We start from the raw sequence: 71329 nt of genomic DNA on the forward strand, positions 1-71329 counted from the left end.
CACCTCTCCGCATTGCTGACATGACAGTCCCATCTTCTGGCATGTCGTGATTTATAAAAAAGTTGTGTACTGACCTTGTCAGGCTGAACACACTGCACAAGCACAGCAGTTCCAAGCTGCACCGGCTATAGAAATTATCCAACCTAATCATCTCTTTTATTGGTAAAGAGCTTAAAGCCTAGGGAATAAGTGTATTGTCCAGGGTCACACCAGCAGTTTGTGGCCAATACAAGATCAAATTTCAAGCTTTCTGACACCTTCTATTATAGCTCCGTACCCTCTCTTATGACGGTAAAATTCTTTGTTGATCTCTCCAAACTACTTCCATAATATCTTCCTGATGATTAGCAAACCAATATAATAGGCATACATTCTGCAGGCAAGAGAGATTAAATGACTCTTCCCCAAGGGTATGGTGACTATTACAAAGGGAAGAAAAGACAAGAATAAAAAGTTGTAAGTCTCCTGAAATTGGAAGGATATGGCCGATAAAATTAGCAATCTTTCCAGGGTCTGGGTTATATGGTGTCTAACTTGCATTGGCATGTAGTATTTGCTCTTTTTAAAGAGAATTCTTTTTGTTGGAGTTTTGAGGAGTAGAGAATGGAGAAATTTGTTTAAACACATTTTCTTTCAGATAGAAATGCTTTAAATAACCAGTATCTGCAACACTGGAGAAAACATATCAAATTTACCCAAAGTGGTTATTTCCTGCTTAAGCAAGATGAAACACTGGTTCTTAACTTTCAAAAGTGATCAGTCCTGTCACACTGTTCCAGTCTGTCCTGTGGCTATTTGATTCAATAGTAAGTGGCCACCCACTATGGCCAGAGGGCATGGCCAGGAGCTGAACTGTCAAAAGGAAACAAGTCCTGGCACATGCTCTGAAAGAGGACTGGGGTGCAGGGAGCAGAGCCTCAAGCTTTCAGTCCTGCAGAATGCATGGCCCCAAGGAGCTGGAGCGAAGAGGGAGGTCTTCCAGCAGAGGGACTTTCAAAGGTTTTTATGGAGGAGCTGAGTCTTGAAAGGAGATAGGATTTTGAAATGCAGCCAAGAAGGAAAGGAACTGCAGGTAAAGGAGACACAGCTCTAAAGTGAGTTCTAAGATGAGTACACTGATTTCTAAACTATTAAATGCTTTGCTGGCATTATATTAAAAAAGATTCTAATATAGTCCCCTACAGCAGATAGAAAGATGTAGTGTCAAATAGAGGGATGAAAGGATGCAAAGCCAACTTTTCAGTTGACAAATCTTTGTTGCACATAAAATGCTCGTCAGTTACTGCATTAGGTATTGGGAATACAAAGATGTCAGTAACTTTGAATGAATTTATCAAAGGGCTTAAAAATCAGACACGCTCTTCAGTTCATGGTAAAATGTTTGCTCTTCAAAATGATGCTATCATATACTTTCTTCTAGGCAGTCAGAAGATTCCATTCTATCATATTTTCAGGAGAAATCCAGAATGAACCAACACAAAATAGGATCAGGTGAATATGGACACACATACTATACGATCTCATCTAGTAAGAAAGATTTCATGGGGCCGGCACCATGGCTCACTTGGTTAATCCTCCACCTGTGGCACCGACATCCCATATGGGTGCTGGGTTCTAGTCCCAGTTGCTCCTCTTCCAATCCAGCTGTCTTCTGAGGCCCAGGAGGGCAGTTGAGGATGGCCCAAGTGCTTGGGCACCTGCACCTGCATGGGAGACCAGGAAGAAACACCTGGCTCCAGGCTTTGGGTCAGCGCAGTGCTGTCTGTCTCTCTTACTGTCTGTAACTCTCTCAAATAAATAAATAAAATCTTAAAAAAAAAAAAAAAAGATTTCATGGTATACTAGGATAGACACAGGATGTCATTCACTTGAAACAATCAAGTTGCCTGGATGCACAATAGCTACAGCATGGAGGCTGCACCCCATGACCCCCCAAACTCAACACATGCCTCCTTCACTTGGCCCTGCTGCCACCCCAATCACGGAAGCTCTGCCTTCTTCATCTCTCCCACTTCCCAGCTTCCACTTTATCATCCTCACCAACTCTGGGCTGTACCTTTTCTACTCTGCCTGAATGGTCTAAAACACTTATGCACCCCTTTCAGCTCAGCCAAAAGCAGCTCTAACAACACAACTGTTAGGCCATATGTGCAGGGAAGATGCCGGTATTATCTTAGATAAGAAATGTTAGACACCAGTGAAAAAGAGAGGTAAACTGAAAGGAAGCGAGGTATTCCAATGTAGTTTTCACCCTCTTTTGTGAGTATGTTTTCATAGTTGCTTTCCTGATTATTCAGAATTCTAATACAGATGATGAAAGGTTGTTGTCAAATTTAGCAAATAAAAACACAATCCAATGTACAAAAGATACTTGTTTTAATTTTAAAGATATTTACACCTTAGTATGTTTTAAACAAATTATTTAGTCAAATAAATTCTTGCCATTGTGTGCTGTTTCCTATGGCTATTCATTGGTGCCTATTTCAGGATAGCATAGACATGTTACTTAAAGGCAAGTAAATCTTGTTTGAAAAAGCATGGATATGAGCAGTTATCAAAAATGGAGGATCCGCATCTGTGTCTCTAGATTAAAGTACAACCAATGGTTTGTAGTGCTCCAATAATTTATATGAATATAAAATGTAACAATTTGCATTCTTAAGTGTATGACATATATGAGATCGCAAATAACTTTATAAAAATTTTGTTCAGTAATAGGATTTTATTTCAAAGATGTGATCTTAAACAAAATGAATTATCTTAAGTTTAAAAGCATACAATGATTCACTTTTATTATTTATTTAAGAAAATATTATTATAATGAATTATAAAATGTTTATCATGGAAAAACATCCATTTTTGTTTCTTTAACCTTACCTCATACTGTAATTTAGAATCAATTTTATAGAACTAAAAATCTAATCTGTGCAACTAGTAACATGGTTTCATTCAAAAGATTTAGAGATAATATTTGCAATTCAAGCAGAATTTTGCTACAATTTTTCTACAAAGCACTGGAATATCTACTTACTTAATTAGCTTTGCTTCTTAGAAAATCTAAAAGGGTTTCAAGTCTTCCACAGATACAGATTTTGAACTCTTTCCAAAAAAAGACAGTTATTTTAAGTTATCTTTTCCTCCACTGTAGAAAATCTTGAAGGTCTTTTTTTTCCTCCCCTCACCAAAATCTCATTTTCACCTGAAATAATCACATTCAGGTTTTCTCAGAAGGTAAAGTACACCTTCTCACAAGGTTTCAAATTTCAGGATTCCAATAATGCATTTAGGCTAAGCACCCCCTTTGTGTGCCTATTATTTTGCAGTTCTGTTATTTGCACCCCATGTGGGTCCTTTGGAGGCTCCCAAGCCCTGACTAACCATGAATCCCTCAGTCCCTCAAAGTGGATCAATGACCACAAAGGTGCCTGAGGATCCCCAAGCCCTATCCTCCATCCAAAAGGAAAAGATAGGGCTTTGTGAGGCCGAAAGGAAGCGAAGGAAAACTGGACAAATGTAGCTCCTGCTCAAAGTGAAAAGTGCTTGGACAGATTATTTTTTTTTTCTGCCAGGCATCCTGCCAAACTTTTTTTTTTTTTTTTTTTTTTTGACAGGCAGAGTGGACAGTGAGAGAGAGTCTTTCTTTTGCCATTGGTTCACCCTCTAATGGCCACCCTGGCCTGCGAGCTGCAGCCAGCACACCGTGCTGATCCGAAGCCAGGAGCCAGGTGCTTTTCCTGGTCTCCCATGGGGTGCAGGGTCCAAGCACTTGGGCCATCCTCCACTGCACTCCCTGGCCACAGCAGAGAGCTGGCCTGGAAGAGGGGCAACTGGGACAGAATCCGGCACCCTCACCGGGACTAGAACCCAGTGTGCCGGTGCCGCAAGGCGGAGGATTAGCCTAGTGAGCTGTGGAACCAGCTCTTTTTTTTTTTTTTTTTAAGAGAGAAGAGTTATTATTATTTTTTTGGTCTGATTTTTTTCTCTCAGTTTCTTGGAAAGTGTGGGTATTTACCACCCCCGTCGGCCCTGAAACCGGGGCCGGGCCGTTTTGTATTTTTCCCATCAGCCCACATCCCTGACTGCAGCTGCCCCCACCTCACCCTGTCAAAAGCCCAGCTCCAGGCGGCTCCCGAGGACACATCCTACTCTGGCCCTCTTGCCCATGAGCTCAGGATCCCCCACCCCAGACTCCCTGAGAGCTGGAAATCTTCACTTAACTGCCCCACATCCCCAAGGACCACTGCCTCCTGGCTCGCCCCCCACTCCAAGCGCCACCAGGGCTGGGCCGACTCCCCTCCCTTTGGAAGGCTTCAATTTGCACACTTGCTCCCTTCCTTGCCACAAACCCCCCTGCCCCAGCTCAAGGCTGTGCTCAGGCAGAGTAGGCCTCACTAACAAGGTAAAAGAAACATGATGTATTATTCAACTCAGTGTCAAGCCAAGCCTTCAGGTGGTTCTCCTTTGAATAAAGGTGTTTTATGGATGAATAATGTGTTTATTAGGACTTATTTCAATGAAAGCAGGAAAGGCAGAATTCTCTTGTTAATTCAGTATATTAAAGGTACATTTGTTCCTTCACCCTCTGTGCATTCCTTGAAAAGTTACCAGCGGATCTGGGTTGCTTAAGTGAATACAGGTTTTCACAGCGGTGTTCTCCTTATTCCTTGCTCGTGCAGAAGAGCTTGATAATGCTGAATTTTTGACACTTGCAATTGTATCCTTGTACAACTATTAGACACCAGGAATTATTAGAATTTTTCTCTGCAATCAAGGAGAAAATGGTTTTTAAGAGGGAAATTTTTATGACCTTGAATATTTTGGGGAGAACTTTCCTATGGGTAGAGGCTGAAATTGTGCAACAGGTTAGGCCACTGCCTGTGATGCCGGCATCCCATATGGACACCAGTTCAAGTCCCTGCTGCCCCAGCTCTGATCCGGCTCTCTACTAATGTGTCTGGAAAATCAGTGGAAGATGGCCCAAATCCCTGGTACCTTGCCCCCCACATAGGAGAACAGGATGAAGCTCCTGGCTCCTGGCTTAGCCTGGCTTATTACTGGCTGCTGTGACCTTTGGAGAGGGAACCAACAGGCAAAGATTCTCTCTCTCTCTCTCCCTCTCCCTCTCCCTCTCCCTCTCCCTCTCCTTCTCCCTCTCACTCTCTCTCTCCCTCTTCCTAACACTCTACGCTCATCCCCTCCCTCCTTCTCTCCCTCTCCCTCTCTCTTTCTCTCCCTGTCTTCTCTAACTGCCTTTCAAATAAATAAATCATTTTAAAAATTCAGAATTGGGTAATAATGTCTAAAACAGGTGAAATCCTAGCCATCAGTATGTATGTACTGGTCATGTATCTGTATTCCTTGTAAAATGTAATGAAGGCGATGGCACAGAAAGAACCTCTACATTGAAATGATCCAAAAAATGTTAGGAGGTCTGAAATTTATTTTAGAATGGGGTAACCATGCAACAACTGCTATAATTAACCATTGCTGAAGCTCTGGAAAGTCCTTGTAGTAGTCTCTTCATGTGTGTATATATGATGTTTTCTGTAGTAACAAGCTTAAAAAATGTTCCTGCTCTTGAACTAAGAGTCAGAAGAATGCTTCTCTCCTGACTCCTCCACTTATGAGCTGAGTGACTTGGGGTGAGCGTCTCATGTCACTTGGCTGCTGTTTGCCCAAAATAAAATAGGAATTATTACTACTCTTGGGACCTTAGAGAGTTACTGTGATCAAATGAAATTATGTGTACAAAGACCAAGTACTTCATAAGTGTAAGGTGCAATTGATAAAACCAACTCCTGTGCTAAGTAGTTGATAATTTCCTGGGGGAAACAGGCTTGAGCACTGGGGTTAGTTTAACGTGGAGATCGATAGTGTGTGTGCCTTCACCTTCCTTGCATGTGAAGGTAGGAATGGAGTTAGGTCTGTCTGAAAAGCTGTGTTTTGGATTTACAGCAATTCTACAAAATGTCATATTTCATTTGGGATTTAGACATTGGTGTCTGGTTTACCCAGTGCTGCACCTTATTTGCTGGTAGATTAATTGGGTTAAGGTCTGTGGACCAAATGTCCCTGAGAACACAATGTCAAAACTGATGAGCTTCATTATTTCTTTTGTATTCCACTGTTCAGGTTAACTCAAAGAGGAGTTTGAGTCTTTGCTTGGCCTTTCTTTCCCTCTCTCTCTCTTTTTTTCTTTGACAGGTAGAGTTATAGACAATGAGGGAGAGACAGAGTGAAAGGTCTTCCTTCTGTTGGTTCACTTCCCTAATGGCTGCTATGGCTGGCACTGCCCGATCTGAAGCCAGGAGCCAGGTGCTTCCTCCCGGTCTCCCATGCAGGTGCAGGGACCCAAGCACTTGGGCCATCCTCCACTGCCCTCCCAGGCCACAGCAGAGAGCTGGCCTGGAAGAGAACCAACCGGGACTAGTACCCAGCACCCCCACTGGGACTAGAACCCGGGGTGCCAGCACTGATGGCGGAGGATGAGCCTAGTGAGCTGCAGCACTGGCCATCTTTTTAAAATTTTAAAAATCTCAACAGAATTATTCACTTTTATGTCACACATTGGAAATTCTCCTTGTTTATTTTCAGAGGCTGTTCTGTGACATGACTGCCCTCTTACATTTAAAATTTTGTCTCATGTACTCTGTTTAACTCATTAAGAAGTTCTGTCTACAGCAAGGAAATAGTTCTCATTAAGGAGCCCTAACCTCTGCTGGATTCTCTTTTCTTTGCTTCCTTTTATTGCTAAGTGATCTCATAATAATTTCAGTGTTAGGAATTCCTAATGATTAGTACAAAATTTACTTTTCCTAAAGTACTTTTATTTTTAGAAGGTATAAAGGACAAAGTTGGAAACAGTAACACACTTAGCAACAGAACAAGAAAAACAAAAGACTGCATTTCAAGGACCGACTTAAACTTTAGAGTACTGGCTTATTTAAGAACTTTTTAGTGGAAACCAAGAGACTATCTGGGTAGTTTCATATTGAGAGTTTTAAATGATGCAGTATACATTCCAACCATGTAGAACCACTTAAAGAGGGTATTAAATAGCCTTGGGTAAAAATGGGATGTTTTCTTATTGAGCCATGAGAAACCAAGAGACATATTTAAAGACTGGGTTTAGGAGAGACTCCTGGAGCTAATCTGAGAGTGAAGTGCATGTACTTATGTAAGTCCCTTAAAGATTAGAGAGCATATGTCTTGGTAATAAAACTTTCTTCCTTTACACAATAACACACTAAACATTTGTGACTTCCTGCTAGGAATTACAAATTGTTTTAAGCCCATAGGACTTAATCAGCGGTTACTTAGTTAACTAGTAGCTCATTAGACTGGAACCAGTGCCAGTGTGTTTTCCACTAAGTCAGTCAGTTTTGAAGGGACATTATTTTAGAAGCATCACTCTAGTCCTCAAATGTAGCTGACTCAGGATCTCAAGCGCTGCATAGGCTCAGTTGACTCAGTGATACCAATTCCAGCCCTAGAAATTGGGGCTTTTGAGACAGGTCAAGAGAAGCATCTCTGTCTTTGAAAGATGGCTTTTATTTTGAATGTCAGTTGATATAAAATTAAAAGGTGGTGTTATCACTAGGTAAATAGAGAATGGTATAGAGATGTGTCCATGTCTCTGAAAGGACAGTTTATAATTAAAAAAGGAAGAAAGTGGAGGGGGAGGAACTAAGCTGAGGTAAAGATGGGAGAACCTGGGGTAGCAATTAAGTTTCTTGGCAACATCAGAATCTAAAATATGTTGAAGTAAAAGTAGGTGAAAAATGTGGCATGTCCAGAAAGCCCTCCACCCACTGCTTGCTGAATCAATAAACCTAGAATGTTATTTAACTTGCTAATTTCTGCACACCTGAGAGCTTGTGAGCTTTGAGGAAAAGCTAAATGAGTTAATATTTGGCATCAGTCAGTCTCTCAGCTTCTGGAAAGATCTTGGAAACTAAGAATCATCTCCCACAATTCTCCCAGTACCTATGTCTGATGCAGAGTTGTACTACAGGCTGGGGAAGGAGGGGAGGCAAGAACAGAGGCAGGTGATTTCTAGAATGTTCTCTGGGCCCCTTGTGCTCCATGGCCTTCCCTCTCCTGGCTACCTGTCTGTAGCATCCTCTTGTCCCCCTCTGCTGGGGCTCCCTCTCACCTCCTCTGACATCCTCTTTCCTTTCTGTGACACTCAGCATCTCAGTGCTCTTCTGCTTTGACTGAGAGTCCAAGGTCTAAGCAGGAGACAGAAATCACACCTGTGATTTTAACAGAGAACTTAATGAAAGAATTGCTGGAGTAGAGGTTTGGTGCAGCAGTTTAAACCTTTGCTCAAGACACCTGCATTTTACTCCAGAGTGCCTGGGTTCCAGTCCCAGCACCACTTCTGATTCCAGCTCCCTGCTAATTGCACTCCAGAAGGCAGCAGGTGATGGCTCAAGTACCTGGGTTCCTGATACCCACTCTGGAGATCTGGATTGAGTTCTGGCTCCTGGCTTTGACCTGGCTCATCATTTGGGGAGGGGACAAATGGATTGGGCAATCAGTCTGTCTCTGTCTTGCCTTCAAATATTAATTCACTGATTAAAAAATGTAAGCCTTTCCAACAAGAGCAAAGTTATTAGCTAGTAAGCAGGAGTGGCATAGCATACAGGAAGATGTCCCAGAGTAGGGGCCAGCACTGTGATATAACTGGTAAAACTGTTGTCTGCAGTGTGGGCATGCCGTATGGGCTTCAGTTTGAGTCCTGGATGCTCTACATCTGGTGCAGCTCTACGTTATGACCCAGGAAAACAGTAGCAGGTGGCCCAAGTCCTTGGAATCATGCACTCATCTTGGAGACCTGGAAGAAGTGCCAGGCTCTTGGTTTCAAATAAGCTCAGGTCTGACCATTGTAGCCATTTGAGGAGTGAACCAATGGATGGAAGACTCTCTGTGTCTCTTCCTCTGCCTCTCTGTAAATATGCCTTTCAAATACATGAATAAATCCTTTTTTAAAAAAATTAACCCAGAGTAGCCAATGCAGGGAACAGCATTGCTGGGAAGATTCTAGAAGGAACCAGTGCCTTCTTCCTCTTCCAGCCCTGCAGTTTCCCCAACTCCACCCCTTCTATGTGGAGCCTCACACTGAGCAGATGGCCAAGGAGCTGGTGATGTTTGCAAGGGTAGCCCCAGCTTTACAGAGCAGAGTACAGAAGGCATGGAGCAATGAGGTGGCAGCTGGGTAACTGGGCCCCTCTCACCACCAGCAGGTGCTCCTGTGACCAGGGCCAGTGACCAGCCAGCAGCTATGGTACTAAATCTCAGCCCCACAAAATTCCTCGTGACACCACCAGAGAGAAAGAAGCTTTCACAATCTGAGTTGCTATTGAAAATATAAAGTCTCTTCTGTCCTGCCCACCATTCTGCCATGACTACCAGATCTGGCTTCCCTCAACATGGCTTTCTCCTCCTAGTGTTAGAATACCTAAGACTGTGTCCTAGAGATGATTGCCCCACCCTTTCTGCTCTGCCCCCACCTCCATAACAGACTTCCTGATGGGAGGGCCTTCTACCCTCTACCTGTTGTTCCTTCCTCCCCACCAGCCTTGCATCTTGTCTTTGTATTTTGTAATTCACATGTGCTTGGGTCAAGGGCATGTTTCAAATTGGATCGACAATAGGAGTCTTCACCTCAGAAAAGCACACACAGATGCTGCTTTGGTACACAGTCCCTGTGATTCCTTCACACCCTCCACATCCTGGCTGTGGACCCTCCAGGGGCCAGCAGTCTGGAGGGCATGGTCACTCTTGATCCAGACATCAAGATCCAAAAGTTCCCTGTCTTAATACAGCTGGCCCTGGATCACCAGCTACTGTGGAGGTTGGCTCATTCTTTGACAATGCTTTGTGTTCCTTAGATTGTTTCTTTATTATGCCAGAAATTGGTGGCTTTCACTTGTTTAAAAATTGTTTCTTTGAGAGGCACAGAGAGAGAGAGAGGAAACACACACACACAGATAGACTTGAGAGATCTCCCTTGCACTGCTTACTCTCCAAATGCCCACAATTGCTGGGGTGGGACAGGGGCCAGAGCCAGAAACTGGCAATGCAATCTAGGTCGGCCATGTGGCTGACATGCACCCAACCACTTGAGTGACTACTGCATCTTACCAGGGTACACATTAGCAAGAAGCTAGAATAGGTGGCAGAGTCAGGACTTGAACCCAGGACCACTAATATTGGGGGTAGGTATTTTAACCTGCTAGGAAGAACACCCAGCCTGGGTGGCTTTCACTGATGTATACATTCATGCATTCATGTCCCAGTTTTCCGACTCTCATAAAAACTGTGTGGAGGAATTATGCCTCCCCCTCCTTTCTTTTCTGCACATCACACAGTATTTGCACTTAAAACTTTATGTATGTATGTATGTATGTATGTATGTATTTGAAGAGCAAAGTTACAGAGAGAGTGAGAGAGAGACTAAGAGAAAGAGAGAGGGGGACTTAGAGGGAAAAGAGAGAGAGAGACCGTCCATCTACTGGTTCACTCCTTAAATGGCCTCAGTGGCCCAAGATGGACTGATCTGAAGCCAGGAGCTTCTTCCTGGTCTCCCACATGGATGAAGGGGCCCAAGAATTTGGGCCATCTTCAGCTGCTTTCCCAGGTGCATTAGCAGAGAGCTGGATCAGAAGTGGGGCAGCTGGAACTCAAATTGGCATCCATATGGGATGCTGGCACTGTAGGCAGTGTTTTACCTGCTAAGCCACAGTACCAACCCCCTAGTAATAAGAAGCAACAAATGCATTGGGGCAGAGTATGGAGGGAGCTAACTGCTCTAGCCTAAGGAGAAGATAGTTTAAAAAATGTGGAGATAGTGTAGTCTCAGGGAAGAGTTAGGGGGGAAAATGGCAGAGGAAACTCTACCACAATTAGAGGGACATGGTAGACATATCTGAAGGGTGTGGTCACCCATGACTCAGGACTCCAAGAGCCGAGAGCCTACACACCAGAGCTGGAAAGTGAGGTGAGATGGGACTGTTGTAGCCTTGGCCACTGGTGAAAAAGCAGCAAGGAGAGCTTAGAGGGAATGAGGCTTGAAGCCCCATGGGAGAAAGTGTACCAGCCAAACTAGAGGAGAGAAAAAAAAAATAAAAAATAACGGTATGGACACAGTTCTCTCTCTCCAATCACCTTACAAAGGCATACAAACCAATAGAGCAGGTGCCATTTTGGAAATACATACCAGCTGCGCCAGCTAGTGTCTGCTCCCGGCAATCAGCCAAGTGGAGACTCCTGACTCTAGTAGGGAGAAATAACAGGCAGCTAGGAGCCTGTGACTGTGTGAAGCTTCTGAACTGGGACTGTGAAAAAAAACAGGGTGTGTGGGAGGACTCACAGTGTGGGTGGTACTTTGAGCAGTCTCAGTGGGAGATGCCACAAGCTCTGGTGGTCCTGGATACCCTGTGAGAGACAGTGCTGGGGAATCAGAGCTTACACTGAGAACTGCACAGATGCTTTGTGTGGTCCTTGGGACAGAGCAGACAAATATTATACCAACTAGGGCTAGTGCTCAGGCACTGGTCTCCATCGAGAAGAGCTCAGTTGACCAGAATATACATCCCTTCTAATTCAAAAAGGAGAGATAAAAGATTTATGACACCAAGCCTGGGCGTGTCACTTTAGGCATGCCCTTAACCCTGGAGAATTGAACAGAGCTCTCTGGCCACATATTCTACGAGCCTCTAGAGATTCACTGAAAAAGCAGACAGTCCACTTATCTCCAGAGTCATAATACAACAATAAAAGCCGCCACAGTGGATAAAACAAAAGAAGAAACCAACGAATGTTTCCACAAATTCAGAACAACAAATGCAACAATCCAAGAAACAAGAATAAGAAAGACAGCAATACATTCACAAAGAACAGAACAATTCAATCCTACATATGAAGACAATTAGAAGAAATACAAGAAATGGAACTCAAAAAATTGATCATAAGATTACATAGAAATAATCAAAGATTACATAGAAATAATCAAAATCAAACAAACTACTTAAATCCCTTTAGGACATGGAAGAAAATCTCTCTAATAGGTTTCATTTAGGGATTCTTTCTGAGGGAAATCTCATATGAGATTAAGCCAATGTTGCAAATTTAAAACTCGAATTCAACAGTAGACAGACAAAAGTATTTGAATTTATATGGCTAATTCCTTATATTTTAAAAAATATTTTATTTATTTATTAGAGAGGTAGATTTACAGACAGTGAAAAGTAGAATCAGAAAGGTCTTCCATCCACTGGTTCACTCCCCAATTGGCTGTAATGGCCGGAGCTGTGCTGATTCAAAGTCTGGAGCCAGGAGCTTCTTCCAGGTCTCCCACTCAGGTACAGGGGCCCAAGGACTTGGGCCATCTCCTACTGCTTTCCCAGGCCATAGCAGAGAGCTTGATCAGAAAAGGAGCAGCCAGGACTAGAACCAGTGCACATATGGGATGCCAGCACTACAGGTGGAGGATTAACCCACTGTGTCACAGTGCCAGCTCGTAATTCATTATATTTTAAAAAGTTTTAATTATTTGACAGGCAGAGTGACAAAGTGAATATAAGAAAGAGATCTTCCTGCTGTTGGTTCATTCCCCATATTGCCACAACCACTGGGACTGGGTTAGGCTGAAGCCAGGAGTCAGGAACTCTACTCAGGTTTCCCACATGGGTGACAAGAACTTAAACACTGGATCCAACAATCCCTGCTTCTCAGCTGAATTAGGAGGGAGTTAGACAGGAAGCAGCATAGTCAGGTCGATCTGTCCATTCCATATGGGACATGGGAGTACCATGCAGCAGCTTAATCCATTATGACACATCACCTGCCTCTAATTCATGATATTTTGTCAAACTGTATCTGCCTGCATGAATACAGCTCTGTTTCCTAAAACAGTATTATATCATCTTCAAGTGAAATTAAAATATCCTATGAATATATGTGTATGCTATGCCATGGTTACCCCAATGTGGACCACAAATCAGCATACCAATATCACAGTGATGTTACTATAAATCCAAACTCTTGATCTCTGCCTGGGCTGAAGCTCCATGCACATTAAAGTTGGAGAAGCACAGTCATGTGTAGCTACTGTAATTTTGAATAATACTTTTACTTGGATGTGTGATATAAATTTCAAGCTTAAGTTTATTTTTGAATTGTTACTATTGCTATTATTCCTTTGTTTCATGGCTCTATGGTGATTCAGGAGTATTTCTCCACAATTGTTCTCTGATTTGCCCCTGTTATGTCATGGCCTCAAGAAGCCTGTTTCTGAGAAAAGCTAGAAGATAGAGAATTAAATGATTACTATCCATGTAATTTAAATAAACAGTAAATTATTTGATTTTATTTTAATTGTTTTATAAAAATTCCTTATCCCACTATTCCAGCAAAACTCCAAAACAATGATTTTGAAGGTAAGTAAATTTTATTCTATTGTATAGAGAATTTGAAACATGGAAAATGTTTTTGAAAAAGGTTTACTAAATCTGAAATATAAAGCAAAAGAATTTGTGAATTAATACTGGGCTCCAATACAAAGAGGCTGCACATGTAGTTAGTTGTGTTCTTTAAAAACCCTTATTAAGATTTTAAATTGCTGTCAAGGGCAACTTATCATAGGAAGATGAAACTATGATTCATTTACCAAGTGTGACTGTGACAACAAAGATTAATTTAATCTAGGTTTTTACACATGAGTATTCAAATGGAATCTGAAGCAAGAGAAGTAGTTGATTTTTGTCCATTTTTTTATGGGGATACTTTTCACCTTCTTCATTTCAGTAGTCACAATGAGCTGGTGGAATAAACAGTGATATCAATAACTTCAAATATGGGTCATGATTCAAAGTTATTCTAAGATGTTTTTGGTTCTTTAGACATAGGCTGGAATGTGCTGGAATGACACATGATCATGGAAGCAGAGGGTATGACATTTATTGGGGAAATAAAAGTTAGCTCAGCAGAAATGGACATTTCTAGCTATTGTGTGAATGTCAAGCATAGTTGCAAATCACTTTTCCTGTGGGTCCTTGTATCTTGGTCTTGGGCCTCAGCCCAGTATCAAATTAGTGGCTTACCTTTTATTCCCAAAATTAATATTCATGTCAGTCAGTAGCATGGTGGCAAAATTCAAAGCAAGCTAGATGTTTCCAGAGCTGCAATAAACTAGCAGGCATTCAGGAAATGAGGTTAGAGCTGGGAAGATGCACGGTGCTGTGCAAGTGTCAGCCATCCCATTAACGTCAGGATCCCTGAGTACCATGACAGGTGGGCTCTTGCAGATCTCATCAGTAACACTAATCTCAATTTTGAGCCTATTATCAAGATTATGCACCATGGTTGATATTTATTGGTGACACATCCATAGATACTCTGGATAACAAAATGCCCTACCCCTGTCCATCAGTGGTAGTTCTTTTATTTTTCTTTTTTGTCATATACCTATATATGATAAAATATCCCAACAGGCTTTAAATACTCCTACACATGACATAATAAATTGTTCATGGAGATCATGATAAAGTAATATAAATACCTTTATTCTGGCATGAAGGCAAATATTGTTGACTCCTACATTTTTCAATGATCTGAAAACATCTTTCCCATAAAGTTGAGGTGTCAAGATCCTGAAGGGCAAACTTTAGAAATTGAACAATGAGTCAACAGCATCACCAAGTAGAATATGGGGGGAAAATAACTCACTACAATATGTTGGAAAGAGCAATTACTGGTAGAATCTTATGTTATCATAAATAAAAATTACATAAAGTATAAATCACATTCTTACATAATTTGAATGAAGGAACTACCAATGTAATATTATTTTCCTCAATAGTTCTCCTATATATATATTTCCTATGTATAATAGATGATATTATCTTATATTGCACTCAAAAATATTTAATAGTATATGTTTTACATAGAAAAAATGAGATGTCCTTCTTGAAAAGTTCCTTACTTTCATGTTAAAGAAACCGTAACTTTATAGAGAACATTTTGTAAAGCAATTTCAGCAAGATCATATGTGTTTTTAGATGACATGATTTATGTGGACAAACCTAAACACTCCACCAAAAAGCTGTTAGAATTGATAAACCAATTCAGTAAAGTTGCTAGTTAAAATATAAATATACAAAATCAAGTGCTTTTTCTAGGTTAATGATGAACTCACAGAAAAAGAAATCAAGAAAGAAATTTTATTCACTGTCAAAAAAGAAAAAAGAAATTTCATTCACAATAGGCACCAAAAAATCAACTGTTTAGGAATAAATTGAACCAAAGAAGTGAAAGGCTTATACAATGAAAAGTCTCAAACATTGAAGAAGAGGTCATTAAGGGCTGCAAACAAATGGAAAGATACCACTAGCTCATGGATTGAAAGATTCAAAATCATTAAAATGTCTATTCTATATAAGCAATCTACAGATTCAGTGCAATCCCTATCAAACTACCAATGACATTCTTTACAAAACTAGAAAAAGCAATCCTAAAATTTGTATGGAATCACAAAAGACCCAGAATACCCAAAGCAATCCTGAATGAGAAAAGTCAAGGTGGAGGCATCTACCTGACTTCAAAGCATACTACAAAGCTATAGTGATCAAAGCAGCATAGTACTGGCATAAAAACCAATACATCTCTGCGAGTGAGATCCCAGTGGAAAGAACAGGTCATCAAAGAAGGAGGTACCTTTCTCTGAAGGGAGGAGAGAACTGCCACTTTGACTATGACCTTGTCTAAATATGATCAGAGTCGGTGAACTCAAAAGGCTTCCATAGCCTTGGCAACTCATGACTAGAGCCTAGGGCGATTACTGATGCCATAAACAAGAGTGTCAATTTGTTAAGTCAACAACAGGAGTCACTGTGCATTTACTCTGCATGTAGGATCTCTGTCCTTAATGTGCTGTACATTGTGATTTAATGCTATAACTAGTACTCAAACAGTACTTTATACTTTGTGTTTCTGTGTGGGTGCAAACTGATGAGATCTTTACTTAATTTATACTAAATTGATCTTCTGAATATAAAGAGAATTGAAAATGAATCTTGATGTGAATGGAAGGGGAGAGGGAGCAGGAAAGGGGAGGGTTGTAGGTGGAAGGAAGTTATGGGGGGAAAGCCATTGTAATCCATAAGCTGTACTTTGGAAATTTATATTCATTAGATAAAAGTTAAAAAAAAAACAATACATAGAATGATGGAACTGAACAGAGAGCCCAGAAATTAATCCATATACATACAAGCCAACTGATTTTTGACAAAAGTGCTCAGACCAAACAGTGGAAGTAAGGATAGTCTCTTGAACAAATGGTGCAGGGAAACTGGATTTATATGCATACAAGAATGAAATTAGATCCATACCTATCACCATATTCAAAAATAAATTCAAGGTGGATAAAAGACTTAAATTTTAGACCTGAGACTATGAAGTTGCTGGAAGAACACATAGCAAAATCACTCCAAGACATTGCTGTAGGGGATGGCTTATTGGATAAGATCCCCAAGCACAGCCGACAAAAGAAGAACTAAATAAATGGGACTATATCAGACTCAGCAGCTTTTTCAAAGCATAGAGAATAATCAATAGAGTGAAGAGACATCCAAATGAATGGGGAAATATTTGCAAATCTCTTTTCTGACAAAGGATTAATATTCCAGATATATCAGTAACTTTAAAAACTCAACAATAATAAATAATCCAGTTGAGAAATGGGCAAAGGACTTTAATAGGCAGTTCTCAAAAGAAGAAATACAAATGGCCAAAAATATGTGAAAACAGGCTCAGCATCCCAAGCCATCAGGGAAATGCAAATCAAAACCACAATGAGCTATCACCTCACCCCTGTCAGAATGGCTAAAATCCAAAACAGAGTGCACCAAGTGCTGGTGAGGATGTAGAGAAAGGGGAACACTTATACACTATTTTTGGAAATATAAATTACTGAAGCCACTGTGGAAAATAGTGTGGAGATATCTGAAAAAAAAAAAACAAACAAACAAACTAGAACTAGATTCGCCATATGATCCAACAATCCCACATTGGGTATATCTCAAAGACTTGAATACTATTAAGAGATACCTTCATAATTATGTTCATAGAAGCTCTTCACAAAAGCCAACATTGGGAATTAATGAAGCTGTCCACCATCAGAAAAATGGATAAAGAAAATGTGGTAGATATACACAATGGGGTATTATTCAGGTATAAAGAAGAGAAGGAAATTCTACCATCTGAAGCCAAATGGATGCCACTGGAGGACATCAGGATGACTGAAATAAACCAGACCTAGAAAAACAAATACTGCATGCTCTCCTTTATTGGTAGGGGCTAAAATTAAAAATAAAATAGAAGAAAAAAAGAAATGTCTGTGTGTATTAGCATTATTGAAAATACTGTTTTGTGAAATTTTGTTATATATCTTTGTAAATCCAGTGGTTAAATGTGTTATATTACTCTAGTTTCAATGATCTGTGACTACTTCAAAATTTATTGTACATTATTTTTATACCCATTGTCTATTTTTCCCACTAAACTAGGGTCTTTTGCTTTTTACTTGTTAAACTTCTTATTCTTGGAAGTGTTAAGCCTTCGTACCATAATATAAATTTGAAATGTTATCTCAAAAACTAAAACAAAGGGGGGGAGGAAAAAGTTTGGGAGGGAGAGATGGGGAGAATGTAAAGGTGGTGGGGAAAGTTATTAGGTCCTTAGGATTACATATACAAAGTAAAATGAGTCTGTTAAAAACTAATTAAAAGTTAAAATTAAAAAAAAAACACTTAAAGTTTTTAGAAATTTTAATGCAATCAATAAACCCCAGGATTGGGGGGAAAATCAATACATGGATGGTGGGCATTGTGGTGTGACTGGATGACATCAGAGTATGTAGGGATCAGCTTTCATCCATTATTCAAATCCAGCTTCTTACTGGTGTGCCTGCATGGCAGCAGATTGTGGCAATGATGCCTGGGTTTATGCTACACTTGTTAGAGACCCAGATGGAGTTCCAGGCTCCTGATTCAGCCTGGTCCAGTCCTGGCAGTTGCCAACATTCAGGGAGTGAACCACTGGATGGAAGATTTCTTGCTCTCCCTGTTGTGCTATCATTCACATATATGGATGGATGGATGGATGGATGGATGGATGGATGGATAACTGAATGTTAAAGTAATGGGTACTTGTGGAAGTGGCCTCCATTTACAAAAATTCTCCTCCAGGCTTTCTTTCATTCTTTACTGCTTTACACCAGATATGACAGCTGAGGACAACTGCCTTTGAGAACCAGGTAAGATACACAATCTCACAGTGTAAAACCAAATAGCCAGAGTATAGGGAGGGGTCTTCCCTTCAAAGAGCAATTAGTCAAAGGGCCTCAAGTGTTGAACACTGTTTTCATCCTTACTGGTAGGAGGTTGCTGTGGTTCAGCTCATACCCACAAGTGAAAACTTTCAAATATTAGATGACCTTTTACAAGATACTTTCATGGCAGGGACACTAACCCACTGTTGGTGGGAATGCAAATTGGTTAAGCCACTATGGAAGTCAGTCTGGAGATTCCTCAGAAACCTGAATATAACTCTGCCATTCAACCCAGCCATCCCACTCCTTGGAATTTACCCAAGGGAAATTAAATTGGCAAACAAAAAAGCTGTCTGCACCCTAATGTTTATTGCAGCTCAATTCACAATAGCTAAGAGCTGGAACCAACCCAAATGCCCATCAACAGTAGACTGCATAAAGAAATTATGGGATATGTACTCTTTAGAATACTATACAGCAGTCAAAAACAACGAAACCCGGTCATTTGCAACAAGATGGAGGAATTTGGAAAACATCATGCTGAGTGAATTAAGCCGATCCCAAAGGGACAAATATCATATGTTCTCCCTGATCAGCGACAACTAAATGAGCACCAAAGGGGAAACTTGTTGAAGTGAAATGGACACTATGAGAAACAGTGACTTGTTCAGTTCTTGTCCTGATGGTTGATGTACAGTGTAATACTTTATCCATTTTAGTATTTTTTTTGTTCTAGTACTATTGGTTGAACTCTGTAATTAACACACAATTATTCTTAGGTGTCTAAATTTAACTGAAAAGTGATCCCTGTTAGGAATTTGGAAAACATTATGCTGAGTGAAATAAGCCAATCCCAAAGGGACAAATACCACATGCTCTCCCTTATAGGTGACAACTAACTGAGCACCAAGAAGGAAACCTGTTAAAGTGAAATGAACACTATGAGAAACGGTGACTTGATCAGCCCTCACCCTGACTGTTGATGAGCAGCTTAATACGTTATCCCTCTTAGTATTTTTTTTGTTTGTTCTACTTAATACTTATGGTTGAATACTGTAATCAATACACAATTATTCTTAAGTGCTGAAACTTAACTGAAAAGTGATTGCTGTTAAATATAAGAGTGGGAATAAGAGAGGGAAGAGATGTGCAATTCGGGACATGCTCAAGCTGACTTACCTCAAACGGTAGAGTTAGAAACATACCAGGGGATTCCAATTCAATCCCATCAAGGTGGCATGTACCAATGCCATCTCAATAGTCCCAGTGAACAATTTCTGTTCACAATTGATCATAATGATAGGACTAAGAACCAAAGGGATCACATAAACAAGAATAGTGTCTGCAAGTACTAGCTGATAGAATTAAAAAGGGAGAGAATGATCCAACATGGGAAGTGAGATACACAGCAGACCCATAGAATGGCAGATGTCCTAAACAACACTCTGGCCTCAGAATCAGCCCTTAAGGCATGCGGATGCAGCTGAAAAGCCCATGAGAGTATTTCAGGCATGGAAAGCCAAGACACTCTGGGGGGAAAAAAAAACACCTAAATGAATGATCTCTGCGAGTGAGATCCCAGTGGAAAGAACGGGTCATCAAAGAAGGAGGTACCTTTCTCTGAAGGGAGGAGAGAACTTCCACTTTGACCATGGCCTTGTCCAAATAAGATCAGAGTCGGTGAACTCAAGGGGCTTCCATAGCCTTGGCAGCTCATGACAAGAGCCTAGGGTGATTACTGATGCCATAAACAAGAGTGTCAATTTGTTAAGTCAACAACAGGAATCATTGTGCACTTACTCCTCGTGTAGGATCTCTGTCCTTAATGTGCTGTACATTGAGATTTAATGCTATAACTAGTACTCAAACAGTATTTTTCACTTTATGTTTCTGTGTGGGAGCAAACTGTTGAAATCTTTACTTAATGTATGCTAAACTGATCTTCTGTATATAAAGAGAATCGAGTATGAATCTTGATGTGAATGGAAGGGGAGAGGGAGCAGGAAAGGGGAGTGTTGCGGGTGGGAGCAAGTTAAGGGGGGGAAGCCATTGTAATCCATAAGCTGTACTTTGGAAATTTATATTCATTAAATAAAAGTTAAAAGAAAAAGAAAAAAAAGTTGAACTAAACTTGCTATAAGTAAGGCAGTAATTCAGGATGTGTTCTTATGGAAGAAAATGATCAAAAGCATTTGCCTTGGATTACTTTTTTAATGTTCATTTCTTTTCAGCTACTTGAAAGGCAGAGTGACAGTGAGACAAAGAGAGATGCTTCATCTGACAGCTAACTCTCCATATGCCCAGAACAGCTAAGGCTGGATTAGGCTGAATCCAGGAAGCTGAAAACTCATTTGAACCTCTTTCATGGGTGACAGGGGCCCAAGCACTTGAACCATCATCTGCTACTTCCCACGATGCACTGGCAGGAAGCTAGATTGGAAGTGGAGGATCCAGACACAAAGTAGTACTCAGATATGGGCCAAGGACATCTCCAGGATGACCCAAGTCATTACACCACAACACTCTCACCCCTGGACTCTAAATAATGAACACCCATCTGTGATGAAATGTTTGCTAATCATTCACTATGATTAGAAGTGTAAAATGTGATGGTGCACAAAACTTAAAAGTGTCTTGGACCACAAATGAAAATCAAGTTAAAGATATGTTAGCAGATCTCAAAGTATATCTTTAGTTACCAGGTAAAAATATTCAATTATCAAAACCTAACTTAAAGCAGTTTTGAAATATTTGTAAATATGTCAGTTTGGTTGCATTTGTTAAGTTTATTAAATAGTTGCAAAATATTGAGGATGGCACTGTGGCATAGTGGACTAAGCCTCTGCCTGCAGTGTTGGAATGCCATACAGGTGCTGGTTCTTGTCCCCATTGCCCCTCTTCTGAGCCAGCTCGCTGCTATTGCCTGTGAAAGCAGTGGAAGATGGTCAAGGTGCTTGGACCCCTGCACCTGCATGGGAGACCTGGAGAAAGCCACTGGTTTCTGACTTCAGATTGGCTAGGCTCCAGCTTTTGCACCCATTTGGGGAGTGGATCGCAAATGGAAGATCTCTCTGTCTCTCCCTCTGTCTGTATCTCTGCTTCTCAAATAAATATATATTTAAAAATTAGCTGCAACATGCGTTTCATGTCTACATTAATGAGGATAATTACAACCATTACTAGCATACATATGTCAATCAAACTAAGTACTTCAACAAACTAAAAATAAGAAGTATATGAACAACCTGAAACCCAAGGGGAAAGAGGCAATATATCTAACCGTGTCCAAAGACTCTGCAGTGTTGTGATGTGAAGCCTGAGTTGCTGAAGTAGGAGTCTCCAAGTTTTGTTGTGGAGTAAGATCTCTGCTGAGCCAGAAACTATTAGCACGATTTCCAACGCTATGTGACGCTACCGAAGTTTGCGTAGAAACAGTTTGCGTAGAAACAGACTTGGTTAATGTTCCAGTCTGTTGTTTCTCCAGGAGAAAATTTTTAGTTCTGACCTCTGCTAACATTTCATTAGCTCTGTGAAGATTGAAAGGACCAATGTTTAGTATTTCATTTTCCCCTTAATAATTCTTACATGAATTTCATTTTTAAAAGTAAGAGTCAATGAGCATGCACAATAAACAGTGTTTTAATACTGAAAATGTGTCAGAGCACAGTCTCTGTATAATTAAGGTCTTTTCATTTTTAAAGTTGAAAATTTCACAACGTGACTCAAACCCAGTACAAGGGAGAAGGATGCCTGTCAATGCTGTATGACTGATCCGGTGACATCTGCTTCCTCCCAAAAGGCTCTGTTCTCAAAATCCTTGCGCATGCCATTAGAAATATTTTATTTAACAATTCTGATATAATGGATGTTGATTTCTTCGATGCTAGTAAACATTTTCCTAATATATAAATATTTCAAAACATCATGTTTTGCCACTTAAATATATGAAACAGTAACTTTTTTAAAAGGATAGAAAACTAAGTTAGAGATTTAGAATACCACCAAAGACATTTTCAGGTGCTTACTTTCAACAGCCCTGCTTTTTTCACCCACTTTTTGGGAGAAATTAAGCAAGTGCTTGATTTTTGGCATTGAGAGATAATTCAGAACAACAATGACTGTGGGGAATGAGATAGCCAAGTAAGTATTCAGCAACAACTAAAGCAGCTAGGAAGACATCAAAGGTGGGACTTGCTCTTTCTTTCTTCCAGACACTACACTTTCCTTCCTCTCTTTCTTAATCTTTCTCAAGGCGTCCTTTGATCACAATAAAGGAAAGGTAACTAGACAAGTGCCATATTGTACCAACAGGTGGAGGAGGGGGAGGAAGAAATGTTAGACACTTAAGTTGTAATCTTGAACTTAAGTTAACAGAGTTGTTAACATTTACATAAATTGTTCTGCACTAAAAATTCACTGGTAATTTCATTTACTAACATTATTTTCCAAAATCACTTTGTCTAGGTAGATTATATCCTTACTAATCTCAGGAATCTGTTTCACTAAGAATTATGCTTTAGTGGCAAATTAGCAAATGTAAGCTATTGTCTGCGAGTCTATGTTTTGACTTACTCATTCACTTGCTTTGAAAAAGCTTCTACACCCTGAATGATCTCATCTTGTGTGCTTATCAAAGCTTCATATCCCTCTAGAAGGAGCTGCTTATATTCCTCCAATTCTTTAGAAATGGCTTCCTGAGGAGCTTTCATTTTGGAGAGTGTAGATATCCCAACATGAATTCTGTGTTCTTTTTGTATACTTTTTTGAAATGTCATCACTCTCCATTAGATACTTAGATACTTAGAACTTTTTTGAGATGATGCTTTTTTCTAAAGCAAAATAAAAAGGTAATTTAAAAAATCATTAAAATATATATTAATGTTTTTATTTATTTCTTTTAGTTTTGAATCAGTGATTCTGAGAGAAATTTTAAAGTAAAAAACAAGCCAAAGTTTAAAATATTTATCTTCAATACACATTGACTGAAATTTGAATTATAATGAAAATGATACCATTATTACATTACTACTCATGTAAATTAGTTATCCAAAGATATAAGCATGGATTAAAATTGAATAGCAATTAAAGCAACTAAAACTATACTATAATTCCTAAATTACAATTTTCCCCTTGAGGTTAATGAGAAATCACAATTGCTTCTTAGAAAATCTAAAAGGGTGTCAAGTCTTCTACAGATACAGATTTTGAACACCACTGAACTCTTTCCAAAAAAAGACAGTTATTTTAAGTTATCTTTTCCTCCACTGTAGAAAATCTTGAAGGTCTTTTTTTGCCTCCCCTCACCAAAATCTCATTTTCACCTGAAATAATCACATTCAGGTTTCTCAGAAGGTAAAGTATACCTTCTCACAAGGTTTCAAATTTCAGGATTCCAACAGGGCCTTTAGGCTAAGCTCCCCCTTTGTGTGCCTATTATTTTGCAGTTCTGTTATTTGCACCCCATGTGGGTCCTTTGGAGGTTCCCAAGCCCTGACTAGCCATGAATCCCTCAGTCCCTCAAAGTGGATCACTGACCACAAAGATGCCTGAGGATCTCCAAGCCCTATCCTCCGTCCAAAAGGAAAAGATAGGGCTTTGTGAGGCCGAAAGGAAGCGAAGGAAAACCGGACAAATGTAGCTCCTGCTCAAAGTGAAAAGTGCTTGGACAGATTAGTATTTTTTTTTTCTGCCAGGCATCCTGCCAAACTTTTTTTTCTCTTTTTTTTTTTTTTTTAAGAGAGAAGAGTTATTATTATTATTGTTTTGGTCTGATTTTTTTTTCTCAGTTTCTTGGAAAGTGTGGGTATTTACAACCCCGTGGGCCCTGGAATCAGGGCCGGGCCGTTTTGTGTTTTTCCCATTGGTCCACATCCCTGACCGCAGCTGCCTCCACCTCACCCTGTCAAAAGCCCAGCTCCAGGTGGCTCACAAGGACACATCCTACTCTGGCCCTCTTGCCCACTAGCTCAGGATCCCCCACCCCAGCTTCCCTGAGAGCCAGAAATCTTAACTTAACCGCCCCCCACCCCCAAGGACCACTGCCTCCCGGCTCGCCCCCCACTCTGAGCACCGCCAGGCCTCAGCCGCCTCCCCTCCCTCCGGAAGGCTTGAATTTGCACACTTGCTGGGCACCGCGCCGCGAGCCCCCTGGGCCCAGCGCCTGGCGGGGCTCGGGCAGAGTCGGCCTCCCGGGCCCTCGTCCCCCGCCGCCGCTGCCGCCGCAGTGCCCACCCCCTCGCAGCAGCCCAGCGCTGCCACAGTCGGGTTAGCTGCTCCGCGGGGCCGCGGACACGTGCGGAGGTCGCGGTGACACCGCAGCCCCCTCTGGAGGCCCGGCGCGACCCGGACCCTCAGGTGAGGAGCTGCGCGCTTGGGTGGGTGGGATGCCGGGTAGGGGGTCCCGGGGGAGCTCTGAGGGCTCGCCGGGGTCCGAGGCCGGCGCGGAGGTGGGGTGCTGTGTGTCCTCCCTTAGGAACTGAGACGGGGTCGGTCACGGGGGCCAGTTCTGGGGAGGCAGCGGCGCCTTTCCCGGTCTGGCGAGGAGGCGACAGCCGGCCGAGGGGAGACCGCCGCCAACGGGAGGTCGCGTGGCAGCGCCCACGCGTCCGTGCGCGCGGACACCCGTTCCTCCAAACGGAGCTTGACCGCTCCTGGGACATCCGCGGAATCCGCACTTAAAGGGCTTAACGGGCAGCGCCTCAGGGGACTGCATGCTGGAGAAAGTGTTTCCGCCACCGCCCCACCCCCCACCCCCCAAACCAGAGTTGCGGGTCCAGCTCGCGGAGGTGCGGGCGTGGGCTCCAGCGTTGCGCACCGTGAAACACACGTTCACGCAGGCTTCCTGCTGGCAGCCCCGCGTGGACGCCTCGCTTTGCAGGTCTGTCCTCTCGGGAGCGCAGACCTCGGCGTTCGAATGCGTGGCCCCCGCCCGGCAGCCCCGGGCCCCGCGGCGCAGCCGCCCGGATGCAAGTGGCGCCTGTGCGTGGGCGCACACGCGGGAGTGGCGGGACGTCCCCGAGGCTTCCTTCGCGGCCGAGACGGGGCCGGACTCCGGCGGGAGGGGGAGGGGACGTGGGAGGGGCGGGTCAGGCGGCCGCCGGCGGCTCCCCCGCTACCTGTGCGGCCCTCGACATGGCTCAGACCCCGGGGCGGGCTCTAGGGGCGCTTTCCTGGGCTGGCTGGGAGAGTTGTGACAGGAGTGCGTGTGGGAGGCTCCGCTCTCGCTGCGGTCCGCTCCGCCCGCACGCAGGGCCGGGAGGTCGCGCAGCTTCGCCGCTGCCGCTGCCCCTTTGATCCTGGCCGAAGGCGAGCGGGCCCGCGGTTGCGGGGCAGGTAAGGCCCAGGTGTCCCGGGAAGTGCGGACGCGCGGCCGGCGCGGCGAAGGCCCAGCTGAGGCTGCGGCGGCCGCCTGGGAGGCAACCTCCTTTGGCGGGGGAGCGCGGTAGCGAAGACGGGAAAATGAGTGCACCCCTCCGGGGCTTTGTTGTGCGAGGGCTCTGGCTCCGGGCTGCACGCGGGACCCGGGCTCCAGGACGCCCCTCGCCCCCACCCTGGGCATCCTTCGTGGGGCTGCCCCTTCCCCGGCTCACCCACCCCGGAGCAGCCCAATCCGCCCCGACCAGGTGGCTGGTTCTCCAGGTGTTTCCACCAGGGAGGTCCCTCGAAGTCGGAGGCAGGATTGCGTTCCTGGCCCAGACGCCTCCGGCCCCCAGCAAGACTACGTACGTGTGCGCCGCGTCTTTGAAGGTCTCCCCCTTAGAAAAACTGAAAGTAGAGAAAGAAAGGAAGCAATTTCCGAGCAGATGCGTGACCACCCCTTCTCGCACACTGCCCGGCCTCGGGCTCCGGGGTCCCGGGAGCCCCCACCCGCGTCCAGGCCCCCGGGCGGCGCGGCGCGCGAGGTATCAGCTCGGACTAGGACACTGACACGCCCGGCGCCTCCTCTTCCCCGGGTTCCCGGTATTCCGGGCCGCTCGGCACGCCCCCTCCCGTTGCCCTGCGTCCCGCGCGGCGCGCTCACCCCCGAGGGGCCCTGCAGCCTCGCCTTGCGCAGTGGGCTGCAGCCCTGCGGGGAGAGACAGTGACCCTGCTTTGCTCGGGAGGAGCCAGGCAGGCTTGGGCGGCGCGGGAGAGGGCTGGGTGCGCGTGGGGGCGCCGTGGAGGAGGGGAGGCTGCAGGAACCCCCGGGAAGGCCCCCGGGCGGTCTGACTTGTTCTCCTCTCTCCTTGTCCTCCTGTCCCCCGTTGCAGTCGCAAAGACCGCGGACCGAGACGCGCTCGGGTGGAGAATATGTGATCCCCTTGGTGTCTGTGCGGAGGACTTCGCTTCGGGGAGGGAAGAGGAGGGCTCGGCTCGCTCTCTGGAGGCTCGGCATGCGGAGTTTCGCTGAGGCGGCACCAGGGTTGTGCCAGCCCGCGCCAGAGCCAGCGGGGCCGAGGAGAGTGGGACCGAGCTCCAGGGAGCCGTGGCTTGCAGGCGGCGTGGAGAAGGACAGCGTGAGCGCGTCCACCAGCAGTACAAGTGCGTGGCGGAGACCGGGGAGGGCGCCTACTGGAAGGTGTTCAAGGCCCACTACCTCAAGAATGGAGGCCGGTTCGTGGCGCTGAAGCACAGGCAGGTGCTGACTGGCGAAGAAAACATGCCGCTCTCTATCATCCGCGAGGTGGCGGTGCTGAGGCACGTGGAGACCTTGGAGCACCCCAAGGTGGTCAGGTGAGCCTGGGGGTCCGCGCCATCAGGGGCCCGGGGAGGTGCGGGCTTCACCGGTGCCATGCAGCCAGTGCTTTCTCCTCGACCGCCCTGAGAGCCTTTCGGGGGAGGCCTCGGGGGCAGAACCAACCGACCTGAGACCCCCGCGCCAGACCCCACGCGTTTCCCTGCCTTCGGGGGATTCCCGCCCCCCCCCCCCCCAGCTACTGCAAAGGAGAGGGAGCAGGTTGTCCATGTGATAAGCGAGGAGGAGAAAACTGCTAGGGTGGAGCCTTGCACAAATGAGGTCTTTAAAAATGCAGAAACGGATAAGAATATGTTTGCTAATCACACCCAGTTTCTCTGCATTGAAGTTGCACAATGAGCATGGCTTACTGATGATCAGGGGAGTCGCCCAGTTGCAGACAGCATCCTCCCAAAGCTGTCAACCTTCTTGTCCCTGCCACTTCTCTCTGGGCTGGCATAGCCCCTGGACCACCGCTACCAAGGGCTGGGTGTCCAAGGTGGCTTTCGATTCTCAATGCTCTTTGTCCTTGCTTTTCCTGGGTGACAGGCAGGAGTGGGGGACAGCAGTCAGTCCCTGAAGTCTCTGCTGTGCAGTGACCGGTATTAAAGCTATTAAATGAAACTCTGTGTGTGTGTGTGTGTGTGTGTGTGTGTGAGAGAGAGAGAGAGAGAGAGAGAGAGAGAGAGAGAGACTGACTTAGGAGAATGGTGTTTTCTTGGTGATCCTGGAATCGCCCCTTGCGTAGTTGACTGTGTGCATGTTTGTGCCATCCTTTTCAGAGGAGCTGCATGGCTTCAGGTCACAAGGAATGCATGGAGGCAGAGCCGGTTGTGGTTTTTACTCTTCTGGTCTCTTCACATGTTGGGGGAAGGAGGTCTTGGAACCTCCTTCCCTTCTCCTTCCCCGAGGCACTGTGCTCAACGCTTATGTGCCTACTGTGTGCACTGCGGGTGCAGTGATGTAAATAAGCATGGCTAAATATTTTTGTGAAAAGTAAGCGACTCAAGAATGACCTGAAATACCAAACCCTGGACAGGCTCAGGGAGACCGGGTGGCTGCAGTCTTCCTGGGAGGTTCTGACTTGCCTCTTCTTACCCTAGGCTGGGTGATTGGTGTAGTGTTTTGTTCCCAAGACAGTGAAGATTCAGGCTGGAAGGCAGCAGAGAATCATAAATACATCAATAGGGTAGTAAATGGCTGTAAAGATAGGACTCCATTATACCTCTCCATCAGCTTGTCAGGGTGGAGGTCGAAAGATAAAGAAACTGGGAGAACAGGTGTTTTGGGAGATGGGCTTATGTATTAAAGCAACAGGTTACCTTTTCTCTGTGTTTTTGAAAAAAAAAAAATACCCCTGGAGGGTGTGTTTGTTGGTATCAGAGTGGGTATAGAGGGGACAGTTAGCTCCCTCTAACTTAGTACTTTCCCTAGGGTGTCACCTAAGCTCTTCCCACAGGGTGAATTCACCAGGATTTTTGATTTTGTCTTTTGCCTACAGAGTGTGCCATCACAGGCAACTGCCACATCTGTCCTTCCAACATGGGGGTGTTACAGAGGCACACTGGTGGTACTAACACTGTTGTTAACGAGGCAGGACTCGCTCTCCTGACGGAGGAAGCGTGCTTGCGCCCCTGTGCTGGGGCTCCTCTGTCCTACTCACAGGGTTAAACCTGCCAAGGCTGGTGTGTCTTCAGAGATTTCTCACTGAGCCACAACTAAGATTCTGCACTGTGAACATCAGGAGGATTTACTTAATGAATCAGAAGACACATTTTCTAAGACTGTCTTTACCTGTTGAGCGGTGCGGTGCCACCCACCCCTTGGAGTTGGTGAGGGTCAAGTGAGATGGTGTGTGTGAAAACACTTTGTGCATTTAGAAGCACTTCGGGCGTCTGCAGGTTGTTTGTATTCCTGAAGCTTAGTGGGACGCCTTTGCCCAGAACAGGTTCTCAGCAGGTATTAGTGAACCGGACCTTTTTTTTTTTTTTTTTTTTTTTTTTTTGTCCAAGAACGAATCATATTCAGACCCTTACATTACAGGCTTTGGAGCCAAAGAAGCTGCTTGAGTACAGTGAGCCTGTAGTTTGTCCACAAAGGCTGCCAGTCACATGCCATGAAACTCAGTGACACTTGAGGAAATTATTGATGATATCACCCTCGTGAGCTACAGATCGCTGCTCCTGTTTCATTTCCTTCCTGTTTTTTCTTCCACCTCTGCCTTGGGATGACCATTGGCTCCCATGACCACCTGGCCACACTGAGCAGTAATGGGTTTCAGAGGTGGCTACTCTGTTCAGGCAGAGTCAGGAAATAAAGGACAGGTGATGGCAGTTCTTCTTTTCCTAGAGAGAGAGAGAGAGAGAGAGAGAGAGAGAGATGCCAGAGTTTGACCCCAAGCATGTGATTTGTTGCTGCCCCCAGGATCAGCTTTACAGGCTGATGCTTGGTTCTTCAAATGTTTCTTAAAAGGGCAGATGCCTTTATAAGTGCTTCCAAGTCATAAGTAATTGATTGTAATTACAGGCCCTCCCCACAGATAGTTAAGACTCTAAGCTTGAAGGAGCATAATAAACATATTAGTTTTTTTTCCCAAAAGTTTAAGATTTAATTTTGATGGACTTGCCAGGAGCGCTGACTTGTTGCTGCTGGCACCGACACAGCCTGCGTGCATGGAGACAAGGATTGGAAGTTCTTGCTTACCTATTCTTGATGTGCCCCAGGCCCGTGCTTGATTAGCCAGTTAGTGTCCGGGGTGTAAATTTACTTCTATTTAACAGTTGCTAATCCCAAATCCTAGAGCCCTTGGCAGAGTCAGGCTTAAGCATGAAGCTGAGTTGGAGCTCCTGAGCTCCACGGATGGATTGTGTTTTAAGTCCTGCGATGGGGAGAGAGAGAGAGAGAGAGAGAGAGAGAGAGAGAGAGAGAGAGAGAACATGCTTAATCAGCAGTTTGCTTCTTCACCAGATATTTATTTAAACCCTACTGTGTGCCGGGCGCTTTCAGAGGCTGGAGGTGCAGCAATGAAGAAGTCAGCAGAAGTCTCTACACTTGTCAAGGTTATGTTGTAATGTTGTGAGCAGTTCTTTTTTTCTCTCTCTCTAAATATGCACTTGCCTTTGATTGTCTTGTTTTGCTATACTGAATTTGTAAATTCAGTTTGACAGAGCATCTTGATTGAGTAGGCAAGATAACCTGAACACCATCAGAAACAAATGTTTTGAGGGTTAAGGTTCACTTTTTTTTTTTTTTTTTTTTTTGACAGGCCGAGTGGACAGTGAGAGAGAGAGACAGAGAGAAAGGTCTTCCTTTGCCATTGATTCACCCTCCAATGGCCGCCGCGGCCGGGGCACCGCGCTGATCCAATGGCAGGAGCCAGGAGCCAGGTGCTTTTCCTGGTCTCCCATGGGGTGCAGGGCCCAAGCACTTGGGCCATCCTCCACTGCACTCCCTGGCCACAGCAGAGAGCTGGCCTGGAAGAGGGGCAACTGGGACAGAATCCGGTGCCCCAACCGGGACTAGAACCCGGTGTGCCGGTGCCGCTAGGCGGAGGATTAGCCTAGTGAGCCGCGGCACCGGCCAGGGTTAAGGTTCACTTTAGCAGTGTATAAACCAATCTGTTTAAGAAGGCATTGATGGCTGGCGCTGCAGCTCAGTAGGCTAATCCTCTGCCTTGCGGTGCCGGCACACCAGGTTCTAGCCCCGGTCGGGGTGCCGGATTCTGTCCCGGTTGCTCCTCTTCCAGGCCAGCTCTGTGCTGTGGCCAGGGAGTGCAGTGGAGGCTGACCCAAGTGCTTGGGCCCTGCACCCCATGGGAGACCAAGAGAAGCACCTGGCTCCTGCCATGGGATCAGCGCGGTGGGCTGGCGGCAGTGTGCCGGCCGCGACGGCCATTGGAGGGTGAACCATCGGCAAAAGGAAGACCTTTCTCTCTCTCTCTCTCTCTCTCTCTCTCTCTCACTGTCCACTCTGCCTGTCAACAAAAAAAAAAAAAAAAAAAGAAGGCATTGATGTGTGACTGATACATGTGACCACTGAAGCTCCATTGATCCAGCAAGCCTTTCGAGATGCTCTTTAAAAACCGTGGGGCAAGGTGCTGGGAGAGATGCCTGGGTGGATCACATCTGGTGCTGCTCCACTCAGGTACTTGGCCCTCACTGTCCCCAGGTACGTGGTAGTGTCATGTGCCCTGAGAGAGACAGTGAAGATGTATTGGCCTTGGGGATTCAATTTATTGGTGTGACAGTAATAATTCAGATTCAGTTATTGATTCTGGAAATTTGATGATCATTGCATATCCATGGATAGATCTGTGATCTCTAAATATTTAAATATGTTGAATTGATATTAGATATTAGGCTGTTTAATCACTGCTTTAGTGACAACAACAAAAAAACACCCACATAGCTCAGTGATTATTCAGGGAGAGTTTTCTGATTTTCTCTTTTAAACAGCTCAGAAATGTATAGCATAAAAGGAGAGTAAAAATTATGTTTTGCTAGAAAAATTATTCACTAACAAGGTAAAGGAAACATGATGTATTATTCAACTCAGTGTCAAGCCAAGCCTTCAGGTGGTTCTCCTTTGAATAAAAGTGTTTTATGGATGAATAATGTGTTTATTAGGACTTATTTCAATGAAAGCAGGAAAGGCAGAATTCTCTTGTTAATTCAGTATATAGGCTGGCACCACCATAGCTCAATAGGCTAATCCTCCACCTCCACCTGTGGTGCCAGCACACCAGGTTCTAGTCCCAGTTGGGGCACTGGATTCTATCCCGGTTGCTCCTCTTCCAGTACAGCTCTCTGCTGTGGCCCGGGAGTGCAGTGGAGGATGGCCCAAGTGCTTGGGCCCTGTACCCGCATGGGAGACCAGGAGAAGCACCTGGCTCCTGGCTTCGGATCAATGCGGTGCACCGGCTGCAGCGGCCATTGGGGGGTGAACCAACAGAAAAAGGAAGACCTTTCTCTCTGTCTCTCTCTCACTGTCCACTCTGCCTGTAAAAAAAAATTTTTCAGTATATTAAAGGTACATTTGTTCCTTCACCCTCTGTGCATTCCTTGAAAAGTTACCAGCAGATCTGGGTTGCTTAAGTGAAAACAGGTTTTCACAGTGGTGTTCTCCTTATTCCTTGCTCGTGCAGAAGAGCTTGATAATGGTGAATTTTTGACACTTGCAATTGTATCCTTGTACAACTATTAGACACCAGGAATTATTAGAATTTTTCTCTGCAATCAAGGAGAAAATGGTTTTTAAGAGGGAAATTTGTATGACCTTGAATATTTTGGGGAGAACTTTCCTATGGGTAGAGGCTGAAATTGTGCAACGGGTTAGGCCACTGCCTGTGATGCCGGCATCCCATATGGACACCAGTTCAAGTCCCTGCTGCCCCAGCTCTGATCTGGCTCTCTACTAATGTGTCTGGAAAATCAGTGGAAGATGGCCCAAATCCCTGGTACCTTGCCCCCCACATAGGAGAACAGGATGAAGCTCCTGGCTCCTGGCTCAGCCTGGCTTATTACTGGCTGTTGTGACCTTTGGAGAGGGAACCAGCAGGTAAAGATTCTCTCTTTCCCTCTCCTTCTCCTTCTCCTTCTCCTTCTCCTTCTCCTTCTCCTTCTCCTTCTCCCTCTCCCTCTCCCTCTCCCTCTCCCTCTCCCTCTCCCTCTCCCTGTACCCTGCCTCCCCTCCCTCCCTCTCTCCCTCTCCCTCTCTCTTTCTCTCTCTGTCTTCTCTAACTACCTTTCAAATAAATAAATCATTTTAAAAATTCAGAATTGGGTAATAATGTCTAAAACATAGGTGAAATCCTAGCCATCAGTATGTATGTACTGGTCATGTATCTGTATTCCTTGTTAAATGTAATGAAGGCGGTGGCACAGAAAGAACCTCTATATTGAAATGATCCAAAAAATGTTAGGAGGTCTGAAATTTATTTCAGAATGGGGTAACCATGCAACAACTGCTATAATTAACCATTGCTGAAGCTCTGGAAAGTCCTTGTAGTAGTCTCTTCATGAATGTATATATGATGTTTTCTGTAGTAACAAGCTTAAAAAATGTTCCTGCTCTTGAACTAAGAGTCAGAAGACTGCTTCTCTGCTGACTCCTCCACTTATGAGCTGAGTGACCTGGGGTGAGCGTCTCATGTCACTTGGCTGCTGTTTGCCCACAATAAAATAGGAATTATTACTACTCTTGGTACCTTAGAGAGTTACTGTGATCAAATGAAATTATGTGTACAAAGACCAAGTACTTCATAAGTGTAAGGTGCAATTGACAAAACAGCTAATTCCCTAAGTAGTTGATAATTTCCTGGGGGAAACAGGCTTGAGCACTGGGGTTAGTGTAACCTGGAGATCAATAGTGTGTGTGCCTTCACCTTCCTTGCATGTGAAGGTAGGAATGGAGCTAGGTCTGTCTGAAAAGCTGTGTGTTGGATTTACAGCAATTCTACAAAATGTCATCTTTCATTTGGGTTTTGGACATTGGTGTCTGGTTTACCCAGTGCTGCACCTTATTTGTTGGTAGATTAATTGGGTTAAGGTCTATGGACCAAATGTCCCTGAGAACACAATGTCAAAACTAATGATTTTATTATTTCTTTTGTATTTCACTGTTCAGGTTAACTCAAAGAGGAGTTTGAGTCTTTGCTTGGTCTTTCTTTCTCTCTCTCTCTCTCTTTTTTCTTTGACAGGTAGAGTTATAGACAATGAGGGAAAGACAGAGAGAAAGGTCTTCCTTCTCACTATGGCTGGCACTGCACCGATCTGAAGCCAGGAGTCAGGTGCTTCCTCCTGGTCTCCCATGCAGGTGCAGGGACCCAAGTACTTGGCCATCCTCTACTGCCCTCCCGGGACACAGCAGAGAGCTGGACTGGAAGAGGAGCCACTGGGACTAGTACCTGGCATCCCCACCGGGACTAGAACCCGGGGTGCTGGCACCACAAGCAGAGGATGAGCCTAGTGAGCTGCAGCACCAGCCATCTTTTTAAATTTTTTTTTTAATTTTCAACACTTAAGAATAACTGTGTATTAATTACAGAATTAAACCAGTCATATTAAGTAGAACAGACAAAAAAACTACTAAGAGGGATAATGTATTAAGTTGTTCATTAACAGTCAGGGCTATGCTGATCCAATCACCATTTCCCATAGTGTCCATTTCACTTCAGGAGGTTTCCTTTTTGGTGTTCAGTCAGTTGTCACCGATCAGGGAGAACATATGGTATTTGTCCCTTTGGGATTGGCTTATTTCACTCAGCATGATGTGTTCCAGATTCCTCCATTTTGTTGCAAATGACTGGATTTCGTTGTTTCTTACTGCAGTATAGTATTCTAAAGAGTACATATCCCATAATTTCTTTATCCAGTCTACTGTTGATGGGCATTTGGGTTGGTTCCAGGTCTTAGCTATTGTGAATTGAGCTGCAATAAACATTAGGCTGCAGACCGCTTTTTTGTTTGCCAATTTAATTTCCTTTGGGTAAATTCCAAGGAGTGGGATGGCTGGGTCGAATGGTAGGGCTATCTTCAGGTTTCTGAGGAATCTCCAGACTGACTTCCATAGTGGCTTAACCAATTTGCATTCCCACCAACAGTGGGTTAGTGTCCCTTTTTCCCCACATCCTCGCCAGCATCTGTTGTTGGTAGATTTCTGAATGTGAGCCATTCTAACCGGGGTGAGGTGAAACCTCATTGTGGTTTTGATTTGCATTTCCCTGATTGCTAATGACCTTGAACATTTTTTCATGTGCCTGTTGGCCATTTGGATTTCCTCTTTTGAAAAACGTCTATTGAGGTCCTTGGCCCATCTCTTAATTGGGTTGTTGGTTTTGTTTTTGTGGGGTTTCTTGATCTCTTTGTAGATTCTGGTTATTAACCCTTTATCAGTTGCATAGTTTGCAAATATTTTTTCCCATTCTGTCGGTTGTCTCTTCACTTTCCTGACTGTTTCTTTTTCAGTACAGAAACTTCTCAATTTGATGCAATCCCAATAGTTGATTTTGGCTTTGACTGCCTGTGCCTCCCGGGTCTTTTCCAGAAACTCTTTGCCTGTGCCAATATCTTGAAGAGTTTCTCCAATGTTCTCTAGTAACTTGATGGTGTCAGGTCGTAGATTTAGGTCTTTAATCCACGTTGAGTGGATTTTTGTGTAAGGTGTAAGGTAGGGGTCTTGCTTCATGATACTGCATGTGGAAATCTAATTTTCCCAGCACCATTTATTGAATAGACTGTCCTTGCTCCAGGGATTGGTTTTAGATCCTTGATCAAATATAAGTTGGCTGTAGATGTTTGGGTTGATTTCTGGTGTTTCAATTATGTTCCATTGGTCTATCCATCTGTTTCAGTACCAGTACCATGCTGTTTTGATTACAACTGCCCTGTAGTATGTCCTGAAATCTGGTATTGTGATGCCTCCGGCTTTGTTTTTGTTGTACAAGATTGCTTTAGCTATTCGAGGTCTCCTGTGTCTCCATATAAATTTCAGCACCAATTTTTCCAGATCTGAGAAGAAGGTCTTTGGTATCTTGATTGGTATTGCATTGAATTTATAAATTGCTTTTGGGAGAATGAACATTTTGATGATATTGATTCTTCCAATCCATGAGCATGGAAGATTCTTCCATTTCTTGGTATCCTCTTCTATTTATTTCTTTAAGGTTTTGTAATTTTCATCGTAGAGATCTTGAACGTCCCTGGTTAAGTTTATTCCAAGGTATTTGATTGTTTTTGTAGCTATTGTGAATGGGATTGATCTTAGAAGTTCTTCCTCAGCCATGGCATTGTCTGTGTATACAAAGGCTGTTGATTTTAGTGCATTGATTTTATAGCCTGCTACTTTGTCAAACTCTTCTATGAGTTCCAATAGTCTCTTAGTAGAGTTCTTTGGGTCCCCTAAATAAAGAATCATATCATCTGCAAAGAGGGATAGTTTGAGTTCTTCCTTCCCAATTTGTATCCCTTTAATTTCTTTTTCTTGCCTAATAGCTCTGGCTAGAACCTCCAGAACTATATTGAATAGCAGTGGTGAGAGTGGACATCCCTGTCTGGTACCAGATCTCAGTGGAAATGCTTCCAACTTTTCCCCATTCAATAGGATGTTGGCTGTGTGTTTTTCATAGATTGCTTTGATTGTATTGAGGAATGTTCCTTCCAAACCCAGTTTGCTTAGAGTTTTCATCATGAAAGGGTGTTGTATTTTATCAAATGCTTTCTCGGCATCTATTGAGATAATCATAGGGTTTTTCTTCTGCAGTCTGTTAATGTGGTGTATCACATTGATTGTTTTGCGAATGTTGAACCATCCCTGCATACCAGGGATAAATCCCACTTGGTCTGGGTGGATGATCTTTCTGATGTGTTGTTGCATTCTATTGGCGAGAATTTTATTGAGGATTTTTGCATCTATGTTCATCAGGGATATTGGTCTGTAATTCTCTTTCAGTGCTGCATCTTTTTCCGGCTTAGGAATTAAGGTGATGCTGGCTTCATAGAAAGAATTTGGGAGGATTCCCTCTTCTTCGATTGTTCTGAATAGTTTGAGAAGAATTGGAGTTAGTTCTTCTTTAAATGTCTGGTAGAATTCAGCAGTGAATCCATCTGGTCCTGGGCTTTTCTTTGTTGGGAGGGCCTTTATTACTGTGTCAATTTCTGTCTCAGTTATGGGTCTGTTTAGGTTTTCGATGTCTTCCTGGTTCAATTTAGGTAGGTGGCATGTGTCCAGGAATCTATCCATTTCTGATAGGTTTCCCTGTTTGCTGGCATACAAGTCCTTGTAGTAATTTCTGATGATTCTTTTTATTTCTGTGGTGTCTGTTGTTACGTTTCCTTTTTCATCTCTGATTTTATTGATTTGGGTCTTTTCTTTTTTTAGTTAGTTGGGCCAGTGGGGTGTCAATTTTGTTTATTTTTTCAAAAAACCAGCTCCTCGTTTGGCTGATTTTTTGTAATATTTTTCTTGATTCAATCCTGTTAATTTCTTCTCTGATTTTAATTATTTCTCTTCTCCTACTAGATTTGGGTCTGGTTTGCTGTAGGTTTTCTAGATCCTTGAGGTGAATTGAAAGCTCATCTATTTGGTGCCTTTCCAATTTCTTGATGTAGGCACCTATTGATATAAACTTTCCTCTTAACACTGCTTTTGCTGCGTCCCATAAGTTTTGGTATGTTGTGCTGTTATCCTCATTTACTTCCAGAAAGTTTTTGATTTCTCTTTTGATTTCTTCTATGACCCATTGTTCATTCAGGAGCATGTTGTTCAATCTCCATGTGTTTGCATATGCTCTAGGGATTCCTGAGTTGCTACTTTCCAACTTCATTCCTTTATGGTCTTAGAAGCTGCGTGGTATGATTCTAATTCTTTTGAATTTGCTGAGACTTGCTTTATGGCCTAGTATGTGGTCAATCCTAGAGAAGGTTCCATGTACTGCTGAGAAGAATATAAAATCTTTAGCTGTAGGATTGAAAGTTCTGTATATATCTGTTAGATCCATTTGGGCTATAGTGTCGTTTAAATCTACTGTATCCTTGTTGATCTTCTGTCCTATTGATCTGTCTATTTCTGAGAGTGGAGTATTGAAGTCCCCCAGTACTATTGTATTGGGGTCTAAGTCTCCCTTTAAGTCCCTTAACAAATCTTTTAAATAAACTGGTGCCCTGTAGTTAGGTGCATATACATTGATAATTGTTATATCTTCCTGTTGAATTGATCCCTTAATCATTATGTAGTGTCCCTCTTTGTCTCTCTTAATGGTTTTTGTGGTAAAATTTATGGTGTCTGATATTGAGATGGCTACGCCTGCTCTTTTTTCATTTCTGTTGGCATGGTATATCTTTTTCCAGCCTTTCACTTTCAGTCTATATGGATCTTTGTTGGAAAGATGTGTTTCTTGTAAGCAGCAAATAGATGGGTTTTGTTCCTTAACCCAATCAGCCAATCGGTGTCTTTTAACTGGACAGTTCAGGCCATTCATGTTCAATGTGACTAATGATAAGTGGTAACTTTTCCCTGCCATTTGCCAAAGATAAGTTCTAATATATGCTTTGAATTCCCTGTGATCTTTTGCTGTGAGGTTCCCTTCCTTGGTTTCCTTCCTTTACCTTCTTTCATATTGATGACCGTGTTTCTTTGTTTCTGTGTGTAACACGTCTTTAAGCATCTTTTGCAGGGCTGGACGAGTGGCAACAAATTCTTTCAATTTCTGTTTGCTATGAAAAGTCTTTATTTCACCTTCATTCACAAATGATAGCTTTGCAGGATATAATATTCTGGGCTGGCAGTTGTTCTCTCTTAGTACCTGGGCTATATCTCGCCATTCTCTCCTAGCTTGTAGAGTTTCTGATGAGAAGTCAGCTGTGAGTCTGATTGGAGATCCTCTGAGAGTAATCTGACGTTTCTCTCTTGCACATTTTAGGATCTTTTCTTTATGTTTCACTGTGGAGAGTTTAATTACAACGTGTCGTGGTGAGGATCTCTTTTGGTCATGTTTATTAGGGGTCCTGTGAACTTCATGTACTAGGATTTCTCTGTCCTTCTCCAAACCTGGGAAATTTTCTGCTAATATCTCACTAAAAAGGCCTTCTAATCCTTTCTCCCTCTCCATGCCTTCAGGAACTCCTAGAACCTGAATGTTGGGTTTTTTAATAGTATCCTGAAGATTCCTGACAATATGTTTTAGATTTCTAATTTCCTCTTCTTTTCTTTGGTCTGACTGTATCCTTTCCTGTTCTCTGTCTTCTAAGTCCGATATTCTCTCTTCTGCTTCACCCATTCTGTTTGTAAGGCTCTCTGTTGTGTTTTTCATTTGATCTATTGAATTCTTCACTTCAGTCACTATCACAGTTTCCTGTTGTACTAGTTGTTTCGTTTCATTTTGATTCCTCCTTAATATTTCATTTTCACGAGAGAGATTTTCTATCTTGTCCATTAAGGATTTCTGTAGTTCAAGAATTTGTTTTTGAGAACTTCTTAATGTTCTTATCCATTTTTTGAGATCTGCTTCTTGCATTTCTTCTGTGTCATCATCTTCATAATCTTGAATTGGGGTGTCTTTTTCATTTGAGGGCATCATGGTGACTTCCTTGTTCTTATTACCTCGGCTTTTGCGTTTGTTATTTGGCATATTGGCGATATTTGGTTTCTTCACTGTGGTGCTTTTTCTTGTTATACTATGACTCTAGATTAAGTGGACTATCTTTTTTTGATGGAGCCTTAGGGCTTGAGATGGGTGTGGCCTGAGAGCTCTGTTTGGTGTGCCAAAGGTGACATTCCCAGGTTAGGCGTGGTAAACCTCTCTCTCTCTCTCTCTCTCTTTCTTTTTTTTGATTCAAAAGGGACGTTATTCTGCACAGCTGAATGAAGTTGGAGGTAGTTAGCAGGCAAATGATATACCCACAGGAGCCAGAGATCAGAAGCTCTTTCCCAAGGACCACACAGGGAATCTGTTCTGCCCTCAGAGTGGGCTCAAATTCTCCTTCAGTCTCCCACTGGGTTGCCAAAGCTACGGAATTGTAGCGTCTCTGGAGAGTGCTCACGTGAATTTCGTGAGTTCTCTCCCCCACCATCTCGGTTTTCACAGTCTCAGTTCAGTAGCACCACAAATTTACTAAGTTCTAATCTCCTGTTAATTCGCCCCACCCAGAGTCAGGTTTTTCTGCTAGGCTCAGGGCCGGTGCAGACCTGAGGTTGCTCTGCTTATGACGTATGTCCAAGATGGCGCCTGCTCTTTGTCTTGCTCGCCCTCGCGTTCCAGCGCTGGTGTGTTGAGTCTGCCGCTGATGTCCCGAACTGTGGGCTCCCACGCTCTCCATGCAGGTCCGCTCCCCTTCCAGTGCCGATGTGTGGACTCGGAGCCCTGGACCTCCCAAGTCTCCCCGCTGTTGTCTGTGTGGCACGCACTCCCCTTCAAGCACTGGCATGCCGACCCCACGGCTTCCACGGCTCGGTCCCGCAGCTCGGCTTCCGCGGCTCGGTCCCGCGGCTCGGCTTCCGCACGGTGGGCGACCTTGTTCACCCAGTAGGTCCTCCGATTCATGGCCACTCGTTCCAGAAGAGTTTCCTCTGCAATATTTTCCTGGTTCTTTTTTCTGAGGCTACCGTAACTCCCCTTTTATTAAACTAAATTTTCCCAGACTATCAGTGCGCGCCCTCACTATTCCGCCATCTTGGCTCCGCCCATCTTTTTAAAATTTTTGAAATCTCAACAGAATTATTCACTTTTATGTCACACATTGGAAATTCCCCTTGTTTATTTTCAGAGGCTGTTCTGTGGCATGACTGCCCTCTTACATTTAAAATTTTGTCCCATGTGCTCTGTTTAACTCATTAAGAAGTTCTGTCTACAGCAAGGAAATAGTTCTCATTAAGGAGCCCTAACCTCTGCTGGATTCTCTTTTCTTTGCTTCCTTTTATTGCTAAGTGATCTCATAATTTCAGTGTTAGGCATTCCTAATGATTAGTATAAAATTTACTTTTCCTAAAGTACTTTTATTTTTAGAAGGTATAAAGGACAAAGTTGGAAACAGTAACACACTTAGCAACAGAACAAGAAAAACAAAAGACTGCATTTCAAGGACCGACTTAAACTTTAGCGTACTGGCTTATTGAAGAACTTTTTAGTGGAAACCAAGAGACTATCTGGGTAGTTTCATATTGAGAGTTTTAAATGATGCAGTATACATTCCAACCATGTAGAACCACTTAAAGAGGGTATTAAATAGCCTTGGGTAAAAATGGGATGTTTTCTTATTGAGCCATGAGAAACCAAGAGACATATTTAAAGACTGGGTTTAGGAGAGACTCCTGGAGCTAATCTGAGAGTGAAGTGCATGTATTTGTGTAAGTAAGTCCCTTAAAGATTAGAGAGCATATTTCTTGGTAATAAAACTTTCTTCCTTTACACAATAACACACTAAACATTTGTGACTTCCTGCTAGGAATTACAAATTGTTTTAAGCCCATAGGACTTAATCAGTGGTTACTTAGTTAACTAGTAGCTCATTGGACTGGAACCAGTGCCAGTGTGTTTTCCACTAAGCCAGTCAGTTTTGAAGGGACACTGTTTTAGAAGCATCACTCTAGTCCTCAAATGTAGGCTGACTCAGGATCTCAAGTGCTGCATGAGCTCAGTTGACTCAGTGATACCAATTCCAGCCCTAGAAATTGGGGCTTTTGAGACAGGTCAAGAGAAGCATCTCTGTCTTTGAAAGATGGAATAGGCTTTTATTTTTCATGTCAGTTGATATAAAATTAAAAGGTGGTGTTATCACTAGGTAAATAGAGAATGGTATAGAGATGTGTCCATGTCTCTGAAAGGACGGTTTGCTTATTAAAAAAGGAAGAAAGTGGAGGGAGATGAACTAAGTTGAGGTAAAGATGAGAGAACCTGGGGTAGCAATTAAGTTTCTTGGCAACATCAGAATCTAAAATCTGTTGAAGTAAAAGTAGGTGAAAAATGTGGCATGTCTAGAAAGCACTCCACCCACTGCTTGCTGAATGAATAAACCTAGAATGATGTTTAACTTGCTAATTTCTGCACACCTGAGAACTTGTGAGCTTTGAGGAAAAGCTAAATAAGTTAATATTTGGCATCAGTCAGTCTCTCAGCTTCTGGAAAGATCTTGGAAACTAAGAATCATCTCCCACAATTCTCCCAGTATCTATGTCTGATGCAGAGTTGTACTACAGGCTGGGGAAGGAGGGGAGGCAAGAGCAGAGGCAGGTGATTTCTAGAATGTCCTCTGGGCTCCTTGTGCTCCATGGCCTTCCCTCTCCTGGCTACCTCTCTGTAGCATCCTCTTGTCCCCCTCTGCTGGGGCTCCCTCTCACCTCCTCCTGATGTTTTCTTTCCTTTCTGTGACACTCAGCATCTCAGTGCTCTTCTGCTCTGACTGAGAGTCCAAAGTCTAAGCAGGAGACAGAAACCACACCTGTGATTTTAACAGAGAACTTAATGAAAGAATTGCTGGAGTAGAGCTTTGGTGCAGCAGTTTAAGCCATTGCTCAAGACACCTGCATTTTACTCCAGAGTGCCTGAGTTCCAGTCCCAGCACCACTTCTGATTCTAGCTCCCTGCTAACTGCACTCCAGAAGGCAGCAGGTGATGACTCAAGTACCTGGGTTCCTGATTCCCACTCTGGAGACCTGGATTGAGTTCTGGCTCCTGGCTTTGACCTGGCTCATCATTTGGGGAGGGACAAGTGGATTGGGCAATCAGTCTGTCTCTATCTTGCCTTCAAATATTAATTCACTGATTAAAAAATGTAAGCCTTTCGAACAAGAGCAAAGTTATTAGCTAGTAAGCAGGAGTGGCATAGCATACAGGAAGATGTCCCAGAGTAGGGGCCAGCACTGTGATATAGCTGGTAAAGCTGTTGTCTGCAGTGTGGGCATGCTGTATGGGCTCCAGATTGAGTCCTGGATGCTCTACATCTGGTACAGCTCTACGTTATGACCAAGGAAAACAGTGGCAGATGGCCCAAGTCCTTGGAATCAAGCACTCATCTTGGAGACCTGGAAGAAGTGCCAGGCTCTTGGTTTCAAATCAGCTCAGGTCTGGCCATTGTAGCCATTTGAGGAGTGAACCAATGGATGGAAGACTCTCTCTGTCTCTTCCTCTGCCTCTCTGTAAATATGCCTTTCAAATACATGAATAAATCCTTTTTTCAAAAAAGAAATTACCCCAGAGTAGCCAATGCAGGGAACAGCCTTGCTGGAAAGCAAACTAGAAGGAACCAGTGCCTTCTTCCTCTTCCAGCCCTGCGGTTTCCCCACCTCCACCCCTTCTGTGTGGAGCCTCACACTGAGCAAATGGCCAAGGAGCTGGTGATGCTTGCAAGGGTGGCCCCAGCTTTACAGAGCAGAGTACAGAAGGCATGGAGCAATGAGGTGGCAGCTGGGTAACTGGGCCCCTCTCACCACCAGCAGGTGCTCCTGTGACCAGGGTCATGCGACCAGCCAGCAGCTATGATGCTAAATCTCAGCCCCACAAAATTCCTTGTGCCATCCCCAGAGAGAAAGAAGCTTTCACAATCTGAGTTGCGATTGAAAATACAAAGTCTCTTCTGTCCTGCCCACCATTCTGCCATGACTACCAGATCTGGCTTCCCTCAACATGGCTTTCTCCTCCTAGTGTTAGAATACCTAAGTCTGTGTCCTAGAGATGATTTCCCCAAACCTTTCTGCTCTGCCCCCACCTCCATAACAGACTTCCTGATGGAAGGGCCTTCTACCCTCTACCTGTTGCTCCTTCCTCCCCACCAGCCTTGCATCTTGTCTTTGTATTTTGTAATTCACGTGTGCTTGGGTCAAGGGCGTGTTTCAAATTGGATCAACAATAGGAGTCTTCACCTCAGAAAAGCACACACAGATGCTGCTTTGGTACACAGTCCCTGTGATTTCTTGACACCCTCCACATCCTGGCTGTGGACCCTCCAGGGGCCAGCTATCTGGAGGGCATGGTCACTCTTGATCCAGACATCAAGATCCAAAAGTTCCCTGTCTTAATACAGCTGGCCCTGGATCACCAGCTACTGTGGAGGTTGGCTCATTCTTTGACAATGCTTTGTGTTCCTTAGATTGTTTCTTTATTATGCCAGACATTGGTGGCTTTTGTTTTTTCACTTCTAAATTTAAAAATTGTTTCTTTGAGAGGCACAGAGAGGAAACACACACACACAGATAGATTTGAGAGATCTCCCTTGCACTGCTTACTCCAAATGCCCACAATTGCTGGGGCTGGGCAGGGGCCAGAGCCAGAATCTGGCAATGCAATCTAGGTCGGTCATGTGGCTGACATGCACCGGACCACTTGACTGACTACCAGGGTACACATTAGCAAGGAGCTAGGATAGGTGGCAGAGTCAGGACTTGAACCCAGGCCAACTGACAGTGGGGGTAGTCATTTTAACCTGTTAGGAAGAACACCCAGCCTTGGTGGCTTTCACTGACCTATACGTTAATGCATTGATGTCCCAGTTTTTCAACTCTCATAAACACTGTGTGGAGGAATTATGTCTCTCCCTCCTTTCCTTTCTGTGCATCACACAGTATTTGCACTTAAAACTTTTATTTGTCTATCTTTCTATTTATTTATTTATTTGAAAGCAGAGTTACAGAGCGTGTGAGAAAGAGAGGGGGATTTAGAAAGAGAGGGAGAGAGAGAGAGAGGGAGAGATCTTTCATCTGCTGGTTCACTCCTTGAATGGCCTCAATGGCCCAAGCTGGGCCAGTCTGAAGCCAGGAGTCAGAAGCTTCTTCCTGGTCTTTCACATGGATGCAGGGGCCCAAGGACTTGGGCCATCTGCTGCTGGTTTCCCAGGTGCATTAGCAGGGAGCTGGATCAGAAGTGATGCAGCTGGAACTCCAACTGGCACCCACGTGGGATCCTGGCACTGCAGGCAGTGGTTTTACCTGCTAAGCCACAGTGTCCACTCCCTAGTATTTGCCTTCCTAATAAGAAGCAACAAATAAAACCTATTCATGAATAAGCATCCACTGAAGAATATTCCTGACCATTTATCCACATGACATGAATTTTCACACATCTTCTGTCAAGTAATCAATCTTTCTTCTTTGGAAACTATTGCACAATGCCTACTTGTGACCTTGTGACTGATCAGACCAGTGCTCATCCTAATCAGTGGTGAGTTGGTCAGTTCCATGGCATTTCAGGAAACACAAGTTGGTGCCAATCAGCATCGTGTGCAAAGTCTTTTCTCAGGCCCCAGTGGCTGAGCCAGGTGTTCATTGTCAAACCCGGGAGGCTGCACCTTGCAGGGATGACGCATCCTGGCTGGGCTTGGTGTGGCTCCTGCTGTCTGTCCCACACCTTTTCCCATCAGGACACTGGTGGTCCACAGTCTTTCCCCACCTCTCCCTGCCTGCCTTGCCTCATTCTGCATCTGAAGCTGAAGTGAAATTCAGTATCTTATCAGCGAAATGAGGACCTAATAAAGGCAAGACTCAGTTATCATTTCTTGTTAACAAGCATTAAAGTAAAATGGTACTTACTGACATATGAAGTTAAAATGAGAAAATAGGGGGAATTTTGAACACTGATATTGTCCTCTGATTACTTAACTGTGTGAGTTGGGCCTGTTTACCTCAGATTTGAGCTTCCACTTGATTCTTGTGTAGACTTAAGGAAATCATCAAAGAGTATTGTGAAGACATGTGAGACAACTTGGTTACTTGGCAGAGCAATGTGGCATGAAGGAGGGAGAAGGATGGGAACACCAGGCAGGGTCAGCCTTGGTAAATCTCTGAGTACTCTCACATGAAGGCAAAGCAGAGGACTGGGATTGAGAGGGCAGTAGGATCCAGTCTGTAGTTCATTGTAATTTTATTTTAAAAAAGCCTCTCAAACTCTTCAAATAAATAGAAAATACATTAATTCATCTAGTTCCCCTTTAACAAATGTAGTTTTAAATCTTCATCCAATGTGAGAAAGCCAATAATTCTGAATTTTGCTGTTTATATCTTCCCTAAAAAGAATTGCTCTGGATTTAAGAAATGAACTCAGACTTAATATGCCTTACTTGATTTAGGTAATTTTTTTTAAAAAAAATCTATATCATTTAGGTATTCATATTTACTGCTAGCAGTGTGTGTGTGTGTAGACAGAATAGCTCTGTCTAAAAGAATTAACACAATACCATGCTATCCATTGAACTGCCTGTTTTCAAACTGCTTTTGACTGGTATCAGGGACTCTATATTGTTCTCCACTCCCTAACTTGTTAGGGCGGTGGTTATAGCTAACCTGCTTGTGCAGAGAGTGGAGCTCTTATTTGTGAGACTGAAATCTATGTGTGTTCTGATAGTTTGTCTATGTAACCAATCCTCATTTGAAAATTTTTAAAAATGGAGACTCTAAATAAGCAACATTCTTGGGGGCTGGTACTGTGGCACAGCAGGTTAAAGCCTGGCCTGAAGTGCTGGCATTCCATATGGGTGCTGGTTCTAGTCCAGGCTCCTCCTCTTCTGATCCAGCTCTCTGCTATGACCTGGGAAAGCAGTAGAAGATAGCCCAAGTTCTTGGGCCCCTGCATCTGTGTGGGAAGACCTGGAAGAAGATCCTGGCTCCTGACTTCAGATCAGCACAGCTCCGGCCATCGCAGCCATCTTGGGAGTGAACCAGCAGCTGAAAGACGTCTCTCTCTCTCTCTCTCTCTCTCTCTCTCTCTCTCTGTCTCTACCTCTGTCTGTAAATCTTTCAAATCAAATAAATAAAATAAATCTTTAAAAAAAATAAACAACATTCTTTACAGATAAGTTCTCCCATATGTTGTCAAATTCAATTCTAACAGAATTTGATGTATTCCGTTTATTTCACTGGATGAGGACTCTGACAATGGTACTGTAGTTTTCCATACTTCACTTATCATTTACCACTATATTAACTTTCTTTTGTGAACTCACTCTGTAAGTAATTAACAATCATGAAATTAACTTTCTGTTGTGTCCTGTGAGTCCTTCCAACAAATTGATAAATCTGGCATTGTTCCCAAGGACCTTGGACACCAGTGATCAATGTGGTTTCCTATGTGAAGATTCCGAGCTGTCTAGTTCTTTCTATTAATTAGGGAAGATCCAGGAGAAGGGAAATGGACACATTTTCACAAAATGTAAAATTATTCCAAGACATGAAAAAAATTGCTTCTTATAAAGGTCACTTATCTGCCCACACTACTTCCAATCACATGGGTCTCCAAATACTGATGGCTTCTTCTCCAGATCTCTAAGAGTAAGGCTATGGAGGCCACTAAGATAGCTGTTGATGCTGGAGGCCACCACATTGATTCTGCTCATTTGTACAAAAATGAAGAGGAAGTAGGTCTGGCCATCTGAAGCAAGATTGCAGATGATTCTGTGAAGAGAGAAGACATTATACACTTCAGAAGTATAATGTATGTACAGGGCAGGTGTGATGATTAATGAAACACAATATGTGGGAATGATAATCATATAATTTGTTCAGTAGTTATTGAGGAATTGTTCTGACTGGTGTGATTTTAATCATACATTTTGGGGGCCGGCACCGTGGCTCACTTGGTTAATCCTCTGCCTGCGGCACCGGCATCCCATATGAGCGCCGGGTTCTAGTCCCGGTTGCTCCTCTTCAAGTCCAGTTCCCTGCTGTGGCCTGGGAAAGCAGTGGAGGATGGCCCAGGTGCTTGGGCCCCTGCACCCACCTGGGAGACTGGGAGGAAATTCCTGGCTCCTGGCTTCGGATCAGCATCGTTCCAGCTGTAGTGGCCATTTGTGGAGTGAACCAATGGAAGGAAAACCTTTCTCTCTGTCTCTCTCTCTCTCTCTCACTGTCTAAATCTATCTGTCAAAAAAAAAGTTGAGATTTGGAATATCTTTTTAAAAAATCATACATTTTAACATACAACATCCAGTATCATGAACAGAAAGTGAATATGGATTTCTAATGATTGCTGTCTTCAAATTTTTATCTTTTAAGTAAAGTCCCTTTACCTTTCTATTTCTCAACCCAAGCAATACAGATTATGGAACCAGATAGAACTGTAATCAAAGTATTGTGTTGCTCACTTTCTGGGTTACTTCAGTAATTTTATTTTTTTCTCACTATGAATTGCAGCTTTTATCATGAGAGAGAGTAACATAAGAGAGCTCTTCCCATGCTGAACATGACATAGACGTTGGTCTTAAATTGTGTGCACAAATATTAAAGTATTCAAAGTATTTTCCACTCAATTATAAAAACATAAGTTATGCTAATTCTCATCAAGTTTAATAGTTAACAGGTGTGGAGTTTTGAATGATGAGCCAAGACATGGCATCTTCATCTGAAGAGAGCCACTAGATGGCTCCAGCCAGCACTTTTTATTATTTAGTCTAGGGTTCAACTAGTAACATAACAAGCAGGAGTGTACAGCTGGGCTAATCATTGTAAAACAATAACAAGCAGGCACAAGCAAGTGAGGTAAACACTATATGACATATTTATGATGGGAAGCAAAAGTTCAAGTTGCTCCTGGTGGTCATGTTGTTCCTAGCTCATCTTCTATGCCCTTTGGAGTACAATAAGGAGTTTCTTTAAAGCAATATCTAGTAATAATCCAAACTGTGTGCTTTTACTGCAGCTGCATTCCATTTGGGAAGATAGGCCTTTACAAGGCTTACTTAGGCAGAAGCAGGACCACAGCCATGTCCAATGTTTAGGAAGCTATGGCTTCATGGTGAACATTTAGGCAGTAGCCACTACAAACAGGATCAGATTAGTAAATTGCTTTGAAAATCTATCGAACATAATTCAAACAATGATCATTGTCATTACTTGATAAAATTCCTCTATCCAGGAATAAGTATATTTATGAGCAATATCCAAGCAAATGCTAGAGGTCATGTAGATAGACAGGATGCAGGAAACCTGAAAAAAAGAGAATATTTTCAATCATTCCATCACTTTCTAATCAGCAGAAAAATTTGTTAGTACTACATGAGTAAACCAAGAAATTTTACTATTGTATTCATTCAACACACTTTCTATCATTTACACACTGCAGCTTTGGTCCACTTTTCATAGACCAGAAATCATCTGACCAAGTTTAGAAGATTCATTGAGAAAACTTCAACTGGACTATGTTGATTTCTGTATTATTCATTTCCTAACAGCTCTGAAAGTAGGCAGTTAACATAATGAAATTTATTTCTCTTTAGCTGCCAGCATGGCCATCATTTTCATGGGTGATTAAAGAATACTGATATAAATTTTTAGAAACTTAGTCTATACGATCTAAGATTTACTCAGACTAGTTTAAATAATGTAGTTTATTGGATCACATAAATGCAGATCCCAAGTCATGAGTACATGGACAGTTCTGAAGCAACCTTAGGAAATACATCTGTTTATAACAATCACTTTGCCACTACATTTCTCTAATTTTTTTTCTGAGCCTTTTCATTAGTGGCATAGATGGCCATGGAGCAATTACATTCTAATGGTCTTTAACATTTGATAGCTTCTCTAAATCTTTTAATGTTAGAATTATTATTAAATAGAGCCTTAATCAACCCTCTATGATTCAAGTGCTGGCCCTTTGATCAACAGGTTTTCAGGAGATGAGGAACAGCCTGCATCAAGATTACCTTATTGGTGGAGTTCAGGGTCATGTAGCTATATTGACCTTCACAGTGAGTGAAAGACATCTCTCCAGAAAAAAGCATAGAGGAACCCAAAGTTACATACATCAATAGGACACAATAGGATCTGGAAAATAATAGTTATAAGTATCTATAATAGACATAAAAGAAGAGAAAAAGTCTATACTCTAATGCCATTCTTTATTAATTCATATGCAATGCAATTTGTAATTATGTGGGATTTTGCTCTACTTCTTTCATGAAAGTTTGTTGTTCCAGTCATAAATACACCTTGGTGTCTGCCATGAGTGAGTAATTGAATTTGGTGACACCATAAAAAACAATGCCTGCTGCTATTCCAGCCTGGGGAAGGAATTATTCCAGCAGATGTACATGAAAAGGTCCTATTTGACAGTGGATATCTGTGCCACCTGGGAGGTAAGTACTTAGATGAGAGTGTGTTGAAGAAACCAGAGGAACGTCAGTTTATGTTTAAATTTGGGGTAATAGGATATGTGTTCTTGGATCTAGAAATCCATGTTATTGACAAGTGCTAATGTTCTGGAGTGGAGGGGGTAGGAAGGCAATGCTGGGATGAAACAAAAAGGAACAGAGGGAAGAATTAGTAGCGACAGGCATATTGTCTCCTCCACCTATGATAATTCCTCTAGTTTCCTAACAAGGACATAGGAATCCTTTTTGTTGCTTCCATTGTCTTCTCTTACTCTCTTTACTAGTTTTTCTCTTTATGCCAGTCAGTGTCCATTAGCTACATTAAAATTTCTTGGCAGTGTTTATTTTCAACTGTTCTCTTCCATTTATATTGATTTAGCCAAATAGGAAAATATTTCTTCACTGTGTTTCCTTCTAGGCCATGGAAAAGTGCAAGGTTGCAGGATTGGCCAAGTGCGTTGGGGTATTCAACTTCAACTCAGGCAGCTGGAGTTGATTCTGAACAAGCCTGGGCTCAATACAAGCCTTTTTGTAACCAGGTGAACATCTTCCATATCCCCTTGTGTTTTTCACTCCCTTCTGCACATACCACTACCAGGTGTCCAGTTGATCTCCACTCTTGTTCAAATTACTTTACAGAAAAAAAAAAAGATTATACAGGCAGAGCCTTTATGTAGAAGAGCATGGATGGCTGTCCAAGGTTTCTATGTTTGTAAAAGCTTAGGGAAAAAATGAGGATATTCTTGCTGAAATACATGTAAAAATATAATGTTTATGAGTGGAATTGACATTTAAGGATTTGGTAGTTGTTTATAGTTGTTTATATTGTTGTTAATATATAGATAAAATATATATTATACTCCTGAGGAACAGTGGTTTTTCTACTTACTACTTTTGAATTCTTTATTTACTGAAAGATTAAACCATGACTATAAAGTAAATTGAAAATATGCCATTGAAAAAATTAAAAGAAAAAATAACTAAGGAAGGAGGAGGGAAGGTGAGTTTAAGGGTGGGTAGAAAGTATTTTTTGTTCTTAAAACCATATATATGAAATCCATGAAATGGGTTTCCTTCATATAAATAAAAAAAAGGAAAAAGAATCTTGGGGTGGGGGGTAAAGATGATCAAGGATATATCAATCAGGAATCAAATCTCGGAAGAAGTTGAATTTTTCCAAGATCAACATAGGATGCAATGGAAGGTCACCTGGTTTGTAGATTGGCGAACAGGTTGTGGAAGGAACTGTGTATAGGAATAAAGCATGAAAGCATGGAATGGGTGATAAATAAAGACATAGTGAATGTAAGAAAGATAAATGGTATGGGTTTGCACTGTGTTCTAAAACTTGAATCTTTCCTCTTGGTATCTGCTTTCGGATGTTTTGAGCAGAGACCTAAATAAAGGAGAAAATGGAGATTATTATAATAGCTTAGGGAAGAGGGAGGAAGCTACCAATTTATGGTGATACTAGTGGTGGACAGAATCAGCCCTCAGAAAAGGATAGCAGGATTAGAGCTTATATTTTTCTGAAGCCCCTTTAAGTCAGATTCTCCTCCCTGCTTACTGCCATCAAGTCATTTAAGCACATCCGTTCTGTGCCAGGTCACTTGTTCTAACCGAGTTTCTAACAACTTGGAATCACCAAGTAAGGACCTTTAATGGGAAAATATATTATAAAGTCCATGAATTTAATATATAATTATGCAGCATTAGTTTTCAAATATAAATATCACAAAGTTAATATTTATATTAGTTTTACTCCTTTTTACTGCAAATTTTAATCTAGAATATGTGATGAAGTGATACAGATATCTCATATACTTCCTCCTGTATCTAGACTTGTTGACATTTTGTCATGTGTCCAAATTAAGTAGACACATACGCATGTATCTGCATACCAACAATTACTCTCCCTGTTATTTAACATCCAGTCCATATTAGAAATTTTTATTGTTACCTCCAAATGTCTTCTCTTTTACCTTTGACAAACTAGTAGTTTTTTCTTTTGTTTCTGTTTTTGTTTTTCATTTGGATAGGCAGGTGGACAGTGAGAGAGAGAGACAGAGAGAAAGGTCTTCCTTTGCTGTTGGTTCACCCTCCAATGGCCGCTGCAGCCAGCGCACTGCACTGATCTGAAGCCAGGAGCCAGGTGCTTCTCCTGGTCTCCCATGCGGGTGCAGGGCCCAAGGACTTGGGCCATCCTCCACTGCACTCCCGGGCCACAGCAGAGAGCTGGACTGGAAGAGGAGCAACCAGGGACAGAATCTGGTGCCCCAACTGGGACTAGAACCCAGGGTGCCAGTGCCGCAGGCAGAAGATTAGCCAAATGAGCCGCAGCACCGGCCTAAACATATATTTTCATCAAGTTTGCTAGGCAATTTTTTTTTCTGTGATAGTCTCATTGATTTTGTCAAATATTCTGGGATTCACAGATTATCTCCTTGCAATAATAGATCTTTTGCTTCTCTATTCCACATTTCTGTAAATTAGAAATTAGATATGAATGCTGTATTGTATTTAGGTTTAATATTTTGGCAAGTAATGTTCTTAGAATCCTGTATTCCTCTAACAGCACAAAATGACAACCTGTCCCATGATTAATAGTGTAACTTTTGGCCCTTAACTCAAGCTAGTAAAAGTCAGATCTCCTTTCTTCCGAAATATGTTTTTCTCCTTTGTAATTACTAGTAATCAGCTAGGTGAAAATATTCAACTAAAGATATAATATCCCATAGCAAATTTTTACATAACAGATGGGTTCTAATGAATAATGTTTGCCTTAGTTATTTCATTGGGGTTTGTAAATAATTTATTGTATTTTAGCTCTCTTTGCTGTTTTTACTTGATATTTGCACTTAGCACAACCTAGAATTTTTCCTGTAACACCAGGTTAACTATAATACCTTCCCTTTAGTTAAAGAATTCACTGTAATGGTCACCATTAGTGGGGCAAATATTTTTATGTCATCATTCTTTTTTCTTGTCTATGTATTCATTACAATGAACTCATTTTTAAAATCTATGTATTATAATTGGTTTTATTCATCATTCCTTATTCCTTATTAGGTTGAAATCTACCCAAATGTTATTAGTAAGATTCCTATGAAACTACTTTTTCATTCCTCCCAGATATTCTCTAATTACTTATTAAATTTTTTTTTTTATTTTTGGCACTGTCAGTGTTCAGGGGTCAAAGAGTACCTTCCTTGTCCCAGATCTGGAGTTTGTCATCTCTCTTTACAATGGAAAACATTGTTTGGGGACCACAATCTGATGTATAGAGTTGCTTTTTCTGAAGAATGTCATTTTTTTCAACTTTCTGAAAGACATTATATTAAATTTCTTTTCAGAATATTATTAATGATGACATTTTAAGTTATATTTCATGTTATTTTTTTCAATCCAGCTACTTTTACTTAGAATATTTCCATTCATATTAAAATTAGCATTTCAACTAATCCTATATTTTCCTACTTTGTCCATGTACAGGTGGAACATCATCCCTATCTCAACCAGAGCAAACTGCTGGATTTCTGCAAGTCAGAAGGCATTGTCTGGTTGCCTAAGTGCTCTGGGATCGCATTGAGATAAATGATGGTAAAAGGACTGAAGAGTTAAAATTGTATATGTGTGGGTGTCAAGAGTTAAGCTTAAGCTTACAGGTTTAAAAACCTTCCTGGTGCAGCTGTGAAAATAAGACAGAGTAAAGTAGCACCTTGACAGTAGGGACTCCATTTTGGAGCACTTGAGACTGCATTCTGGGAAAGCAACCCCCCCACCGTGAGACTCTGGTCTGAAACTATGATCTCAAATAGTCGGACAATAGCAGTACACTACATCACCCTTGGCAATGCACAAAAACCCCCTAGCATGATTGCTCAAGCTTAAAAGTAAAAAGGTTACACCTGGGTTACCTGGGCTAATAATAAAGATGTGATTTGTCTATGTCTTAAGATCATAATTGCTGATTGTAAGACTTTAGCAACCGCTTAACAACCGTGTATTCTCTTCCCCTTCCCGGTTTTGCGGTTTTTGCCTTTATAAACCCTAACCTTTGGTTATTCGGGGCTGCTCTGCTCATGATGATCAGACAGCCCCAGCATGCTGGATAATCAATAAAACTTCCCCGTGCTGTTTGCATAAGAGACGTGTCTCTTGGTGATGTTTTTCGGGCGGTCGACTCTCACATTTGGAGGCCCCAGCGAGATCTGGGCTGCCCGTGGACGCCTCCAACAGAAGTCTCTTGGGGTAAGTATAAAGGCGCCTAAGGTAGGGACTCAGTATATGCGCGCTTCAGGTTTCAGTTTTTCGGGTTACAGGCCTGTTTCGGTTTTGGTTTTTGGGTTGGCACGGTATGCACTGTGGCTGGCAGACGTGCCTGGAAGCCCCAGGCTACCACCTTGGAGGACCGGGAGACTGAGGACGCTCAGCGAAACTCCCATCAGAAATTCCCCTAGGCGGGAGTTTGGTGCCAACAGCGGTTACATTTTAGGTTTCAGTTTTTTTTGGGGGAATTGCTTTTCTGTCTGTAACATGGGTCAAACTGTGTCCACGCTGCTATCTCTTACTTTGGCTCACTGGCCTGATGTGTGGGCTAGGGGATCTAATCTCTCTCTTCTGATTAAGAAGGTAAAGCAGCAGTCTTTCTGTGCCTCTGAATGGCCTACTCTTGGAGTGGATTGCCCCCCCCCCCCCCCCGGAGGGCTTATTCCATTTACCACTCATTTGCTGAGTGAAAGAGGCCATTCTCCTGCCTGGCCGTCATGGGCACCTGGACCGGGATTTTGAGAAGACATCGGAGGTCAGTATTCCTTCCCTCAAGCGGGACCGGATCTGTGGAGGTGACCGTTGAGTGTCCGGCACCCCACAGCTCTCCGCGAATGCAGCTTAGCTACGGCCGAAACTCCAGAGGGATTGTAAGGAACGGGAGGGAAATTAGGAAGGGCAGTTGGCTGAGAGCCTGGAGACCCCCTGAGCTCGCTTTGGCTTCCCGGCGGCCGGACTGCGACCCGAGCACCAGGTCTCTCTCTCGGAGGGACGCCTGGTCACGCTGCCTACTGCTACGCGAGCAGGGCTTAGCTTCGGTCGAGGCTAATATTGGCCCTTCAGGTAAACTCAGACAACTAGGTTGTGGGTAACCTTGAGCAATAGGAGATTTCAAACCCCACCCAGCCCCCAGACTGGAGGAGGTCATTGCTTTCTGCCTTCCTCCTCCTGGGGGGGGGGCTCCTTCCCCCACTCTTTTGCTCTCCTCATCTCCATTCCTATACCACTGGGCAGGAGAAAGGGAGAGGGAAATTCCACAGGTCTCTCCACCTAGGAAAAAGCTGTTACCTGTTAGCTGTTAACCCTTTCCAACCTGGTAGAAAGTTTTCCGTCTTTGCAGCTTATGGTAGCTCTGGTGCGTCTTAAAGTTTTTTGTGAACTATTACTGTTGCTAAGCTTTGATTGCCTGAGGACTAAATCTGAAAAAGAGCTAAAGTTAACTATCTGTTGTAATTGACTGAGTGTCTGCAGTAGTCCTAATTAATCTGGCTTTGGTTAAATTATAGGAGGTTCCCAACACTCTTGGTAAAACAGCGCACCTACCCAACCCCACGGTTAGTCCTGCCAGGCCCTGGTGTGTGCAGTCTTCCCTGTAAATGGGGGACCACAGCCTTTCTCTGCACTCTATTCTAGTCTGTGTGGCCTGCCGCACCCAGGCAGGCATAGCCAAATATCTCTAGGCAGAGCCCCCACCCAAGGGCTGCTTTTTTCTCTCCTCTCCTGGAGGAATTTCCAATTCAATACCACTGCTGACCTTACCTAAGGGAGCCAGAACCTTAAGCCATTAACCCTTTCCAACCTGATGGGTTTTTCTCTTTGCAGCTAATAAAAACCTAAACAATGGGTTCATATGCTGATAATCAGCTCTTTTCTGTGCTGTTGTCCCTGACTCATCTGAGAGCGTTCACCTGTCTTAAAGGTTTTGCGTTTTTCTATTGCCATTATAAGTCTTGATTGAAAAAAACTACAGCGCAAAGTTTGTTTACATTGTTTATCTGTTTTTAACCTCTGAGTGATTACCCAACTGATCAAAAATGTACTAATTTTGGCTAAATGGTTTGACTCTCTGACAGCTTAAATTCTAAACCGAGTCTTCCAACTTTGGGCTTCCAGTCGGATCCCTGGAACTCTCAAAGGATGAGACTCTAAATTTGTTAAAGTAACAGCTGCTTGAGTCAATTCAGATTATATAAAATATATTAAAATATTATAAATGGTGTCAAACCTATGCTGTATTTATGTTTTTGCTTTCGAGCTAAAGTGGTCTTATAAAAATAAGAGTAAAATTCTATGTATACAAGCCTTTATGTTGTTAATTAAAGTAAGCCAATGCAGATTGGTTCAGAAAATTGAGGTAATGCAAATGCCCTTAGGTTTGCTCAGTGGCTTGCTTGCTCAGTTTTACATGTCTTTAATATGCTTTAAACTTATTTCTCTTAATGATAAAGATGTTTTCAAAGTTATAAACATGCACTAATGTTTGCTGTCCAGGAGGTGTTATCCTCCTGTTACTTAAAAACATAAAAATGTAATTTTAACTTTTATTTCAAATAATGGTGTGGTATTCATTAATAACTCAGTGTCTTAAGTCATCTAGGCATCAGTGCTAAGTAAAACTTAAAAAAATGTATTATATATACTTTTAACATCTCAAATTCGATAAAAAAAAAAAACTGTTTGAGTTTGTTAACATGTATTCTCATAGGTTGTCCATACATGACAATTCAAAGCTATGTAAAAGTAACTACAGGTATAAAGTTTCAAAAGGTATAAACAAGTCATAAAAAGTTTTAAAATGTTTACGATTTTAAAATATTGTTTACAGAGTTGAGTGCTAATGCCAAAATTACACTGACCTAAAGTTGAAGTCTGATCTTCTGTTATAACAATGGGTTTAAAAAAAAAAATGTGTACTAATATTAGTAAATATCTAAAAATGGTCTAAATCATAAATCTTAAAATCTGTTTTTGCAAAAACTGTAACGTCTATTTTAACAGTGTCTGCTTAATCGGTTACTCTGCCATTTCTAGAGTTAGGTCCTGTAAGCTCTTTTTAACTCTGTTAAATAATTTTAAATTATGTAAACTCTTATATACAAGGTTTTTTTTTTTTTTTCTGGTTTATTCGACAACAAAAAAACATAAAATTCATGTTAATCCATTGTGTACTCTACTGTCTCTGTTAAGTTATGGTTATGCGGCAGATACTAGAAAACTGGGTTCCAGAAAACCAAAAAAGCTCTAGTGTTCACAGGCTACACGGTAAATACTCGGAAGCCAAAGAATGGCAGAGACCTCTGCCACAATTTCTCCTCTAAGTCGGGCTACGCAGTAAACACTGGTTAAACTGCCAGTTAAATCTAAAAGCCCAAAAAGTCAGGCTAGAGACCCAACTTGCTGCCTCACTTCTCCTCTTTTCTCTTCCAGAAGGGAAGTTACTACTGTTCTGCAGGACTCTCCACTGTGACGTAGGGTTTGATCCCCAGACCTTATGTAAGGGATGACTGACCTTTTCTGTAATAATGCCTGGCCACAGTATAGGGCCCCAAACAACAACAACAACAACAAAAAAAAGGTTAAACTATAAAATAATGTGACAACTAGATCAATTTTTCGGTGTAAAAATTTACACTGATGACCTCAAAGTATGCAAGCAAGTCACCACAGTTGATCTTACCTAAAGGGTCTTAACTCGCAGGAAAATACTAAGTGTCAGAATTTGCCCATGACCATAATTTTTCTAGCTCACCCTGATATTAAAAAATCTCCAAAAATCAGGATTGGGTTGAGCACCCCCTTGACTGACATCATAGAGGCTGCCTCCTTGGTCTACTTTATTAGAGACCAGGAAAACGAGGAGCAAGCAAGCAGCAGAGGATAGGCAACAGACCAATCAATGGCTGCTTTACACGGTGATTGCCATCAAGGAGACCCAGCAAGGCCAGTGCACCCCAAACGGCACCTGTTGCTGATATAAGGAGCCAGGGCATTGGGCAAGCAGCTGTTGTAACAGCAAATGCCTTCTGTCAGCCCTGCCAAGAGCACGGCCACTGGATACGGAACTGCCCTGGGTGTCGAAGGACTCCTGGTTCAGAACTACAGACCCTGTGGCCCTGAGCTAAAAAGCCTTTGGCTCTGCCCAGCCTCTGCCCAGCTTCCAGCTCCAGCCACTGCTATTGAGGGGATGGCCTAGGGTCAGTGAAACACAAGTTGCCTATTTCTATCAGCCTCCTATTCAGCTCTCCTCCTAGTCCAGCCATGTAATGCAAGTCAACAGGGTGCCTCCCTTAAAGGAGATTTGCATCTCTTTCAATTCTCTTCCAGCACCCCATGGATAGGTCTGGGCCTCACACACCCAGCCAGGCCTTAAAAGTCTGTCCAATAACATTAAGCTTAGAAAGCCCTCCCTGCCAGTTCCTAAAAACAGGGCTTTCAATAACAGCTAACTCAGATAGCCCTACACCTATTTGGACAGGTCCTCACTGAGGACTTAAAGGGCCTATCTCTTAAGGGGTGTGCACAATAATCCATAATATATGTAAGTAATTCATTAGTCTGTCTTCTTTCCCAGCCTGAGACTCTAGTCTTGTACATTGGCTTAACTTCCTAGCAAAACTGGCTACTAAATATCTAATATATATATATATATATATACACACACATATAGTCTCTGGGTCAATCAGACTAGACAGACACAAACCCAAATTTGTACTTTTTCTGGAAAAAGCCAAACAGCTCCAGGACCAGGCCAAGCAGGGCTGGGATTTCTGGCCTAACATCTGATCATAAAAATCCTGGCTATTTCCTCTCCTTGGCCCACTAACTTCTGCAATCTTGATGCTTCTCTTTGGGCCGTGTGTTTTTAATGCCCTTGTTCGTTTTGTCTCTAACAGACTAAAAGCTGTTGAACTCCAAATGGTCATCAGGCAAGACTTCCAGCCCATTCCACTGGACGACTTGAGCAGCCCTCTGGACCGAGCAACACAGTCTTTCCAAGGCCACTGTTGCACACCATAAGACAGGTAGCAAGAGGAAATACCCAAATCCCCCTCGACGCCCACATGCCAGCTTCGAAGAAGTTACAGAAAACGGAACTCCATCCATAATCCCAAAGAAGAATTTTGGGTATTACCTCTTGAGGGAAAAATATTAGGCAGAAAGTCAGTTATGAGCTTATGTGTGTGTGACATAAAGGCCTAATGTGTCCAGCATATGCATCTACATCTCAGTCATCTTGACAATGTTTCACGGGCAGCCTGGCCTTTGCATCCTGCCCTGCCCCCTTCTACCTGATAACCTTCCAGGTGGAGATGCCCGCCCCTTCTGCCTGACAAATCTTCCACAATCTCCCAGATGCAGCCCAGTATCTGCATTTCAGTATTACAGAACAGGCGGGGGGTTAAATCTCATTTTCATGGGGGTGGGTTATGCGCGGCCCTAAAGAAAAAATGTTGTTTTTATGCCGACTGAACCGGGGTGGTTAGAAACTCCATGGCCAAACTCAAAAAATGACTGGAAAAATGCAACGGGAAAGGAAAACTCAACAGGGATGGTTTGAGTCATGGTTCGGCCGGTCCCCATGGCTTACTACTCTACTGTCAGCCCTAACAGGACCCTTAATTGTTCTACTCCTAATTGTAACCATAGGACCTTGTGTGTTAAATAGACTCATCACCTTCATGTGGGAACAAGTTAAAAATGTTAAACTCATGGTTGTAAGACAACAATATGTCACATTAAAAGAGACAAAAACGAATAATCTCTAAGATTAGAGATCCTCACAACAAGGAGTGGGGAATGAAGAGTTAAAATTGTATATGTGTGGGTGTCAAGAGTTAAGCTTAAGCTTACAGGTTTAAAAACCTTCCTGGTGCAGCTGTGAAAATAAGACAGAGTAAAGTAGCACCTTGACAGTAGGGACTCCATTTTGGAGCACTTGAGACTGCATTCTGGGAAAGCAACCCCCCCACCGTGAGACTCTGGTCTGAAACTATGATCTCAAATAGTCGGACAATAGCAGTACACTACATCACCCTTGGCAATGCACAAAAACCCCCTAGCATGATTGCTCAAGCTTAAAAGTAAAAAGGTTACACCTGGGTTACCTGGGCTAATAATAAAGATGTGATTTGTCTATGTCTTAAGATCATAATTGCTGATTGTAAGACTTTAGCAACCGCTTAACAACCGTGTATTCTCTTCCCCTTCCCGGTTTTGCGGTTTTTGCCTTTATAAACCCTAACCTTTGGTTATTCGGGGCTGCTCTGCTCATGATGATCAGACAGCCCCAGCATGCTGGATAATCAATAAAGCTTCCCCTTGCTGTTTGCATAAGAGATGTCTCTTGGTGACGTTTTTCGGGCGGTCGACTCTAACACAGTCAGTCACTGCTGTTGTTTTCCTTTTTTTCATATTTCTCCTTGAAATCAAGTGAAAGCTATGGGGTCTTTCTCTAGAAAAATAAACATCACAAAACCAGCTCAAATGGTTACATGAATTTCATGGGAGTTCTGGATATTGTAAAGCCATTTCACAGACTTCAACTTACAAACGCCCACTTTCAATCAGATAGTAGCTACCTTTCAAGTCACCTGTATAAGAATGTTCACAATACCCAGGTGTTCCCCTAGAGCTGTTCAGGGTCAGAGGACGGTGATGAGAAAGACACAGGACGGCGTCCGTCCGACACCGAAAGGGACGAGCCCGAGTTCCTAGTTTTCTCTTTCCCGCTGAGGCTGGAAGCAAAGGACTTTGAGATGGCAGAGGTGTGAGGTGTAGCACTGTGGGTCCCAGAACCGAAGGACAGCCACCAGGCAGATCCACCCGACTCACTGGGCTGTGGCATGATGGAGGAGCGATGGTGATGGAGGAGGAAGGGACATTGCTGGAATTCACGGAGAAGTCAGCCAGCGTTGCTTAACCCAACTAACACGAGCCCTCTATGGATCCAGAACTGCAGGTAACTGGAGTTAATCTGGACCATATCCATAGGTAGTAAAATCTGTATATTAATAAGAAGAGGCTTGTAAAATGCTTGTTCAAAGGTCTCCCCATATCTCACTGTGAGATTTCACAACTTTGTGAGATTGGCAGGCAAGGATTATCACACCTCTATTAGAGCCAAGTGAAACTCAAAACAGGCAGGTGCCTTGTCCAAGCATAGTTCTTTTTCTGAGAAAACTTTTAAAATCTGACCTTTCCATCCATTAATTCTAAACTAGTTCCGTGAAAGATCTGAGGTGGTCCTATTTTAGTTAAATCCTATATTTTAATGGTATCAGCTAAAGTAGATGCTACATAGCGAAAATATGAAAACTTTCTGAAAGTTAAAACTGCTGGATGGTTTCAACTGAAATATCACCCACACCTCTTTATTATGATGAGATTATAACGCAGGGAAGTATCTAGACATATGCGCAGCTGCATGGATAATCATGAGGCAAACAGACACAGTTACTCTCTGGGTCGGTGAGGAAAACCTCACCAGCACTGCAGACGCAACCCTCCTGCCACAGAGTCACTATCAATGCAACGCGCAGGTTTTTTTGTTTTGCTTTGTTTTGTTTTGGTCAGAACACAGCCTGCCCGTGACAGTGACCTGGACTGGATAGAAGAATGAAAAATGAAAACTGCATTTCAGCAGCTTTGAATTAGCAAGTGATTTGCCTTAGAGAACCAATTTCCACTTGTCAAAGCAAAGAATTCCTTCAAGGAGAAGGACGGTGGTGAAGGTACTGATGCCCTCGGAAGGAGAAGAAGGAGCCGGCATTCTTGTTACTGACATTATTATTATTATTATTACCCACCACTACTACAGGGCATCATTCAGATCTGAATAACTACTCGATGGAGATGCCACAATAAAGCCAAAATTAAACCACTTAGAGCATCATACCGCAAATTTCCAAAAGAATAAATTTTCTCTATGTATTTGCGTCTATTGATTAAATCCAAAATGACAGTGGCCTAATGAAGCAGTAGGCTAGTTTCTCTGAGATAAACACACCCAAGGGTAGACTCTTGACAGCTGCGGGGATGCGGGCCTGACACCAGGCTCCTGCCGCTGCTCTACCCTGAGCCCGTGGCTTCCCCTCTGGTGCGAGAAGGCTGCTCAAGCTCCGGCTGCCACGTTCACATTGCAGCTGGGATGGAGGAGGGAAGCGGAGCAGCCCTTTCCCTTTGCGGCTCTTGCCTGGAAGTTCTGCCCACCACTTCTGCTTATCTCCCGTTGGGCACACATCACCCGGCTGCAGGGGAAATGTGGAAATGAACCTTCTTCTGAACAGAGGGACTCCAGTGAAAATGGAGTCTACTAAGAAAGGAAAGGAGAAGGACACCACGAGGAGGCCTCTTGTGACAGGGCTTTGGTATTTGGTTCCACAGGTAAATTTACTCACCATGTAAACGGGTCACTATTCCTTCCAACATGTAAGGACTTCCACACAGAAAATCATCACAAATGTGTTTTAGAATTGCGAAAATGAAATCTAACTTTAAAATACGGATTTCGGGTGGCCTGTCTTTTGGACATAGCTGATGAACATTTCTTTCTCCAGCAGGCTGCGTGGTGATGAAGGAATGCCAGCCGGATGGAAAACACTAGAGCAGGGAACAACTGGGTACGGCCACGCGGGCGACCACACGCCGCCTGGCCGGCAGACAAGGTGTCGTCTAGACGTGCAGCCCTGCCTGCGGAGTCATGTGCCCTTGCTGGACTGGGTGCAGGGGCATGCACCTGCCGCTGAGTGCCACGTGGGCCCCCTGCTGCAGTGCTCTCGATGCGGGGGCCTTAAAGCACAGGCCATGGGGAGGCATCAAAGGGGTTCCTGTAAAAGCCATGTCGTCCGCAAACAATCATGAGACTTGATAAATGTCAGACCACTGGATAGCTACATGAGTGGATTTGTAATATTTCCTCAAAAAACTAGGTACTTGGCAATTCTATTGCACACAAATTAAACCACAGCCTGTGTGACTCCCTTGGTCTATCTTGTGGAATTCAGACTATGAACAGAATACTGACTGTGGAAGGTTTGATAGAAGTAGGTTCCATGACATAAGAGACAGGGTTATCTCTGGCCATTGCCGCCATTTGGGGAGTGAACTAGCAGGTGGGAGACCTTTGTATCTGTCTCTCCCTCTCTCTGTTTGTAACTCTACCTCTCACATAAATATATAAAATCTTTTAAAAAAATAAAAACCCACCCTTTCAAAAATATTTCATTTATCTATTTTTATTTATGAAAGGCAGAGAAAGAGAGTCAGACGGAGATTTCCCATGTGCTGGTTCACTCCCAAAATGCCCTTCACAGCTGCGGTTGGGCCAGGCCAAAGGCAGGAGCCTGAAACTCTGTCTGGGTCTCCTGCTTAAGTAGTGGGGACCCAATTGCTTGAGCCATTGGCTGCTGCCTCCCACGGCGTGCTACGCAGGACAGTGGGATAGAAGCAGAACTGCTACTCACACCCAGGCCCTGTAATATAGGATGGAAGCGTCTTAACCACTAAGTCAGCCAGCTGCCTCCACCACACTTTCTACAAGCGCATTTTACTTTAACAAAGACCTCAAAGTAGGTGCCATCTCTCTACAATTCAGAATAAAAGGGCCCCAAGAAAACACTTGCCGCCTTCTGTTCGGATTCAGAGACAGATAAATAGCTGAAAGGTGATACAGAAGCCTTTGAAGAAGTGATAGGCCGCTGGGGGAGCTGAAGAGTGTGCATAGCCTGCCTGGTGACACCATCCACTGGCTAAACAACTTGAAGACTGAGACACTCCCGCAGGAGGCAGTCACACTCACTTGTCCTCCTCCTGCCATACTGGGACTGCAGAGTGGCATGCTGGCCCAGGATGTGACAGGGATGGGGCATTGGGACAGGAGGACACAAGTGGGACAGCAGGGAATAAGGAGGAAGAATCACAGGCAGGAAGACAGCTAAAGAGCTGGTTTCTTCTCCAAACTCTCTTGGAGAAATGTTGCTGGTGTATGTAGTTTCTAGTATAAAAACAAGCAGCCCTTCACTGCAAGAGAGAAATTGCAGCATCTTGTAAAAAGCTGATAAAATTATGGGAAAAAATCAAAATAAGAAAGCTTTTCTACCAAAAATGCTGCTTGCCCATGGGGCAGGCATGAGGTGCAATGATTAAGCTACTATTTGAGACACCTGAATCTCATATGGGAGTGCCTGTTTCACGCCCCAGCTACTCCGCTTCTGATCCAGCTCCCTGCTAATGCACACCCAGGGAGCTGGGCAGGTGTTGGCTCAAGTATCTGGGTTCCTGACATCCATGTGGGAGACGGTAGCTTTGACTTGGCCCAGCCCAAGCTGTTGCAGGCATTTAGGGGAGTGAACCAGCAGAAGGAAGATTCATTCATTTTCTCTCTCTCTCTTTCTGCTTTGCATATGGGAAGAAAAAAAATTCATAAGGTTTCTTTCCCTGGACTCCATGTTTTGTACAGCACATGTCCTGTTTTGCAAAAAGTCTGCAGAGACTTTGTCCTGAAAAGTAATCTGGATAAAACAGGCCTGGGCCGCTGCTAGGGCAGTTCTGCCGCTCTCTGGTGGAGCAGAGTTGTTCCGTACATCAATCAGTTGGGTGACCCGTGCTCCTGTTTGGGGCTAACTTCCTGGTACAAGACTGCCAGGGCCTCCTCCTCGTCTGTCCAGCCTGCTCTTCTGTGATACATCCACGGCTGCAAAAGAAGGCCTAACATGGGGCCCCAGAAGCAGTGCTCCCCCAGTCTAGATCCTCAGTGAGTGAACACCCATGTGCTCAAGCAAACACTCACACCATACAGATGATGTTGACGTTGAGGCTTTGTGAGAAGGGGTGAGCTGCGCTGTATGTCGGGTTATCCATCTCCCTTGAGACATACAGTCACACTGGATTTTATGTATGTGGATAATAACTCCTCAGAGTGTCCAAAACCATTTCTAAAGTGTAAAGCTCTGTGGCATTACGTTCATTCCTAGCTGTGCCATCACCACCACCACCCTCCAGAACTTCTTCCATCAAACTGAAACACTGTACTCAGGGCAAGAGCTCACCCTTAGCCACACTTTCCCCAGTCCTGGTAACCAGTCTACTTTCTGTCTCCAAGAATTTGACTTCATGGAACTAAAACCACACATTTGTAGCCTAAGATCTTTAAGGTTCATCCGTGCTGTAGTATGTCTCAAAATTTCCTTCCTTGAGGGGCCAGTGCTGTGGCACAGTGTGTTAAGCCACTGCCTGCGATGCCAGCATCCCATATAAGCATTGGTTCGAGTCCCAGCTGCTTTGCTTCTGACACAGCTCCCTGCTAGTGCATCTGGGAAAGCAGTGGAAGACCGCCCAAATGCTTGGGCCCCTGCCACCCATGTGGGAGACCTGGAAGAAGCTCCTGGTTCCTGGTTTGGGCCTGGCCCAGCCTTGGCCATTGCAACCATTTGGGGAGTGGACCAGCGGATGGAAGATCACTTGCTCTCTCTCTCCATGTAACTCTTTCAAATCAATCAATCAATCAATCAATCTTAAAAAATTCCTCCCTTCAAATAAGCCTTTAGCCTAGCAGTTAAAAACACCCGAACCCTACATCAGAGTATCTGAGATCAGTTCCTGGCTCTGGCTCCTGACTTCAGTTGGCTTTCTGCCAGTGTGGACCCTCAGAGGCAGCTGTGGTGGCTTGAGTAATCGGATAGCCTTTAGCCTAGCAGTTAAAAACACCCGAACCCTACATCAGAGTATCTGAGATCAGTTCCTGGCTCTGGCTCCTGACTTCAGTTGGCTTTCTGCCAGTGTGGACCCTCAGAGGCAGCTGTGGTGGCTTGAGTAATCGGATCCTTCCCATCCACACGGGAGACCTGGATGTATTCCAGGCTCCTGGCTTTGGTCCCAGCCTAGCGCTAGACGTTGCAGACACATGGGGGTTAAACCAGTGGGTGAGAGCTTTCTGTCTGTCTCTCTCTGTCTGCTTCTCTGCCTCTCGAATAATTTTAAAATCACTTTTAAAAATAATGAATAATATTCTATTCCACATATAAACCATATTTTATTTATCTATTGTGGGGAGCAACTGGGAGCAACTCGGACTAGACTAAGTTACTGGAATTAAGACTTATTCTATGCATCTGCTCTCCCACAATATGGCACTGGGAGAGGAGGAAACAGCTTCTACACAGCTGCCTCCAGTTCAACCAATAAACTGTAGGACCTGCTCCTGATTGGAGGAGGGCAGCGTACTCGGCGTGTGGGTAGCAGAGTTGGGATTGGTGGAAGAGGACTATAAAGGAGGAGAGAGACAACATGCACCAGGAACACCTGAGGAACATCTGAGCAGCCCCCAAGAGAGCCTGCCCGCGGTGTGCCGCTCCCCTGCGGCAGTGGGGAAAGTGGCAGGGGGAGCCGCCCTTCCATGGAGGTGGAAGGGACGGTAGCCAACCCGGGAAGAACCAGCAGCAAACCCGGGGAGGGCCGAGCAGACAAAAGAACAGTGCAGGGTCCTGTGTCGTTCCTCCACGAAGACGGGGAGCGACATCTATCAATAGACACTTAGGTTGCTTCCACCTTTTGGCTATGGTGAATAATGCTATGAACACTGGTGTATAACAGTCTGTCTGCGTTCCTGCTTTCTTTTGTGGAATTACTAGTTATATGGCAAATCGCTTTTTACTTTTTTGAGGAACTGACAAACTGCTTTCCACAAAAGCTGAACCATCTTTACCTCCCTATTAGCAGTGCAGGAGGGTTCCAAGTCCCCCATATCCTTAACCAGCACTGATTTTCTGTTTCGCTTTTTCTTTTTTTAAATAATTGAGGCCTTGGTTCTTGTACTAATTGCCCCAAGTATACCTTTTATTTTTTTATTTTATTTTATTTTTTGACAGGCAGAGTGGACAGTGAAAGAGAAAGACAGAGAGAAAGGTCTCCTTTGCTGTTGGTTCGCCCTCCAATGGCCGCCGCAGCCAGCGCGTTGCGGCCGGTGCACCGCGCTGATCCGAAGGCAGGAGCCAGGTGCTTTTCCTGGTCTCCCATGGGGTGCAGGGCCCAAGCACTTGGGCCATCCTCCACTGCACTCCCTGGCCACAGCAGAGAGCTGGCCTGGAAGAGGGGCAACCGGGACAGAATCCGGCGCCCCGACCGGGACTAGAACCCGGTGTGCCGGCGCCGCAAGGCGGAGGATTAGCCTATTGAGCCACGGCGCCGGCACCTTTTATTTTTTTAAGATTTATTTATTTATTTTGAAAGGCAGAGTTAGGGGGTGGGGGTGGGGCAGAGACAGAGAATCTTCCATCTGCTGGGTCACTTCCCAAAGGGTGGCAGTGGCCAGAGCTGGGCCAGGCCAAAGCCAAGAACCAAGAGCTTCATCTGGGTCTCCCATGTGGGTGGCAGAGGCCCAAACACTTGGGATCAGAAGCAGAGCAGCTGGGTCTTGAACCGGCACCCATATGCGATGCTGGCGCCTGCTAAGCCACAATGCTGGCCCCTTGCTTTTTGTTTTTAACAGCAATCCTAATGAATGTGATGCAGTATCTTCTTGTTACGGCCTATTTGGAGACATTCTTCGCAAAAGCATCTATTCAGAGTCTTTCACCCATTTTTCAATTGAGTTGTTACTTTTCTGGTTTGTTGAGTGGTAGAGAATTCTTCATGCACTCTGCACATCGGTCCCTTAGCAGATATATGCACAGATATATGTTTGAAGAGGGGAAGCAAGTCTGCAATGATGGCTGAGGGGCAGCGGAAGGCACAGGGAGGCACACACTCTAGTGTGAGTGACAAGGGACAAGTGACAAGTGGGGGAGGAGCAAGTAGAGAGCTGAGAGCCCCTCAGATGGCCAGCCAAAGGTATTGTTTTGTTTTTTTACTTCTAGGCAGAGTTGGCTCTACCCCTCACCTTTTACCACTTGGAGTTACCTCAAGTTTTGCCCCATTTTTCTCACATCAGACACCCCAGACAGATGACATGCTTTACAGAAAAGTTTCTTTAACTTCCTGCACTGACCAATTCCTGCTATATTTTTATGCCCAACTTGTTTTCACTGCTTTTCTTTAAATCATTTCAATGTTGGAAATCCAATTTATTTAAAAAAGAAATTTTAAAGTGGGTATTAGAAGTGGAAAACTGGAACCAGTGTCGCTGTAGGCATAGCAGATGACAAACACCAGTCACTCCTTTGTCATCCAGGACAGCCCCGGCTGTGGTCCTAGATAAGCAAGTCCTCTCGCTATCGGGGAGCCCAGTTATGCGTGCTGCTCTGCTCAGCTGGGTCCATCTGTGGAGCAGAGGTGCTGCTCCATGGGAAGCTCACACCTGTGCACGGGTTTGTACCAGGAGCAGAGACGGGCTGATGAGGGTAGGGTACCCTATCAACTGTCCTTTCACCGCACGCTTTGGCAGACTTTGCTATAGCCGAGAACACACTGCCTGAGATTTTATTCTGAGATTCCCACAGAGCCCAGTCTGTGTGTGTGAGTGACTGGAAACAGGGACAGAGCTGAACTAACCTAGCTATCGGTGGTCTGGAGGTAACCCTTTACTTCAGCACTTCTTTTTTTTAAATTTTATTTATTTATTTACTTATTTTTATTTTTTACAGGCAGAGTGGACAGTGAGAGAGAGAAACAGAGAGAAAGGTCTTCCTTTTGCCATTGGTTCACCCTCTAATGGCTGCCACGGCTGGTGCGCTGCAGCCAGTGCACCGTGCTGATCTGAAGGCAGGAGCCAGGTGCTTATCCTGGTCTCCCATGCGGGTGCAGGGCCCAAGCACTTGGGCCATCCTCCACTGCACTCCCAGGCCATAGCAGAGAGCTGGCCTGGAAGAGGAGCAACCAGGACAGAATCCAGCGCCCCGACCGGGACTAGAACCTGGTGTGCTGGCGCCGCTAGGAGGAGGATTAGCCTAATGAGCCGCGGCGCCGGCCTATTTATTTATTTATTTGTTGACAGGCAGAGTGGACAGTGAGAGAGAGAGAGAGACAGAGAGAAAGGTCTTTCTTTTCTGTTGGTTCACCCCCAGTGGCTGCTGCAGCCGGCACACCGCGCTGATCCGAAGACAGGAGCCAGGTGCTTCTCCTGGTCTCCCATGCGGGTGCAGGACCCAAGGACCTGGGCCATCCTCCACTGCACTCCCGGGCCACAGCAGAGAGCTGGCCTGGAAGAGGGACAACTGGGACAGAATCTGGCGCCCTGACCGGGACTAGAACCCGGTGTTCCGGCGCCACAGGCGGAGGATTAGCTTAGTGAGCCGCGGCGCTGGTCTCATTCACCTATACTTTAATAATTTCATTTTTTTTTAAAAATTTAGATATTTTATACAGGTAGGAAGACAGACATAAGAATCTGAACTTGGAGAGACATTAAGGTTACATATAAGTTTGGGAGCTGTCAGCTAAAGGATAGATTTGAAAGCCATGAAGCTGGGTAAGAGCCATCCAGTGCTCTGGTGGAGACAAACTGAGCCCTGGGGTACTCTGGGGTGAAGAGATCCGGGAGAAGAATCTGAGCAGGAAGGAAGAATCCAGGGATGGAGGGAGAAGGCACAGCGTAGAGATCTGGAAATCAAGTGCAGAGAGTTTATCAAGGAGGAGAAGTGATTCACTTTGTCCAATGTTGCTGCGGGACAAATGACATGGAGACTGAAGGCCGACTGCTGGGATGAGCATACAGAAGCTGGTAGTGATCTTAACAACGGTGCTTGCTTTGGTGGTAGGAGAGAGAGCCTGATGAGAATGTGTCCAGGTAGGAATTAAAAAGATGGAATGTGGAGCAGCAAGTATCAACTGCTATGTCAGGGTTCTGTATTGCAAAGCGGAACCAACAGGGCAGACTGGCATGGGAAGAGGTTTCGAGAGGTTTTTGGTTTGTTTTTTAAAGATGACAGAAATAATAATGCTCAAACGCTGGTGGAAATACTCTAATTTGGGGGCCGGCTCTGTGGTGTAGTGGGTAAAAGCCGCTGCCTGCAGCGCTGACATCCCATATGGGCGCTGTTTCAAGTCCCGGCTGCTCCACTTCCGATCCAGCTCTCTGTTATGGCCTAGAAAGCAGTAGAAGATGGCCCAAGTGCTTGGGCCCCTGAACCTGCGTGGGAGACCTAGAAGAAGCTCCAGGCTCCTGGCTTCAGATCAGTGCATCTCTGGCTGTTGAGGCTATCTGGAGAGTGAACCAGCAGTTGGGAGACCTCTCTCTCTCTCTGCCTCTGCTTCTCTATGATTCTGCCTTTCGAATAAAAAAAAATACTCTAATTTGGAGCCCAAAACTGATTAATGTAGGAGAGGAAAGGGGGAAGGACCGTGTCAATATTGAGTAGATCAGAGGGAAAGAGATCTAGATCTACACAGGAATCAGCAGTTTTTGGCAAAGGATCAGACAGTGAGTATTTGTGGCTCTGTGAGCCACACATTGTCTCTGGTACATATTTTTCTCTCCAGCCATCTAAAAAATATGATAACCATTCTTAGCTCATGGGTTGTATGAAACAGTGACAGGATTTAGTTCAAGGGCCACAGGCAGGTAGCAGGCCTCTGAGGTACTACACAAGAAGGGAGGCTGGTTTGAGACAGCGGCAGGGAGAGCATTCACAGTTGGTGTGTGCTAGGTAGTGAGCCGACAAGGAGACTGTGAGTGCGGAAGCGAATCCGGAGACAGAGGAGAGGCAGGAGGTCTCTTCTGATTGTTTCGTTTTGTCCAGGAAACAGAAAAAAAAACATGGAGGGCAAGATTTAAAGTAGAAAATGTTGGGTATTTTGAGAGGCTAACAGATGAGACAGTCTAAAGAAAGGGGGTAAAGGGGAGAGCTGTGTCTGAATGTTTGTGTTTGGTATGTTGAACTCTTAACTCCCAAGGTGGTGGTAATTAGAAGGTAAGGCCTTTGGGAAGAGATTAGGCCCTGAGACTGGACCAGTCATGACCGGGATTAGTGCCCTTATAAAAGAGGTCCAAGAGAAATCCCTCATCCCGTCCAGCGTGTGGGGACACCGTGAGAAGGTGGCATTTATGGATCAGAAAGTGGGTCCTCATGAGATAGCCAAGCTGTTGGCTCCTTGTTCATGGACTTCCCAATCTCCAGAACTATAAGAAATAAAGCTCAGGGGCCGGTGCTGTGGTGTAGCGGGGGAAGCCGCCACCTGCAGTGCCAGCATCCCATATGGGCACTGGTTCAGGTCCCGGCTGCTCCACTTCTGATCCAGCTCCCTGCTAATATGCCTGGGAAAGCAGAGGAAGATGGCCCAATCCTTGGGCCCTTGCACCCATGTGGGAGACCAGAAGAAGCTCCAGGCTCCTGGCCTAGGATCAGCCCAGCTCTGGCCGTTGTGGCCATTTGGGGAGTGAACCAGAGGATGGAAGACTCTCTGACTCACTCTCTCTCTCTCTCTATCTCTCCTTTGCTTCTCTGTAACTTGGCCTTTCAAATAAATAATTTTTAAAGATTTATTTATTTATTTGAAAGGCAGAGTTACACAGAGAGAGGAGAGGCAGAGAGAGAGAAAGAGAGAGCGAGAAACAGAGAGAAAGAGGTCTTCCATCTGCTGGTTCACTCCCCAGATCTCTGCAATGGCCAGAGCTGTGCTGATTTGAAGCCAGGAGCCAGGAGCCTCCTCTGGGTCTCCCACACGGGTGCAGGGGCCCAAGCACCTGGGCCATCTTGTACTGCTTTCCCAGGCCATAGCAGAGAGCTGGATTAGAAG

At 43.8% G+C, this 71329-nt stretch overlaps 1 protein-coding gene across 1 annotated transcript; it reads left to right on the top strand.

The window, feature by feature from the left end:
• The first annotated feature begins 25044 nt into the window (after positions 1-25044).
• On the top strand, positions 25045-59995 carry LOC138844888 (uncharacterized). Its single transcript, XM_089311273.1, has 7 exons — positions 25045-25482; positions 25584-25666; positions 25785-26055; positions 26584-27046; positions 50031-50151; positions 53105-53863; positions 58555-59995. The coding sequence occupies exons 1-4, from the start codon at positions 25045-25047 to the stop codon at positions 26938-26940; spliced, it is 1149 nt and encodes a 382-aa protein (XP_089167399.1). The 3' UTR covers positions 26941-27046; positions 50031-50151; positions 53105-53863; positions 58555-59995.
• Positions 59996-71329: the final 11334 nt, after the last annotated feature.

This window comes from Oryctolagus cuniculus, chromosome 13 (assembly GCF_051225735.1).
Source record: "Oryctolagus cuniculus isolate XC-2025 breed Fujian yellow rabbit chromosome 13, ASM5122573v1, whole genome shotgun sequence".
NCBI classification, from domain to species: Eukaryota; Metazoa; Chordata; class Mammalia; order Lagomorpha; family Leporidae; genus Oryctolagus; species Oryctolagus cuniculus.

Coding starts and splice junctions, on each gene's coding strand:
- LOC138844888 (XM_089311273.1), top strand. CDS start 25,045: ATGCTGGAGAAAGTGTTTCCGCCACCGCCCCACCCCCCACCCCCCAAA. Junction 25,483..25,583: donor GACATGGCTCAGACCCCGGG/GCGGGCTCTAGG, acceptor GCCCGCACGCAG/GGCCGGGAGGTCGCGCAGCT. Junction 25,667..25,784: donor GGCCCGCGGTTGCGGGGCAG/GTAAGGCCCAGG, acceptor GCGGTAGCGAAG/ACGGGAAAATGAGTGCACCC.